This window comes from Pyrus communis, chromosome 4, assembly GCF_041283825.1.
Source record: "Pyrus communis isolate YQ-2024b chromosome 4, ASM4128382v1, whole genome shotgun sequence".
Lineage (NCBI taxonomy): Eukaryota > Viridiplantae > Streptophyta > Magnoliopsida > Rosales > Rosaceae > Pyrus > Pyrus communis.
In genome coordinates this window covers 3,899,191-3,967,574 of record NC_142568.1, presented here as the reverse complement: position 1 = coordinate 3,967,574, position 68,384 = coordinate 3,899,191, and the positions used below count along the sequence as shown (strand labels likewise).

At 36.8% G+C, this 68,384-nt stretch overlaps 6 protein-coding genes across 10 annotated transcripts; 3 read left to right on the top strand and 3 right to left on the bottom strand.

Annotated features, from left to right (window-relative positions):
• Positions 1–70: 70 nt before the first annotated feature.
• On the top strand, positions 71–4,799 carry LOC137722717 (uncharacterized). Its single transcript, XM_068461786.2, has 4 exons — positions 71–327; positions 2,455–2,513; positions 4,039–4,220; positions 4,493–4,799. The coding sequence occupies exons 1-4, from the start codon at positions 165–167 to the stop codon at positions 4,563–4,565; spliced, it is 477 nt and encodes a 158-aa protein (XP_068317887.1). The 5' UTR covers positions 71–164; the 3' UTR covers positions 4,566–4,799.
• Positions 4,800–6,381: 1,582 nt separating this feature from the next.
• On the bottom strand, positions 6,382–11,103 carry LOC137723151 (basic helix-loop-helix (bHLH) DNA-binding superfamily protein). 2 transcript variants are annotated; one of them, XM_088692365.1, is made up of 7 exons: positions 10,629–10,937; positions 8,640–8,702; positions 8,431–8,556; positions 7,618–7,683; positions 7,328–7,393; positions 7,065–7,112; positions 6,382–6,887 (listed from the first exon to the last, which is right to left on the bottom strand). In XM_088692365.1, exons 1-7 carry the CDS (start codon positions 10,668–10,670, stop codon positions 6,735–6,737), a joined length of 564 nt encoding a protein of 187 aa, XP_088548491.1. In that variant the 5' UTR covers positions 10,671–10,937; the 3' UTR covers positions 6,382–6,734. The 2 variants fall into 2 exon arrangements, with proteins under 2 accessions (XP_088548491.1, XP_068318425.2); XM_068462324.2 differs by lacking the exon at positions 8,640–8,702 and having other exon boundaries at positions 10,629–11,103.
• Positions 11,104–33,022: 21,919 nt separating this feature from the next.
• Positions 33,023–42,976, bottom strand: LOC137723257 (protein THALLO). Its single transcript, XM_088693204.1, is given in 16 exon segments — positions 33,023–33,295; positions 33,390–33,458; positions 33,563–33,629; positions 33,850–34,149; positions 37,413–37,502; positions 37,590–37,729; positions 37,861–37,937; positions 38,121–38,205; positions 38,923–39,102; positions 40,167–40,254; positions 40,705–40,844; positions 41,002–41,148; positions 41,362–41,520; positions 42,133–42,224; positions 42,510–42,648; positions 42,850–42,976. Coding segments are annotated over 15 exon segments (1,887 nt in total). The 5' UTR covers positions 42,631–42,648; positions 42,850–42,976; the 3' UTR covers positions 33,023–33,163.
• A 5,396-nt stretch (positions 42,977–48,372) lies between these two features.
• Positions 48,373–60,904, top strand: LOC137722860 (5'-3' exonuclease family protein). 4 transcript variants are annotated; one of them, XM_088692364.1, is made up of 15 exons: positions 48,373–49,466; positions 49,639–49,882; positions 50,253–50,332; positions 51,817–51,855; positions 52,532–52,550; positions 52,785–52,838; positions 53,521–53,648; positions 53,739–53,807; positions 54,932–55,017; positions 55,566–55,675; positions 56,380–56,430; positions 56,875–56,933; positions 58,780–58,824; positions 60,041–60,115; positions 60,273–60,410. In XM_088692364.1, the coding sequence occupies exons 1-15, from the start codon at positions 49,305–49,307 to the stop codon at positions 60,303–60,305; spliced, it is 1,254 nt and encodes a 417-aa protein (XP_088548490.1). In that variant the 5' UTR covers positions 48,373–49,304; the 3' UTR covers positions 60,306–60,410. The 4 variants fall into 4 exon arrangements, with proteins under 4 accessions (XP_088548490.1, XP_068318064.2, XP_068318063.2 ...); XM_068461962.2 differs by lacking the exon at positions 60,273–60,410 and adding an exon at positions 60,600–60,904 and having other exon boundaries at positions 48,376–49,466; positions 53,521–53,639; XM_068461961.2 differs by lacking the exon at positions 60,273–60,410 and adding an exon at positions 60,600–60,904 and having other exon boundaries at positions 48,377–49,466.
• Positions 60,905–62,483: 1,579 nt separating this feature from the next.
• Positions 62,484–65,855, top strand: LOC137723036 (bacterial trigger factor). The gene is made up of 8 exons (XM_068462189.2): positions 62,484–62,726; positions 63,289–63,395; positions 63,879–63,922; positions 64,033–64,124; positions 64,387–64,495; positions 64,803–64,816; positions 65,157–65,258; positions 65,654–65,855. The coding sequence occupies exons 1-8, from the start codon at positions 62,676–62,678 to the stop codon at positions 65,768–65,770; spliced, it is 636 nt and encodes a 211-aa protein (XP_068318290.2). The 5' UTR covers positions 62,484–62,675; the 3' UTR covers positions 65,771–65,855.
• A 53-nt stretch (positions 65,856–65,908) lies between these two features.
• Positions 65,909–67,681, bottom strand: LOC137723254 (UPF0481 protein At3g47200-like). Its single transcript, XM_068462408.2, has one exon. The coding sequence runs from the start codon at positions 67,672–67,674 to the stop codon at positions 66,007–66,009; it is 1,668 nt and encodes a 555-aa protein (XP_068318509.2). The 5' UTR covers positions 67,675–67,681; the 3' UTR covers positions 65,909–66,006.
• Positions 67,682–68,384: the final 703 nt, after the last annotated feature.

The following is a 68,384-nucleotide window of genomic DNA, read 5'->3' as shown; positions in this document are numbered from 1 at the left end:
TTAAGAATTAAAAGAAATACAAAACAAAAAAATTTAAATTTCCTTAGTGGTGCCTAAAGCCCGAAACAAATAGAAGGCCCAGACCAAGAGCAAGACCAGCGTTTTGTTTTTGTTTCGAGTCTTGGGAGGAGAGACCGAAACTCGTGAGCTCGGAAGGAAGAGAGATGGGAGCGTTGGTGGCCGCTATGTTGGTGGTGCTCGCGGTGGCAGTAGCTTCCGGTTCATCGAAGGAGCAGCTAAGCACAAGGGAATGCGAGAATCTTGGCTTCACAGGTCTCGCTTTGTGCTCTGATTGTAACAGTTTGGCTGAGTATGTTAAAGATCAAGGTTACCCATCCAATCCAATCTCCTTCCATTTTTTTTTATTTTTTTTTTATTATTTATTATTTATTTTTTTGCAGTATTAATTTCTATAGCTTGGATCTAACGAAAGACGTCACAGAATCAAGCACGTTTTAGGATTCATATAACCGACTCCACTTAGTGGAAAAAGCTTTGTTGTTGGTGTTGTTGTTATTAATTTCTATAGCTATCTTTCAAATTCCCCCAACTTCCTTTTGGCGTGTTTTTTGTTGTGCGAATTGCTGTTGTTGTTGATGGGGTTTGAAGTGTTTTAATTCAAGAGTGAGTGTTTAGGATGTGTTTAGGTTGGTTAACATTGATTGGTGCAATCATAGAACAAAGTGTGAGAGTTTTAGCATTGGCAGTTACTGACTTTATGGGAAGGAATTTGAGATCCGAAGAGGAGGAATCTCCATTTCTTTACGTTGGCGGCTTTGGCATTGGCAGTTATCGTTTGTAGCAATTAAGGACATAGAAATTAGGAGCAACAACAAATGTTTGAGTCTTCAATTCCATCGATATTCCATACCGAATAATGTAAATACAACTGCATAGCTTTTAATCATGGAAATAAGTGGGTAGATGATGTAATCAGTGGCCGTTCCCAATGCTGTTTGCATTATAAGACATCACTATCACTTGCATTTTTTGGAGATAGGATAGAATCGAAGTAGTGTTTTCTTCATCACATGGCCGAAAAGATGGAAGACCTGTAGGCTAAATATAAGGTGAATGTAAGGGATGTTTTAATCGTCAGGGATTGGAATTGGAGAACCCTAAAATGTGGGAACGGTTTCTGATTGCTCGACATTTTGACTGTAACTGTAAGATGTGATTTGTCTTACTTCCAGCATTGTTATTTGACTGTAACTGTAAGATGTGGTTTGTCTTACTTCCAGCATAGTTAAGTATACTGAAGCAAATATGGAGCTTGTTCTCCTTAAATTAGGATTCTGTGGCATTCTGTGATCAAAAGCAAGTATGGAATTCTGTCTAATGGATGGGATTCCAACGTGTCATGAATGGAACTTGTCGGAGCCCTTGGAAGGAGAGATCTCGTGTGACTCTTTCATTACAAAATGCCATTTTGTTGTGCAAAAACGTTGATAGAAACAAGTTTTGGTAATATGAGTGGTTGGGAAATTCTTCTTTGAAATCTCAGTTTCCAAGCTCTACAGTATATCACTTATCGTAATATGGCCATTTCTAGTGTTGTGTATTCTTCCAGTGGATGGATGAACTGGAATTTTGCTTGAGGAGAAATCGAAAGGGAAGTGGAAGAATCTTCTTCCCTTTTGAGATTGCTGGAAAATATCATTTTCCACCCTTTTATGATGGATTCAAGGAAATTAGACCCAATGGAAGGTATTCTTACAAATCTTACTATAGTTTCATTGCTAATCATGACAATGAAACTCTCTCTTTCCTGCTGGACGACATGGGAACCCAGAGCTCCATCTAAAGTAAAAATGTTGGATAATTGCCCATGTCAAAGTTAACACTTGTGACATGTTTCATAGAACTCACCCCCCCTTACTGCTTGTCACCTTATTGGTGTATGTTGTTTAAGTTAGATTTGAAATCCGTTGTTCAATCTCTCTTTATTGTCCGATGACATTGGGTTTGTGGTCGAAGCTGGTTAGGGAGATGGGTATTACTGTAATTCCAAGGGAGGACTACCTCTCACTGCTTAGTGAAGCTCTCCTTCGGTTTGGAAGGGTGATAAAGTGAAGGTAATGTTGGGTTGGATGATTTTCGCTGAGTTTTGGGTGGTTTGGATGGAGATAAATAGAAGGGTTTTTGAAGATTATGCAGGAGCTGGTTTTGCGGAGGTTTTTGTGAGCCCTCCAGGTTTCTATTTCTTATGAGTTCAGGGGAATTACCCTCTCCTTAATTTGGGTAGATTGGAAGGCAGCTTCCTTTTAGTTTGTGATTTTGAGTTTGGGTGCTCTTCAGCTCTGTGAAGTTGTCTCTTTCTCTTTCCAGTTTCTGTTTGGGGTGGTTTGCTTGACCACTCTTTCTGTTGTTTTTGCTTCTTCCCTTTTTTAATATAATCGTTTCTTTATCAAAAAAGACGCAAAATGCTTACTGAAGTCCTAGTTTTGACTGCAGAATTGGTATCTGACTGTATGAAATGTTGCACCGAGGATTCCGATGATTCCACAACAAAGGTAAGTAAAGTTATACACATGATGATTGCTGGAAGTTGAAATTATATTTTAATCTGCCGATATCCTGTTCGGTCTGAAATTTATTCTTCTTTGTTTTCCCAAAATAACTCTAACCACTGGTGTAGGGAAAAATTAGTAATTTATGTATTACACTATTACATTAAGGCTTTTATTGGCACTCCAAAAAAGCCATCCTGCACTCCTGACTAGTGACAATAAATAAACAAATAGATAAGAGATGAGTGGATGACTATTTTGGAGTCCCAATAACAAGTCCTTAAAAGTTTTTTGGCAACAAATTTCCACTGAGTTGATTGAATGACTTGAGCAACCTAAAATCAAGATGAAAAAAAATAAAGATGAATGGGGCACCGGTGTGGTGTCAGCCAAGGAGTATTTGATGCTTAAGTTAGCGTTTAGAAATTTTTATGTGCATTCACTTACTTTTAGATGGGAGCTTCATGAGATTTGTACTGTTTTCAGTTCTTTGGGTTGTGGCTGGGCTATGGATAACCATAGTGTTCCAGTGAAACGTTCTTGGATGATGAGGAGTTTGGTCTTCCACCCTCACTTTATTTTTCCCTCCCATTTTGTTGGGCAGATGGCGGTTACCTAAGTAACGTTCGCCTAAGGGGGGTCTCAATGGAATTACTCCAATCACCGTTGGAGCCTAGATTTCCAAGGGGAAATCTTGTAGGATAGTTTAGAAATTGAAAACTCTGACATAAAATTAATCTAGAGTAACTAGTCCCTAGATAGAGCATTATATAGCCAAACCCTATAACCTTTGCATAGAACATTAATAACCACTAGACAGATTCCCAAACGTCATTAGTAACAATTAAACAGCTTGTAAGAACCTATCTATTGCACAATCTAATTACTTGCAAAGACTTAATGATGCTTAGGGCATATTTACGTACTTTATCAGGTATACGAATGATAACTAGTTCAGGTATGAGTATCCCATCTCTGATCTGCACCGTTCCTGTATAATTTGTTTGATAAATTCCAACACTCAAACCTTTTTTTCCTTTTTTTTTTAAATTTGACTATTATTAAGGGGAGGAGGGGAGAGTGTTCGAAACTATTACATTAATTTAGGGGAGGGGGAGTTTCGAACCCGAGACACATGGGTAGAAACCCAACACCCTATCCACATGCAAATTCCAACAGTCAAACTTCTTGTGCTAGTACAACAACTAAATAAATTTGAGTTTTCCTTTCAAAGGAAAAAACAAGTGTAGGATGGAAGGCTTGGAAGCTCCCCTACTATTTTTAGGGATTGTTGATTTTCACCCGTTTTGGTTGCATGAGACTTGCTAGTTTAATGTCAAGACATGTTAGGGCAACTTTAGATGTCTTGAGATTTTTTATTCTAAGGGTATGCTATAAAAATGTTATCCATCGGTACACGTTACCCAATTCTGCAAATTGCAAGTTTCCTTCGGAGGCTTCTTCTCTTAAGTCTTAACATTTATTTAATAGATAAGGAAATGCTTAATATGACAGTTTGTAACTACAGATCACGTATTCTGGTGCCATACTGGAAGTCTGCATGAGGAAACTGGTTTTTTATCCAGAAATTGTTGGCTTTATTGAAGAAGAGAAGGATCGGTTCTCTTCGGTCAAAGTTCAATACATTTTCAATTCTCCACCAAAGTTGATCCTGCTTGATGATGCAGGCGAACATAAGGAAACAATAAGGTGAGCATCCTTTTGTCATTCACGTAGAAACAGTGGACACATCCCCCTAATTTTCTTTCACAATGTTTCTCAAAGTATGGACGGCCCATTTGATATACATGCTGTTGTTTTTTTCGTCATGATATCACATTTATCCTAAATAATGAATGTTGCCTAAACGTGTCCATGCACATTTATAATCTCTTGCTTAGAAATTTTTTCTTCATTTGTATTCCTCAAGGGAAAAACCGCGTTTCTACGAACTTATGACAATTTTTTTTTCTCTATCACAGAATCGACAATTGGAAGCGTGAACATATCTTGCAGTTTCTGCAAGGGAAGGTAAAGCCTGCTTCTGCAATCTGAATACTTGTTATTATCTTCTGTCACTGCCTCAATCTGTATCTTAACAAACATGTATTTTTTGTATCCTCTTTTTAGAATATTGAACTGTGATACTGAAAAATTGAATATTCTGTCGTTTTTTCTTTTCGGTGTGCGTGTGGGTCCCACAGGGGACTTGAATAACCTGACATGAACTCTGTTGAAACTTAGTGTTAAATTCTTGAATCTCTTAGACATAGTTTGATTTAGAGGCAATAGGGGTAACCATTTTGACGACAAATACGAATGTTTGGAAATTTTCATCTTGCGTATTTATTCCAGGATTGAACGTTAGGTTTTAGGAGCCTTGTATTGTATGTAAGCCAGTTGCTTAAGTTCCAACTGACAAATGAAAGAAGCTAAAATTACGAATGAAGTCCGTCACAGTTTGGAGTGATGGTTCCAACATAAGGGGTTTTACGGAACGATCACCGAGGAAAATAAGAGACAAAAGTTATAACGGAATTACCCAATAGGACCAGTGTTCCACATTTTCATAAGTTCAGGGACCACTAATCCACGAGTTTTGAGTTCAAGAATGAAGCACAAAATGAAAATACAGTAAACTTTAGTCTTAGAAGAAGAAGGAAGTGTTGTATTAACCTATTTTCGAAAATAGAGTGTCCATCAGCCTACCAACGAGACACTCGAACCACACTGTACACTCTCCTGTTGGTGTTGGCTGGTTGTTGATCATCGGTCTTACAAGAGTTGCATGTTATTTAGGGCGTCTACAGAATTCTAAAGTGGGTGTCCAAAGAAACGTGAATTGGGTGCAACCAAACATATCTTATAGTTTGGCACGTTTTCTGACGTTTTGCATGACAATTTTTTGTTTTGCAAATACAAAAATGGGTAAAAAATGTGTTTGATAGACTGTTTTTTGAAAATAATCTCAGAAAGCGAAACACGCAAAAAACAACATTTAGCCTAATTTTTGTAGAACATTAATAGAAAATAAAAATATGTATGCCACCAGATCGTCACCATCACCACCACCACTACTACAATATTCTCCATCGTCTCACCGTCATCACCACTACTGCCTCCATGTTTGACACCACCACCTTCCATCACCATCACCGCCACCACCTTATCCTTCATTGCCATCACCCTTGCCACAATAGACACCACCGCCATTGTCTCACCATGACCACCGCCACCACCCCTTGCCTCCATGGCCACCACTTCTACCGTCTCACAATCAACAGTCTCACCATAACCACCATGATCATACCATCCACCGACATCACCCCTCCTACCATGCCCATCATCACCCCTCCTACCATGCCCATCATCACCTTCACCGTCTCAACAGTGGCCACCACCCCTCACCACCATCACCACATTCTCTACCCCATTACCCTCACCATGGCCACCACCACCTCCACCATTTCCACCACATTACCTGCGCTACTACCACCACGACAACCACCATTGGTACCAACCTCTCGTCTACCACCACCGTCACCATTACTTTCAAACACAAATTTATGCATATATACATTGACATTTTAAATATTAGTATCAGACGCGTTTCCAATGTTTTCGTTCAAAAAAATCATTGTCGGATTCAATTTCATGACACATTCTTAAAACATAAAAATGCAAAATTCTATTTATTGTTTTCATTTTACAAAATAGTTATTCAGAAATAGTTTTGCAAAACGTTATCGGACAGGCCCTTAGTAACTTAATACTAACACTAACATAACAAACTGAATCAATCGAGAGGAAATATTTCCCTCAGATCAGATCTTAGAGATCATTAAAAAGCAATTTTGAAGAACCACATCAATTTCTAAGACCATAATATTCCCCACCATATATTTCATTAATTCCCAGTCAGAAACATTATACATCACAAGTCTATAAATATACATTTTGGTAGTATACAATACAAGTAGCGTACTAGGAGTTCAAGCAGGACTACATTATATAACCCACCACCAGTTAAAGAAAACCAGAATGGTTGGGAGGGCTGACTGCACTAGATGGAGTTCAGGCAAGGACTACATTCAATAACATAAATACATTGAACGCCGTCATGCTAAGAATTCAGTTACAAATCCGAATCTGCCTCAACGGACTTTGTTGTGCTCTGCAATCTAGTTACTTCAAGACTCCTGGTAGCCGGAGCATTGATTCGTATCAATGGAAATGTGCGATGTCGTTCTCAAACTTGGGGGAAGTCGTCTTAATGGGCGCCCAGATATCTGCGCCATTACTTTGAGCAATGCCAATGGTAGAGGAGACAGGAACAAGAGAAAGACCTCTGCTTCTCAAGCTGTATGGCTTTAGTTCCTGATATATTAAACAATACATCAATATGTATATTAACCATAAACATTATGTCGCACTGCATTGCGTTTTTCTGCAATACCGTGATTTGCGGTATCTTCATTAATGTAATTCATGGGTTCTCCAAACAAACTTTGACATATCATTCCTACTATATTTCTAAATCCAGCTCAAGCTCACCTGAGTGTTAGCTGTCGGTGTGCTTTGGAGGTATGGAGCGCTCAACACCTAAATCCACCAACCAACATAAAAGTCAAATATCGACAAAGACTCGATACTTCTTATTTTCAATCTCAGGCAATCTATTAAAATCTAAAAGGAAGTATCTCATCTGTAAAATGGCAATCTCTGATGATGTGCAAGAAAGACTTTCTTGATAACAAAAAAGGGAATTATTGATTACCACTACGGTAGGCATTCACTTATAAGTCGGAAAGGCTAACCTTAACTTGTTCATGAAGAAAGCGTATGTACTCCATTGCCTCCAGAAGGACAGAAGCTGTATCTGTCTGCAGTAAAATACTTGGACATTAGACACACAGGACATACAAAGTATTGGAAACAAAATAAGCATAACATAAGCTGAAGTGTACGATGGATGGACCCAAGAACTCGGAATGGCACAAATTCCATGAGATGAGTTGATAGGGAACAACTAATGTTGCAATGCCAACGTTCTAAATCATATGCTTCAAAAGTTTCGAATTCAATTAAACAAACTTGTCGTGTGCACCTTTCCAAATGGTGAAACAAGCTGTTGCAGAGCTACAATCCGTTCACCAAGCTTCTCTTTCCTCTCCTAAAAGTAGAACAAGAGAAATTGAAGTGATAAAATATAAGTAGCACACAAAAGATATCTCTAGCAAGAAGGAAAAATTTAAGAGATCGGATTGAAAGCCCTAGTAGCATTAGCAATAAAACCGCTGCCATGTGAAACTAATAACACCAGAGTGCATTTTAGACGAGCATTTGAAATATGCCTTCACCTAGTCACTTCAAAATTTCTCACTACAGTTGCTGAAGGTTTGACTTGATCTCTTTTCTGCATTCTTGCACTTACAAAACGCATTATTTTTAAGCATCGTACGGTTTTACATCAAGGTAGTTAATAGATACAGTATATACTTGGAATTTGTAACGATGGTCGCTTGAAAGCATAATTATAGATATTAGAAAACAATTCGGACACATCTAAGGTGAAAGCTTCAAATTTTAAGGCTTAAGAACATGATTGTGTGAGTCCGATTTTGCTCCCAAATACTCAATTAACAAAAGCGCACAGAAACGGAAACTAGATCAAGTCACACTAATGTAGAACAATGTTTTACACATCATAAATTTCCCGACACCAAGTAGAAAAGGGTCGATACACCAAGAAGAGAAAATTGGAGGGGAAGAAAGCATTGCACAGATGGATAAATCAGTATACTGTAATTTCGAATTAAGAGAAGCATACCATCAAACACACACACCAGCGTGCGAGCACACAAATATATGAGGTCCCCAAGAATGTAAAAATTCAAAGGAGAGAACGAAAGAAAAGTACCTTTGTGGAGAAGGATAAATCAGTCTTATGTCGTTTAGATGGAAGAGAAGTAATACTGCTTTGGTCAACGGCGCAGGGGCTTCGTTTCTGTTCTGTCATCTTTCTTACATCTATCCCTTCTTCTCCCTAGTTTATCATTCGAAAGAAAAATCACTACGTGCAGAAGTAGAAGAATGACGAAATGAAACACACGATAATCAAACGCTAACCTCGACTTTTACATAACAGGATTTCATAATACTCACTACAGACGGCCTACTACTTCCATGGCACTAGGAAACAAAACGAATAAATTAGGTGCGAAATGAGCTAACAGCTACTGACCCCCTAACCACAGAAAACCTTTCTATTTTCTTTTGTTGTCTCGAAACAAATACATGAACCTTCGTCGTTTCTAGGATGGTGGTTCCATGCAAATCTTGAAGAAGAACACAGGAAAAGAAATTTTGCAAATGCGGGAATGCATCCGTACGTGTGGCAAATGTTAAAGACGATTACAGTTGACTGTCCGACCAGTTAGAGTTTGAAAAATGAACCATTGAGGCAACAAAAGGCTAATTTGGTCTATGAGACAAGCTCAGTTCCATTCTCTGCTCATGTACCTTAAAATACTCAAGTTTTATATAAACTATACACCGACAGCATGCGCAGATATCATAAACAAGACATTAGTCAAGCGTTTATGAGTTATCCTCAATTCGACGAGAAATTTTTCAGTGTGCCAGTAATACGGCTGGACCCCTGGTACACCAAGTTTATTTATATAATTGATTGGAAACTTGAAATAAAAAAATTTCAACCAATTTTGTTATGACAATTGATGTACCGAGCTGTGTTCCAAATACACTGAAAAATTTCTCCAATCCGACACACAAAAATTAATACAATATTTTATACACCATATATAATTGAGTTTATAAAGAAATGAAATCAAAGGAACAAAGAGACAAGAGCTCCATCTTACAACGAATATACAAGCACAATCACCTACTCACACTAAACTAATCAACAACGTAATAATATTTTAAAAATCAAAACTCAAAGTCCTGTGGAATCCGTGATTTCATTACCTACATAAATAACTAAATAATAAATCAAATTCAGATCAGAGGGTTAAAGTTGAACGCAATTTTATTTTTAGCACACGATGCATTTAAAAAAGCACAAGATGAGAATAATAGGATAAGCTTCTGCTTCCTTCTGAATGTCAGCGGAAAATGTTGAAATTAATATTTAAATTGACGTTTGGTGGGCCCAAACAGAAGAAAAAAATATAAATATCAACGAATGAAATGAACCATGTTCGTGAACCTAAACCTAAATGCAAGATTGGCGTACACAATCTTCCCACTTCATTTAACATCATTGGACTTGTTTGAAACTGTTTTAAAATTGACTGAAATCGTTTTTAGTAAAAGTATATTTAGATTTCAAAAGCATTTGAAGTGCTTCATGCAAGAAGCACTTGCACTTCAAGTATTTTTTTCAAAATTTACTTATATTTTTAATAAAAATTAGTTCCGAAAATATTTTCAACTAAAATGGCTTTCAGCCCTTTTAAATGTTATATCAAACGAGGCCATATACACATACATATATAAATAAAGCGATCTTCGACTCAACTAAGTACCACTCAAAAGTTATTTGACTACAATACTCATATGTATTTAAGACAATCATCATTCATCATTCATATTCAATTTTCTAATTATATATATTCACATGAACACATTCAGTGATTATTGTACTAGTATTAAATACATATAAGTATTGTAACCGAACCTTCAAATATGATATCATATCTCCAATGTATACATGGTAAAATTTAACTTTAGACTAAAATACAAAATAAAAACACTAAGAGATGCTCAATCTCTCTCTAATTACCCAAAAAAAAAAATAAGAAAAACTACCTAAAAATAATAAAAAATAGTTTTAATGAAAAAAGATAAATAAAAGTGTAATAAATAGTATCAGAGAAATGTTAAAATATAATTTTTTGTTAAAAGTGACAGTGTTTCGTTAAAACTTCTCAAAAATTATGGTGAAACATTTGACTCCAAATTTTCCGGTGGATTAGAGAACACAATACTTGAATTCATACTTTTCAATAGAGAACACAAATTATACATGCAAAAGTTGAAAAAATGAAAAAAGAAAAAAAAAATGCAAGTGAAGTGAAGTTTTGATGAACTGACCGAGAACGTGGCGCCTGCATTGCAGAAGGAGCTAACGATCATACTGTGAAGCTCAAGACAGTGTCTCCAAATTCACCAAAACAACAACTCCTAAAATCTACAGAAAAACTCGGTAACCCAGTTACTGCGAAACCACAAAAGTTATCAGAAAGCTAAAATTTCAGTGAATTATCTCAATTCGCAAACATGGGACTTGTCTGAAATTACTGAAATTCAGACCCAAAAAGATCAATTTGTCTCAAGTGTCAGTACGCAGAGAGAGAGAGAGGGGGGGAGAGAGAGAGAGGGAGGAAGGAGAGAGGAGAGAGGAGAGAGAGGAAGAAGAGAGGAGTGCAGAGAAGGTGAGTGAAAACTGGGGTGGGGCGTGGGGGGGGGAGAGAAGAGACAAGGCCTTCGAAAGTGATTTTATAAAGTAATCATTTTTTAATATAAAGTTGTTTTTGGAAATTAAAACAAAACGTACTTTTGTTATTTCAAAATTTTGAGGTTTATTTGACAGCTAATATACAACCGGACAGACAGGGAGAAAAAAGTGGTTGATTTAACCCCAACTTGACGTCATTCCTCTAACCATGGTTGAATGACTATTTTTTTTTTTAATTTTTTTTTTCTTGTACAAGATTGAATGATTGAGGCTATATATATATATATATATATATGTATATGTATATATTTTTACACTTAATTGTAGTAATGAATTCTGAATTTTACTCTTAGTTTAATTTAGTTACTGAGCTCTTATACTAGTGTTTTTACTCTTCAAACTTAATAATGTGTTGCAATATTGTTCATTTTTACTAATGTTGTTTTTTGTTTCCAGTTAAATCTATGGGTATATTATGAACTTTAACTTAAAATTAAAAAAAAACAATAGAAAAGGGTAAAAAAAAACAAATAAAAATTTATAAATAAATATCTAAAACTTAAAACAAAATTAAGTTTGTAATATAAGTAAAAAAAAAAAAAATTGAGGGACTTTAGCAACTTGTAAATATTAGGCAATGCGATTTCAAAATCAGTAGAAGATAGAACTATCGTTGGACTTAAAAAACTAATTAATCACATATTGAACTATGAAAATTTTCCTATGGATCCAATTTTCTTACACAAAAAAATACATGGTTTTTTTTCTTCTCATTTTTAAATTTATTTTTTAATGATCTGGGATGAAGTTCCAAATATACCCCTAAATTAACAAAAAAATAGATAGTGTTAGTGAAAAGGGCTAGTGAACAACACATTGTTAAGTTCGAGAACTAAACAAACTAATATAAGTGTTTAGGGACCAAAATTAAACTAGGGGTAGCATTCGGGGACCCTTGCTACAATTGAGCGTATATTTTATTTTGCCTATTAATTTAGTTTCTTCTTTTGCCCTAGGTTTTGCTAAATGATTGAGATTTGGTGTTAATCCAGGGTCATTTTCATCCTACAAAATAGTGCAAGCCGGGAAAGAGACCACAAAAACCCGATTAAGGTCAAAGCCCATAGAAGAATGAGAAGCCCTATGCCCTAGATAGTTAAAAGAGGATATGCTTGAGTGCTAGAGCCAACTGCTCACTAGCTAGTCCGATTGAGCAACATAAAGTACTTTCTGACCACGAAGAACACGTGGTAAGACTGACAACTTTGTGGCACAAGGCTTGCCAATCACCAATCAAAAGCAGAAGTTTAGGACGGGACATAAAGATGGTCGGACCACTACTCAAAATGGCATCGTTGACTAATCAAGGCCGAGAAAGTCGCTTCACACATATTGATCTAGACAGACGTGCAATCCCAACTGAGCAAACGTCACTTCACTGCACAATGTCAACTGATACTTAAAAAAGTTGTTAGTATATTAGACAATGCAAGTAGTGCATCAAATGCTAGAAAGGTGAGAGAGATGCCTTCTGGGTTTATGGATAGCCTATATAAAGGGGTGGGAACCTCTTGTAAGATGGTCGAACGACTGAAGAGAGAAAAATATAGCCTTTAGCCGGGCACTTTTTGTAAGCTTTGAAATCAATATAATTCGAGACAACATCCGCCAACATCTTTTGCGTGTGGGACGTAAATCAATCACTAGCCAGTGGGAAAAATGCTCCTAATTGTAGGAAAAAGAGTACATAAAGATCAAGTGAGTATGCTTCAGGATGCTCCCCCTGAGTTAGACATAACTTCCAAATAAGAGAACTACAAGCAATTCAACTCAGATAATTTATGCATATTGATTCCTTGGACGAGCTTTTGAAAAGTATTGGGCAATGACTTGGTAAAGAGATCGGCTAGGTTGTCCTGGGAACGGATTTTCTTGCCTTCAATGTTTTGATGTTGTTGTTGCTGGTGAGAATAAAAGAACTTTTCTCCCTTCTTTAACTGCTCGATACATGCTGCATTGTTTTTAAAGATCGTTGTAGAAAGGTTAACAACAGTAGTAAGACCACTAGTGCTTCTAATATGTTCCATGACTGCTCTCAACCAAAGGAACTCATGCAATGCTTCATGCTGGGCGAAGATTGCAACATGGTTCGAAGAAGTCGTAACTAGTGTTTGCTTGGTGGACCTCCAAGATATAGCGGTGTCTCCAATGGTAAATATATAACCCATTTGAGAATATGCCCTATGTGGGTTAGACAGATAACTAGCATTTGCATAACCAACAAGGCGGGATCAACCCGAGGATTGAGGGTACGGCGACTCCTCTCAAGGATTCGTGGGTGTAGAACAAAACCAAATCTGTCGTACCTTTGAGGTAGCGGAAAATATCTTTAACACCATTCCAGTGTTTGCGTGTAGGTGCATTGCTATATCTAGCCAAAAGATTAACAGCGAAGGAGATGTCAGGTCTAGTGCATTGAGTCAAGTACAATAAAGCGCCAATTGCACTTAGGTATGGAACTTTAGGCTCCAAAATCTTTTCCTCATCCTCATTGGGACGGATGGGATCTTGTTTAGCAACGACCATAAGAGTACTCGAAGGCTTTGCTTTATCCTCATTAAAATGTCACAACATCTTTTGGGTGTAGTCCGATTGATGTACTAGGACTTCATTCGAACAATGCTCGATCTCCAGGCCGAGAAAATATCGAGTTTTCTTAAGATCTTTTATCTCAAATTCTAATTTTAAGTGAACGAAAATTTCCTCAAGCTTTGCGGGAGTTCCGATAAGGTTCATGTCGTCGACATAAACTGCAACGATCGCAAACCTGGAATGTGACTTCTTTATAAACACGCATGGGCATAAGTTGTTGTTCACATAACCTTGACTTGTCGAATATTCATTTAGATGGTTATACCACATCCGCCCGGCTTATTTCAATCCGTAAAATGATCTCCTTAATCTAACAGAGAGAGTGTTTCGTGGTCTAGAACTGTTTGAACCAGTCAATGGAAGTCCTTCTGAAACTTTCATGTAGATTTTCGTATCTAGATTCCCGTAAAGATACGAGGTTACCACGTCTATAAGCTGCATATTCAGTTTTTCGGAAACTACCAAACTGATAAGGTAACGAAGTGTTATGACGTTCATTATGGGGGAATATGTCTCCTCGTAATCAATCTCAGGGCATTGAGAGAAGCCTTGCGCTACGAGGCGTGCTTTCTATCGCACTATTTCATTCTTCTCATTACGCTTCCTCACGAAAATTCACTTGTAGCCCACGGGCTTTACATATGATTGAGTACGAGCTATAGGTCCAAACACCTTACGTTTCACAAGCGAATCAAGTTCGACCTGGATTGCTTGTTTTTAATTTGACCAATCAATTCTACGTCGGCATTTATCAATGGAACGTGGTTCAATGTCATCGCTAAACATGATGTTAGTAGCTACTATGTACGCAAATGCATCGTCGACGATCATCTTATTTTGATTCCAAACCTTATCCAATGCTGCGTAGTGAACCGAAATCTTGTGATTCTCGGAAGGTCATGTTGCCTCATCTAAGACATCACCGTAATCTAGAATAATCTCATGTGTTAGAATATATGAGTGAACGATGGTCAGATTCAGACAAGGGTCACTAGTTTGTGTCGTTTTCCTCTTCCAGGGTTGTGAATCCTTTGAACCAGGGGGTTTGCCATGTTTCAGGGTAGGAGCAGATGATTGGCTAGCCGCCAATGTACATGGCTGCGTGGAAGGCTTACCCCACCCTCGGGGACGGTTCAGCCTTCTGATCCAGTATTACGGCGTACTTTAGGTACGTTTACCCTTACATGTGCGCTTGCAGCAGGTATATGTGATCTCATCACCTTTTCTAGATCAGTAAAAGTATCCGGCATGCTTTGAGCAATGTTCTGAAGATCTATAATACGTCGCACTTCAGTTTCAGATTAGGTAGTGAGAGGATCTAAATGACATATAGTGGGAGCATACCACGATAATTCGCGACGTTCTACAGAAATGTTAAGAATACTTATTTTCCCTTAACGACTGGAAGATTGTCTCATCAAAGTGACAATGCACAAAACATGCGGTAAAAAGATCTCATGTCAAGGGCTCTAAGTAGTGAATAATTTATGGTGAATCATAACCGACATATATTCTCATTCTTCTTTAAGGACCCATTTTGGTACGTAGTGGTCGCGCTATTAGCATATAGACTACACACCTAAACACACGTAAGTGTGAGACGTCAGGCTCGTATCTAGTAACCAACTGTAACGGTGAATGAGGATGGGTAGCGGTAGGCCTCAGGCGAACCAACATAGCTGCTTGCAATATTGTATAGCCGCAGGCAAATACTGAAAGTTTGGTTCGCATAACCAAAGTCCGAGCTATCAATTGAAGGCGCTTTATGAAAGCTTCTGCCAGGCCGTTTTGGGTATAAACATAAGGTACATGATGTTTGACTTCAATCTCAACTGACATGCAATAGTCGTCAAAAGTCTATGACATAAACTCTTCAACGTTATCCAATCGAATCGACTTGATCGGATATTCAGGGTGGTGAGCCTTAAGCTTAATAATTTATGCTAGGAGTTTCACAAATGTAGTATTGCATGTGGATAATAAGCAGACATGTGACTAACGTGTCGATGCATCAACCAACACCATAAAGTATCGAAATGGTCCACATGTTGGTTGGATAGATCCACAAATATCCCCTTGAATCCTTTGAAAAAAACTTAGAAAGGTTGTGAATCATTTTTGTAATTGAGGGTTGAGTATTCAACTTTTCCAAAGAACAAGCATTGCATGGCGGGAATTCAATGTAGGGAGGTAAATGATGCCCATGTGATGATTTGAGGATATGGCGCATCATGTCACGTCCGGGATGTCCCATACGGTCATGCCAAAGCAACAAAGTGCTGTGGAACTCGGGCTCAGGGTCGGCCACATGGTGGGTCTCTATGCCACGAATGGTTGTGATGTACAACCCACTCGGGAGACGTTCCAGCTTCTTATAAATACCGTTCTGGCCATATTCGTAGGCAGTGATACAAAGAAATTCAGAACCATTCTCTTCAGTGGTTTCAACGTGATATTGATTATCTCGAATGTCTCTAAAATTTAGCTACGTTCTTCCGGAACGTGGAGAATAAAAGGTCTCTTTAATGGTTAAGACAGTACCATTAAACAACATTATACGGGTCTTTCCGTATCCTTCAATTAAGTTGGATGAGCATGAGAGGGTTGTCAGAGGTGCTTTGTTATGTACGAAGTTAGTAAAATAGTGTTGCTTACGCAATATGGTATGCGTAGTAAACTATCAGCCAGACATCTAACTTCCCCACTAGACATACCTAGAAATAATTTGAATGAATTGGTCAGATGCATAAATATAATTCCATTCATTCAATTAATCAATTCAAGAAATAATATCCATAAAATAATTATCCAAAATTCAAAACTTACCAAAACCAAACAAATTATTCCAAATACTTGGAAAAATTGTCTAAAAATTAAACCATAAACCTAAAAAAATTAAGGGTGTTCGGCCACTCCTAGTGGGTTTGGCCACTAGGGGTAAAAACATCCTAAAAAACATTTTTAGAAGAATAAAACTTATTCTTACATATGAGTTGATGCCTCCTGAAAATCTGATATCTCTATGGATATAGTAGTATCTTCGGGATGTTCCACATTGGCAAGTTAGACTCACGACGGGAATGATACTTGGTAATAGCCTCAAAGGTAGCTCTGCATACGTGTGACCAAATCCTTTGATCCACAGTGGTAGCACATGTCCATTTCAGTGGAAGCCGATTGAATGGTAGTTTTTCCCTTATTCTTGAAGTTTAGGTGCAAGGGGTTGACGTTTCTGGGTCAAATTTCCTTCCTTAGGTGGGCCTTGGCTCTATTGACCTTGGGCCCATGGGTGGGCTTACCACCCATTACCACGGTCACGATGATGTTTTCGTCGTTTGTGACTGCTAGAATTGGTCACATGCATTTCAGGCGCAACATTCGAGCCAGTGGGTTGAGCTTGCTGATTTTTCATCAAAAACTAGTTCTGCTTTTCAGCAAGAAGTAAAACAGAGATCAAATTCGAAAATTTGGTGAACTTATGTGCCCTATATTATTGCTGCAGGATAATATTGGTGGCATGAAAGGTCGAATATGTCTTATCTTGGAGATCTGCATCTGTTAAGTCCACTTTACAGAACTTAAGCAGTGATTGGATTCAACAAACTTCAAAGTTGTATTCATTCATAGACTTAAAGTCTTGAAAGCGTAGGTGCTGTTAGTCGTGTCTTGCTTTAAGCAAGTATATGTCTTTCTGGTGATCGAAATGATTGGCCAGCACAAACCAGGGGGTGCGTGGGTTTTCCTTAGTGAGTTACTTAATCTGCAGTGCATCATGTCTTGAACCCACTTCAGGTAATTTCTTCCATATACTTCCGGAGCGGTGAAATTGAGCTTGTTCAAGTTCGACATGTCCCTAAAACAGAGGGTACAACAAAACATAGTTAGTCATATGTTAATCTATAAACATACAGAACATTCGGGTTTTATAGACATGTGTTGATTTAATTTAAACATGAAAGCTACAGGTTTCATGTGGTAAGTTTTGAATGAAAACTTCGGGTTTCAATGGCACTAATATGAAACTACAGGTTCAATTTAGTTTCATGAACGATTAGTTCATAAAGGAGAGGTTCCTCCAAGAACACAGAATACAATATGTTGAGTTAAGTGTAGCGGATTTGAGTTGCTTCGGGAACTCAAGTGTGAGAGCTTCAGGACTAGAAAATAATGTCAACGGTTCAAAGTAGAAAAATAAATTATTGAATCGTTAATGTCCAAAAGTGATATTTAGGTCAATAATTTTAGATTAATGGAATGCAGGTCACTTTTAATTAATTCAATAGATCGGGACAAAACGGGGTCTACTGTGGAAGCAAAATAATGACAGACGGGTCATACTAGCATCGATTGGTGATAAACCAAGTGATAATTAAATTAGAGTTAATTAACGTAAATCAAAGTACCCTAAAAAAATATTTGGGCATGATTTATAACGCGAAGATGCCAAAAATTGGCATTGGGTAGAAAAAATAATGCGGCCCAGCCAAAAGTGGGCTAGTTGTGATGTGGGGATGGGCCCTGTAGCACGGTTACAGGCCATTGGGCCATAGAAATAACTGCAGGCCTTTGGGCAGTGTGATCTGGGTAAGGCCAACAACATGTGCTACTAGTTTGGGCGTAAAACTGAGGCACGAGGCAAGCCCAACCTAAGGCTGGCTTGTGGGTTGGTGCAAGGAAACCCAGCCAAGGTTGGGTTTCGGGTTTAGGTCGGGGTAAGTCAAGCCCAGCAGCAAAAGCTACGAGCAAGTGGGCCAATGGGTGACGAAGCCCAGCTAGCAACACAGGCTTACTGCAGGCTGGCTAAGGACGCAAAACTGGGCCCAGTAACACACGTGTTGCTGGTGATGGGCCATGGGTGTGAGGGCAGAGCCCAGCAAATGGCTACAGTTTGTGTTGGTAGGTGGGCTGGGGTTGCAGGCCCAATCCAACCAATCGCAGGCCAAGGGGGCCGAGTTATCTTTGCTCACAGCAAACCCAAATGGCTGCTACCATGGATCAAATTTCAAAACAACATCATCCTGGGGGTGTGCTCGACTCGGCTGGGCTGTAAGCCAGCACGGTGGTGCCAGCGGCGGCGAGCAGCTGCCGTCTCGCATTAAATTCCCGTAATTTTTTTCTTTTTTGACTTTTCTAGGGTTTGAAAAAACCCTAAATGGCTTCTAATTTATTTATATGCTTTGATTCACAAGTTCTACATAGCAAAATAATTGTGTAATGGATGAAGTGTGTGTGTGTGTGTGTGTATCGGAAGGAAAATATAAATATAGGGTGTTCATGCATTATGGGGAATGTTTTCATGCTTCGTGGATGTTTCAAATATCTTACTTTATTTTTAGCGTACTTGATTGGTAAAAAACAAATAAAAGCCTTTGAATTCTGTAGAAAAAAAACCTCCTCCTACGATCCTTTAGTTCCTTAGCTTTTGGTAAGAACGTGCTGATAACGTGTTGTAGGCCTATTTGATTTAACTGTATTTAGGACTAGAGAGTGAGAGGGGCCGGCGGTAAAAGAGAGAAGAGAAAGATTGTGTTGTATCACCTCATTGTGCCTTTATTTATAGTAGTATGATATGTTAAATCATTACCCTAATAAGATTATAACTCTAATAGAATATTAACTACTAAAGGGAATATTCCAAGATATCTCTAGATACACTAGGATTTACACAATCATATTTCTATTCTAAATATGACCGCAACAATATGTTATTATTTAGTTTTTTAATGATGTAAAATAAAAAAACTTGCGCATGCACCCCCAGAATAACCACACTTTATATAAAGGAACAGACACATTCTAAATTCTCTCAGTTTCCCTCTTATTCTCTCTATTCATGCTTTTTATTTCCACCATATTACTGAGGTGATTTCCAACATATTATTAGCACAAGCTAAGGTTACAGTTTTGTGTTTGTGTGTGTGTTTCTTTTTCAAGCTTAGTGTCACCTCTAGAGATAGGCAAAATTAATGTGGGTATGAGTAATCGTGGTTATCTGCATATTTAAAATTCATGATTACGGTTACCCGCACATTTAAAATTGACGATTACGGTTTTGGCTAACCGTTTAAACAAATACACCGTTACCGTTTACCCATGAAATATAAATGGACGATTATGAATATTACCCGCAGTTACAAACAAATATCCATTTAACCGTTTGTGTAAAATTTTAAAATTAAAAGCTCTAAAAACTATTCGATGAGACCACTCCTATCGTGGCTCCTCTCTCTCATCTCTGCCAAAACAATTTCGTCGGTTTGATACCCATGCCATCGATGATGTTGGTTCTTACCAAAATCATTGACTTTTGTTAGCTCAATAGAAATACCCCCTTCAAGCGGGCTCCTGCCGAATGTTGGATTTGACATTAAATCAAAATGCTTAAACTAAAACAAGAATCCAACACGGATTAGGATATCTTGGACTCAAGATATTTGGATTTGTGTTTCCTAATTGGTTTGAGATTTGGTTTTAGTATAGGATTTGGTTTCCTATATTCTAGGGACTTTGTGTAAACCTATGACGTCTATTAGTATAAATAGATGGATGTGAGAAAGAGTTTTTTGTGTGAGTTTTTGAAAGGCATAAGTTTGTATACTTGAGAACTGTCACATCCTGGCCCGGGGCAGATCACTTCCAGGGCCCGCTCCACCACCGTAGTACGATATTGTCAGCTTTGGGCTTACCATTCCCTCACGGTTTTGTTTTTGGGAACTCACGAACAACTTCCCAGTGGGTCACCCATCATGGGATTGCTCTAGTCCCCTTCTCGCTTAACTTCGAAATTCCCATGGAACCCGAACCCAATGAGCTCCAAAAAAGCCTCGTGCTAGGTAAGGATGGGAATATACATATAAGGATCACTCCCCTGGACGATGTGGGATGTCACAATCCACCCCACTTAGGGGCCCGACACCCTCGTCGGCACACACATGGCCAGGGTTAGGCTCTGATACCAAATTGTCACATTCCGGCCTGGGGCGAACCACTTCCCGGGCCCGCTCCACCACCGTAGCACGATATTGTCCGCTTTGGGCTTACCATTCCCTCACGGTTTTGTTTTTGGGAACTCACGAGCAACTTCTCAGTGAGTCACCTATCATGGAATTGTTCTAACCCCCTTCTCGCTTAACTTCGGAGTTCCGATGAACTCCGAAGCCAGTGAGCTCCCAAAAGGCCTCGTGCTAGGTAGGGATGGGAATATACATATAAGGATCACTCCCCTGGGCGATGTGGGATGTCACAAGAACACTTTGTGTTTGTGAGTTTTCTTGTATTTGTTGGTAATCAATAAAGTTCCTGTTGTTAGAGAGGTACTCTTATATTAAAGGAACTCTGAAATCGTTGTGTTTTGTTTATTGCTTGATTGGTTTTTGATTTAGTTTATAACAGTGAATGCCTTCTTGTTGAAAAAGAATAGCTATTTAGCATTTCGCTTCAAAGGATGTAAAATAGAAACATTGCTCAATTATTCAGGCCTAATTTAAGTGAATTTTCGTAGAAATTATAATAGACGGATGCTTCGCAGGCACATGAAGGACGTTATTAGCGTAACGGCCAATAATATTTGGCCCTTAACTTCTGCTATAGGTTGAAGTACAAAGCTATTTATAGGAATATATTTTAATTTTTATTATGGAATCGGATTCATACTCTACTTTTCGTGTTGAAGTTTTTCATTTGGTGATGATAGTCCTGTGAAGTTTTTTGTTAGTAACCTAATCCATTCTTAGAAAATATATTAGTATTATCTTCATTGACAATAACTAAAAACATCATCTGCAAATTTTTATATCAATTTCAAGAATAGTACAAGCACTTAAAGGATTGGAATAGAGGAATGCATGTTAAATTTACTTATAACGGCGTTCAATTGGCTTTTAATTTTCAACTTGTTAAAAATGGGTAAATGGGAAAAAATGGTTAAACGGGTACACGGTTACGGTTAAAGTTGGAATTCAGTTATGTATATAGTTAACTGTTTATAAACGGTTATGGGTGTGGGTATATACCCGTTTATACAATTACCCAACGAGTAAACGGTTATGGATAAATAACTGCGGTTACCTGCCCGCCATAACCGTTACCCATCCCTAATCATCTCATACTGTTTGGGCATGAACAATTTTCATAGACAAGTGAACAATTTTTATAGACAAAATTCTAAAAGGTGCTAGTCAGGCTGTGGATAGGGACTTAGCATATAAGAGACTAGGCGAGGTCTAGCTGGGGCCTAGATTTTTTTTTTAAATTAAATTATTGTGTGACATATAAACATGTGTCAGCTTATACATAAAAATATACATATATAATTATATTGAAAAACATAAATTGCAAAAAGATGATATATAAAATTATAAAATACTAAAACATATTGAAAATATGAACAAGCACATAACAATCTTCTTACAAATTATTGGAAATATAAAACGAAAGTTATTTATTTCCTGTCTAAGTAAGAGTTGTGACCCTAAGCTGTTTTCTTAAATAAAAAAAGTAAGAAAAGTCATAAAACACCAAGTTTGCCTAGATACAGAGCTTATCTCCCTTAGGCCATCTCCAATCGACCCAGCCAAACGATCATAGGACTAAAAATAACTCGAAATGACATGCAAAGCAGTTTCCAACAGAGGGCTTGTGGGCTCCACTGAGCCAAAACACCAAATCAGGCTAGCGGCTTGACCATTTCCAGCTTGCTAGCCACCCTGATGAGCCCAGCCCTTTTTTTTTTTTTTATGAAATTTTTTTTCCTACACCATTTCATACTATCTTACCTCTTTTCTTTTTTTTCTTTTTTTTTTTTTTTTTTTTTTTTTTCAATTCTTCACATTATATTCTCTTCCAATAATCTTTCCTTTAATTTTTTCAATAATTTTTAAATGACCACCTCTTTCAATAATCTTCCAATATGTCCGAAAATCTTATCTTAACATGGTAGTTTAATTTAATTAACTATATTAATTCAATTAAAATAATAAATTATGTTTGACCTATGGTCCTTTGGCCCTCTCGGTTGGAAATGGTATAAAATATGGTCTGACACTGTTCATTAAAATATAATTTCTTGCAGGGCTATATCACTAAACAGAGTCATTTGACCCTCCTTCGATTGAAGATAACCTTACATTCACCTAGGCGGACAAGGTGAGGGTCTAGGCAAGTTTCAGCACCATTTTTTTTTTTTTGTTGAATAAACGATATTATCTACACTAAGGGAGATGGTAAACTTAGTCTTATAACAAACTAAGAATAATATGGTTCAAATTCATATTTAACAGGAATCAAATATAAGACTTTTCATTTACAAATAATAAAAAATACATTATTTTTTAAATTCTAAAAATATATCGTGGTGATAGCAAGCTGCTTAATGCTTAAGCGATACCTTGACAACTCTAGATGGAGACTAAAACATTGCCCAAGATATATGGCCCAAAACTTTTGACTCCAAAATGGCACCGGGAATTGGGGCATAAAACATGGACATACCCGTGCGATGAAAAAGACACAAAATCCAGAAAAGTCCGAGATTCATTAATCGCCATAATTGTCGGCCCCGCGCCGTCCTCTTTCCGAGCAAAATCCGGAAATCAGATTTAATATTATGTTGCATTTTTCATTAAAATGGCAAATTGGTAAATATACTTCTCTTCCCAAGAGCATCTTTGGTCCCTCTATGTTTACAATTTTCAGTATCTGCACGCATGTACATGCACTCATGCGTTTAATTTTAGAGAAATACGAAGGAGACTGTTTAAGAGCTAGTTTGGAATTAATGTGATTACTAAAAAAGAACGCTATTTTTAGAAGTAAGGGTAAAGCTGCTTCTACTTTCTGCATTTTGAATCCATGATTTTGACAAAAATCACTTCTTTTTTTTATTTATTTACCAAACATAATTTTAGCCTCAGCATTAAAAAAAAAAATTACTTTTAAAATAATTTTAGCAATACCAAACCAGCCCTAAAGTGGGACTCTCTGCCATTTCACAATTTGACGTTAATTCATGTGTTAACGTTATTAAACATTGCGCAAAAAAACATGAGGTGTCAGAAAGTCCATGGAATGTTCCACTTTTAAGAGAGTCGCCTTAACAATTCTCTTAATTTTACATATAAACTTGGTTAGTCAACGAATTTTATACATAAACTTTGTTAGACAAGGTTTTAAAGAGGCAAGGCTAATTACTCACTTTTTAGTTAATTCGCATATGTTTGTGTTGAGTTCGATACATAATTGGTAGCTGATTAGTTGTGTTGAGTGCCAATTTTAGAGTGCATTCTTATTAAATCTAACAGAATCAGTTCATGAAACTTTGAAGACTATTCCTCCGAAGAAACCACAAAATTTTGGTCAAAATACAAGTGGAGCATCAAATTTTGTCTAAACAACTAGCAAATTTAGGAACTGGCTCAATACTTACATGCATTTGATGTCAACCATTGATTTCTCCTTTCCAGTCCAACTTTTTTAAGGAAATGTTTCACTTTCCATGTTTCATTTTTTGGGTAATTCTCACTTTGCTATTTTAAAGTATCGCAATTTTTAAATTTTCATATATCAAGTTTTTTTTTCATCCTAGTATCATACGTAAAGTGAGAAATGTCCATTAAATTTTCGGTGAGAGACTTCATTAATCCGTGACAAAATGTCTCTATGGACAATAACTGAACGTTGCATGGTACCCTTTCAAATTAAAAAAATATATATTAAAAACTACGTTTTGCATCTGATTAGTGCCAAAGCCTTCACGAGCCAATTCCCAATTTTTTTTTATTGGAAATAATTAATTTAAAAAAAAAAAAAAAAAAAATAACAGAGAAGGAACAAGAATTCCCACAATTTAATGGGGTTGGTTTATAATGTCAAAAGGTTGATAGGGTCAACATCTCTTTTCTGTTGGTGAGTTGAAAATGCTTGCTGAAGGTGCAAAATCATTGTCAAAGGGAGGTACGAGCTTTTCCCCAACCCAGCAACCTAACCTGCCCATTCATTCTTTTGTTTTTTTTTTTAACAAGTGATTAATAATCTAAGTTAAATTTATCTAACCTATGAAAAGAAGAGAATGTTTGAATCCGAAATAAAGTAAGTTAAAGAAAAAACATTTATATACTAAGACAGTTCACCACTAGCCGTTGTTTTTCATTTTCTTACTCAAACAGAAAAACATACCTATCAATCAATATTAAAAAGGAGATTGGGATCTTTGATTAAGATCTTATAAGAAATTTTATGCACCTATCTTTTCTCCCATGACAAGATTGCAAGCAAGATTATTAGCGATGCTTTAATTTGTCGGAAAGTCTTAAAAAATAGTATTCATTAAAAATAAAAAAAATATATATTTTACAAAACCATAGTCTTATGAGTTTTGTTTGACATCCAGATATTTTACTTTGACCACATTCATCTGCACTCTACGCTTAGCTCAAATTTCTCCTCGTAGAATAAATGTATTGTTGTATCGGTTATTCAAATGTAGAAACTAAGCAAGGTAATTAGTCCAACCGGAAAAAAATAAAAAGAAAAAAAGAAAAAAAGGATAAATTACACAGAACTACCTCAACTATTGGGTCATTAACAATTTCATACTTCGTCTTCAAAAAGTTTCAATGTCATACCTCATCTACTAATTTGTTACAATTTCATACATTCCGTCAGTTGTCTGTCAATTCCTCTGTTAAAATGCTGACGTGGTGATGCGAGAATTATACACGCACAAATTAAACCCTCTTTTTATCAATTGTAGTAAGTATGTAAGTAGGGATCGTTCTGGACTGGGGATTAGGAGGGATTGCAAATCACTTGGAAAATGACTCAAAAACGTAAAAACACAATATAAAACACTAAACTAGACTCAAAGAATGCAAAACTAAACTTTAAAACACTAAAACAAACCAAAAGACTCAAACATCACCCAAAACACTCAAAACTGCCTTAAAAACACTTTCTGGGCAGTTTTGAGCACTTTGGTGAATTTGGACGAATTTGTGTAATAAATTGAATCAAAACACTTATAAACACAAACTAAGACACTTTCTAACTAAATTGGACAATAAAGTAAAGGGGGATTAAGGTTTTGACGAAATTAAATTAAATGGACAGATTGTAATTTAAAACAGAATGTAAATATGAATTTGATGAAAATGAATGGATGGGAAGCTCGCTAAGGGGTTCATCTCCATACATGTTATACTTGCATATAAAACGATTTCCAATTGCTTTTCAATAAACCATGAATTCTCAACGCCCCAAATTAACCGTGAATTGCACTAATTAACCCTCAGATTTTCCTAACGTTATTGAATTGGATGATTGCATACGACAACCCAAAGCATTCCCCACAAGTTCCCTATATGAACTGCATAATAGAGATACAAGCAAGGATCATTAAGTTCTTTGAAAACCATAAGCATTGACGAAGCACTCGTTACTATAAACTGCATGAAACTTATGCCAAGAATTTACTTAACGCAATTGAGATCATCAACTTTTACTACTTGTGAATATAAGTTTGTAACGATTAGGTGAAACTCACTTATATTCTAGCGTCATATTCATGCATGAAAATTAAGCGTGCACTCTCAATAAACATACATAAATAAGTTATCAATCAAACAGTTAAACAAATTGAATTCACAACTTATGAAACGTAATTAGAAGTAATCAAATTATATAGCAAGCATAAACATATATTTCGAATCCCCCCCCTAGCCAAGGGGGGTTTTAGTTCCTCATACGTACAAAACAAAGAGAATTGAAATTAAACATTGAAATCAAAGGAAAAGAAACACCTAAACATTCCAACAACTCAAACTTGAATTGTATGAACGTTTAGGCCCTCTTCTCTTCCTCTTTGTTGCTGCACAAGGTCTAAGGTGAGTTTTGGGGATTATGGATGATGTAGAATGATAGGTTTTGTGTATGAATGGATGGGGAATGGATGAATTTCTGAATGGATTTATTGGGAAGGCACGGCACAAGGGGGTTTGTGTGAATGGTGTGTGTATGAATGGATGAATTTATGAATGAATGAATCCCCCCCCCTTTGTGGCTGCAATGATGTTTATTTATAGGTGAAAAAGGGGGAATATGACAGCTAGGTTGTTGGTGGAAAGCTGGAAATGCAAAGGGGAATGCATGTGGCTGATTTATGAAGGGAATGCATGTGCAAAACAGCTAGGAAAAGTTGTGGAAAGGCTGGAATGAAGGTGGGTTATGCACGGCAAGGTGTGGAGTGAATGATTGAATGTGCATGTGGGTGAATGTGTAGCTGCCATCATGAAGGAAAGCTGGAATTGTAAAGGGGGAAGCACGGCTTTGAGGATTTGTGTTAGGTGATGGGTGCATGTGTTGAATTGGTGGTGCAATGATGAAAGAATAAGTGCATGTGGCTGAATTGAATGAATGCATGTGCAATGATGAAGTGGGATGGCTGGATTGAAGGTGTTTTGCACGGCAAAGGGGAGTGGTTTTGGTGAATGGCTGAAATGTGTATGAATGCATGGCAAGGCTGATTTATTTGAAGATGCATGTGCAATGACAGCTAGGTTAAATGATTAAAGGGTTGTTGCTAGGTTGGAAATGCATGTGGAGTGGCTGGAACAAAGGGGGAAGCACGTGGAAATGCTGGAAAGTGGAGGGGGAGCCACTGCAATGGTTGTGTTTGTGTGAATGATGGCAGATTGTGTGGGTTATATGTGAATGTGGTTGAATGATTAAGTGGCTGAATTAAAGAATGGGAGTAATGCACGGCAATGGGTGAATGGGTGATGGGATGCACGGTTTTGGGATGTTTGAATGATTGAGTGGATGGGGAATGTGTTTTAATGCTTTAGAATAGGAAACAAGGCCCTTCCTTGCACGGTAAGGAAGGGAAACATAAGGGGACACATGGCATGGCTTAAGATTGCAAGTTTTGCGACCTAGAATAGGTAGGATCCTTTGATATTAGGTCTTCAATTTCGTCCAACACTTTGGCTCCAAGCATAAGCTATCCATCCTTAGCCCAAAAGTGCTCCAAAAGGCTCCAAAATGCATCTTTTTGCTTCCTTAGCCATATGAACCTAAAAACACATGAAAATGGCTTAAACTACTAAAATTACTAAGTACTAGCAACATAAATGCAAGAAAACAAGCAAACTAAGGCGCATAAATATGCTCCTACCACGTGGCAAGTGACGAGATCCATTTTCTATTAAAAAATTAACTAAATATTAAAAATAAAAAAATAAAAAAAACCTCAGCCTTCTTCTTCCCCCAACCCACACCCAGCTCACCCAAAACCAGAGCCTTCACTACCCCCCACCCCACTAGATCCCCAAAACCAAAAACAAATCCCAAATTTCCCCAATTTTCAAATTCAAAACCCCACAAAATTCCCCCAATTTTCAAATTCAAATCCCTCTTCTCCCGGAAGAAGAAATCCAGTCTCTCTTTTGTCGGCGCAGCTGCACCCCACCCAACCTTCACCCCCACGGGCTCGCGAACCCCTTCCTTCCACTCGCACACCCAGATCGTCGAGCTCGACCAAGCCACCATGAGCAGCATGAGGCAGCAACAAGTTCCGGTTCCTCTGGCCCACGTCGCTGGGGTTCGACGTTCACCGGGTGCTCTCCCTTTTTCCCTTTGTCGCATGATTTGGGATTTGTTTTTGGGAAGGAAAATGTGTGAGAATATGTGTGAGGGGAGAGGGAGAGGGAGAGGGAGAGGGAGGGAGGGAGGGAGGGGGAGGGAGGGAGGGAGGGGGAGGGAGGGAGAGAGAGACGGGTTGCAGGGGAGGGGAGACGAGGGGGGATGGGATCTGGGTTTGGAAGGGGGGATGGATGGGGAAGATGGGAAGGGGGGATGGGATTTGGGTTTGGGTTTCTTGTTTTTTTTTTTTTTTTTAATATTAATTTTTTAATTGAAAATGGGTCCCATCACTTGCCACGTCAGCATTTTAACGGAAGAATTGACAGATAACTAACAAAAGGTATGAAATTGTAACAAATTCGTCGATGAGGTATGACATTAAAACTTTTTAAAGACAAGGTATGAAACTATTAATGACCAATAGTTGAGGTAGTTCTGTGTAATTTACCTATAAAAAAAAAGCAAGGTAATAAGCGGGGTAATTTGGGAAAGGCAAGATAAAAAACTAATTTAGGCCCAGTTAATCAACCTACTCTCATACATGTCAAAATTTTAAAGAGACGGACCAAAATTCAACTATAAGCTTACATGCTCTATCAACTTACACCTCATCAACAACTAGGGTTTTATCACAAAAAAAGTCTCAGCATAAGTATAGTGAAACTACTCAATATAAGTCATTTCATTTAGTCAAAATTGTGATGTGAGATTTTTAGGGCTTGTTTGGTATCATATTAAAAAATTTCATAATTTCTCAAAACATTTCTTAAGAACATGTTTTAAGAACAATTTTGTTTAAGATCCAAAAACTTGTTTGATATGAGATTCAAAATTATTTTTAAATTTCAATAATTAAAAAGAAAAAAAATATCCTACAACAATTCAATTGGAAGGTTAGAGGAGAGGCAGGTTAAAGAGAATGAGAGAGATGAGAGAAAGGAGGATAGGAGAGAGATTTGGGGGGAGGACGGGAGGACGGGAGGAGAGAAGTAGGAGAGAGATTCTAGGGGAGGATGGAAAAAGAAAGGACAGAGGGGAGATAGATTCGGAGGAGGATGAGGGGACAAGAGAGAAAGAGAGAGATGAGAGTGAAATATCAAGAGAGGAGAGAGAAATAGCTGAGAGATTTGGAGGGGAGGAAAGAGTACGATAGGATAGAGAGAAAAATCGGAAGTGAGAGGAGATGAGAGGAGAGAGAAAAAGTAGTGGGTTTGGAGTTTAAAAACTCGCTTTTTGTGTTTTTAGAAGTAGTCTAATTTTCAAGTTAGTTTTGAATTCAGATTTTGAAGAAATCATATCAAATACGTATTTAGGGTTAATCTTAGTTTACTACCTTGAAGTTTCTTGGTTTTCAACATTTGATACATGAAGTTTTTTTCGTCTCAAAGTGGTACCTAAAATTATAATTTTGGGACACTTTCATAGATCCGTTAAGCTTTCCGTTAAGCTTTCCGTTAGAATCTCTGTTAACTGATAACATGGTGCCTATATAGACAATGATTGAGCGCCATGTGGATATTAAAAAACTTTAAAAAATTAAAATTAAAACAAAAAACAAAAAAAAAACCTGGGCCTATCCTACCCACCCACCTAGCTCTCCCTCCCATCCTTCTCTCTTCTCTCCTCTCCTTTGCGCCCACCCCAAACTCAGCTATGGCTTCTCCCTCCCCTCACAACTACAAGATCTGTAACTCCCTCTTAAAACCACCAGCCCTCATCGGAGGCAACCGCACATTTGCCCAATTCTACTCCCGCTAAACCAAAACCCCAATATGATTTCTTCAATTTATACAAATTCAATTTATTTTTTCAATTTTGATTCCCAAAATTAGGAAAAACAAAAAGATGGAAAAAGATTTGTTTTTCCCCAATTTTTTGCCCAATTCTTTTCGTATTTTCGCTTTTTGTGTTTTTAGAAGTATTCTAAATTTCAAGTTAGTTTTGAATTCAGTTTTTGAAGAAATCATATCAAATAAGTATTTAGGGTTAATCTCAGTTTACTACCTTGAAGTTTCTTGGTTTTCAACATTTGATACATAAAGTTTTTTTCGTCCCAGAGTGGTACCTAAAATTATAATTTTGGGACACTTTCATATATTTGTTAAGTTTTCCGTTAGAATCTCTGTTAACTGATAACATGGTGCCTACATAGACAATGATTGAGCGCCATGTGGATATTAAAAAACTTTAAAAATTAAAATAAAATAAAAAATAAAATAAAAAACCTGGGCCTATCCTACCCACCCACCTAGCCCTCCCTCCCATCTTTCTCTCTTCTCTCCTCTCCTCTGCGCCTACCCCAAACTCAGCCATGGCTTCTCCCTCCCCTCACAACTCCAAGATCTGTAACTCCCTCTTAAAACCACCAGCCCTCATCGGAGGCAACCGCACATTTGCCCAATTCTGCTCCCGCTAAACCGAAACCCAATATGATTTCTTCAATTTATACAAATTCAGTTTATTTTTTCAATTTCGATTCCCAAAATTAGGAAAAACAAACAGATGGAAAAATATTTGTTTTTCCCCAATTTTTTGTAGAGAAAAGGGTTTATATTTTGCAGAGATGAAACCCAGGGTTTTTGGTGGGTCACGGGTACCTTGCGCATGGAAGCCGGAGTGGAACAAACTCCCAATGATGGAGCAGGCGAGGCTAAAAGCAAGGCAGGGAGTGATGACGATGGCGGAGGCAAATTCATCGGGGAGATATTTTGGAGAAGCGGGTGAGTGATGGGTAGGTGGGCAATGGCCACGGAAAGAGAAATGAGGAAGGGTTAGCTAGCTTCCCTACGACAGAGATGGCGTCTGCATGCTCTGCAAGGTGACTCCGCCTAACGCTGTGAAGCTTACATGCAAGACCTGCGTGACCCCCTAGCACGCTGCCTGTCTCTTGGCCAAGCCCGAGTCCCTGGCCGCCACTCTCCAGTGGGAATGCCCCGACTGCACATCGATCTCCGACGATGCTCCTGCGCATGTCCCCTCCGTGAACGTCGGCATGGATGGCGGTCTGGTGTCGACAGTCCGGGAGATCGAGAACGATGCAACCCTGACGGAGCAGGAGAAGGCGAGGAGGAGGCTGGCTGGGTGGGAGCGGGGGATGGTTAGGAATAGGCCTAGATTTTTTTTAATTTTTATTAGTTTTTTAATTAATTTTTTTAATTTTTTAATTTCTATTTTTTTTAAATATCCACGTGGTACCCAGTCATTGTTTATGTAGGCGCCACGCCATCAGTTAACAAATATTCTAACGGAAAACTTAATGGATGTACGAAAGTGTCTCAAAATTATAACTTTAGGTACCACTCTGGGATGAAAAAAACTTCATGTATCAAATGTTGAAAACCAAAAAACTTCAAGGTAATAAACTGAGATTAACCCAAGTATTTAAGTTGTAAAACTTAAAGAGTGTTTTTTAGTCTAAAAAGTCGGATTCAAGTTAAATATCAAACAAGCCATTGTATTCGTAAGCAATATTAATAAAAAAGAGTAAGCAAAACCGGTACACAGAGAAACTTAGAAGCAAATCAATTGGGATGTGGCGTAAGGTGAATTGCACACAAAGGTTTGGTCGTCGAACTAGTATCATGCCCTTAACCCAAGTATTTAAGTTGTAAAACTTAAAGAGTGTTTTTGAGTCTAAAAAGTTGAATTCAAGTTAAATACCAAACAAGCCATTGTATTCGTAAACAATATTAATAAAAAAGAGTAAGCAAAACCGGTACACAAAGAAACTTAGAAGCAAATCAATTGGGATGTGGCGTAAGGTGAATTGCACGCAAAGGTTTGGTCGTCGAACTAGTATCCTGCCCGCGAGAGCCTAGAACAACACTTAAGACAACCCTTCCCGCAACGCATACAATGCCTTAAGTTCTAGTGTTAGAATAAGACCCAATATCACTAGTTAAATGAATAAAGTGATGAAACAGCAGCATAAGACACACACCCTTGAAAGACTAACTAAGATTCAGCACACATCAACCAAGTCAACACATTAGATACATCTTATAAATGACGTATGTGAAAATCAATGTACGTCTTTGGCAGTGTCGCACTGTCAAATGCATAGCAGGGCGTTTGCGTCACAGCGCCTAGCATTGGACACGTCCTAAGGCCGTACTCATATATTATTTTCAACTGAAAGGACTAAACAATCATCTCAATAAGTTATTAGTTTTACGTTTATACTTTAAATTTATTGGTTAATTTAGTTAAATTATCATTAAATGTTTTCAAATCTAATAATTGAATTTGAATCAATGATTGTAACTGAGAAGTTGAGTCTCAAAAAAGGGGTTACGAGGAGGGTTACATTTGGCCAGCCTAATGCCCTATTGGCCAAATAATAGCCTGGTAGGCTCCATAAAATTATAGCCCAACTATCGGTTGAAGATAAGTGTTTGGACAAATCAGACCATTTTTCACGACATTTAGCCCTCTTCATTGGAGATGACCTTCAGGATACAAAAATGGCATACAGACAAGTCATTTGCGTCGCAACGCCTGGCATTGGACACGCCTTGAGTCTACTCGGAAAGGGACTTGGGAACTAATAATTTGGCGGGGGTTCCCAGCCTCTCAACAAACTCTCCTCTTCAAATTTTTGAGAATTTCACATTTAGGGTTTGGGGACTTTTGGTTTCTACTCCTCAATCTCAAATCTCAAATGGATTAAATAAAATTGAGGCATGCACCTTAGTGCAGGTTCGCTCCTCACCTTTTCCCTACTTGCACCTTCATGCAATGCAAAACGAACTTCTTATATAATGCAGGCATTGTATACAAGTACATTTCGGGACGTCATTTAAGTTAATCACAAAATTATCTCGCTTAAACATAAAAAATTCTCACTATCAAAATTGGGACACAACGACGAAATCAAGAGCAACATTTAGTTCTTGAACCTGGTGCTCCGACTGATTCCCGCATTGATTCCAGTGGCCTCTCCACCATACCGACCTAAGGGCTTCCTCACCTCCCGCACCTGTCCTTTTCTACTCTTCACTGCCTTCTGGTGCTTCAACTGCGCACACACAGAGAAGGAGATGAGTTTAACAACAGAGCAGTCATTTAATAGGCTGCAACATTACGCATGTTCGATTATTTGATCAAAATACCTTATACTTCTTTCTCGGATTCTTGATCAGCTTCTTGCGAGCACAAGTAAGTCCCCTGTTCTTCTCCATCTGGTGTAGATGTGGAGGAAGAAAACAATATGGTGAGCCAACAAACTATGGTAAATATTATACAGCCAATTAGATGAGCATACTCAAAATTGGCTCGTAATTACCTGATACGTAATATGGCGTTTCCCATCAACAGTTTCAATATCAACCAAAGACAGAACTGTCGAGGACCTGCAGAAGCAAAGCACCAACACAAATTACCAACAATAACTAAAAATCACCAACCCCCTTCCTCAACCAACAATAACTCAGAGAGTAACATTGATGAAACCAAACTCGTACCAAAAAGAATGAAACCAAACATGAAAATATGGTTATCAGATCATTTTGATTAACATTTATTGTACAGCAACTAAAACAATGTAGCAACTAACCACAATGAAAAATGTACCTCGAATAAATCTCAGCTTTGGCAGCAAGTTTTGCAGCTCATTTTTCTTTCACTTGTTCGTAGAAGTCATCTTCGGAATCTCCAGTTTCACTATCCTCCATCTTCACATCCCCAGCATCCAAAATAGTGGCATTTTCATCTCTAGCGTCAGCCTGAGACTTGATTCCAGCTCCTGCAAGCACTCGAAGCTCATGTTTTCTCCGCCTTTCCCCAATATCATCTCGCCGAGGTAAATCATCATCGCCTGAGATAACCTTCTCAAAAAAATAAAAAAATAATAAAAAAGAGGGGGAATGACTTCAAAAATTATTTTGATAATCCAATGATATAGTTGATCCGAGAATTATACGCGCACAAATTAAACCCTCTTTTTGTCAAATTGTAGTAAGTATGTAAGTAGGGATCGTTCTGGACCGGGGATTAGGAGGGATTGTTAATCACTTGGATTTGACTCAAAAACGTAAAAACACAATATAAAACACTATACTAGACTCAAAGAATGCAAAACTAAACTTTAAAACACTAAAACAAACCAAAAAACTCAAACATCACCCAAAACACTCAAAACTGCCTTAAAAACACTTTCTGGGCAGTTTTGAGCACTTTGGTGAATTTGGACGAATTTGTGTAACAAATTGGATCAAAACACTTATAAACACAAACTAAATTGATTTCTAATTAAATTGGACATTAAAGTAAAGGGGGATTTAGGTTTTGACGAAATTAAACTAAATGAACAGATTGTAATTAAAATAGAATGTAAATATGAATATGATGAAAGTATGAATGGATGCTAGCCAAGGGGTTCATCTCCACACATGTTACACTTGCATAATAAAAAGATTTCCAATTGCATTTCAATAAACCATGAATTCTCAATGCTCCAAGTTAATTAGATCCACTTAAATTAACTTTCAGATTTCCCTAGATTCATTGGATTGAATGGAATACGCATTACAACCAAATTATTCCTAATCAAAGTCTCTAACTATGGAATACGCATGATAGAGACATTCAACAAAGATCATTAAGTTCAACGGAAATCATAAACATCGACTAGACATTCATAACTATGGAATACGCATGAAACTTATGCCAAGAATTCGTTTAACGCGATTGTTTATAAGCAACCTCCACTACTTGTGAATATAAGTTCATAACTATTAGGTGAAACTCACTTATATTCTAGCGTCATATTCATGCATGAAAATTAAGCGTGCACTCTCAATAAACATACATAAATAAGTTATCAATCAAACGGTTAAACAAATTGAATCCACAACTTATGAAACGTAATTAGAAGTAATCAAATCAAAATGCAAGCATAAACATATATTTCGAATCCCCCCCTAGCCAAGGGGGGTTTAGTTCCTCATACGTACAAAACAAAGAAAATTGAAATTAAACATTGAATTCAAAGGAAAAGAAACATCTAAACATTCCAACAACTCAAACTTGAATTGTATGAACGTTTAGGCCCGCTTCTCTTCCTCTTTGTTGTAGCACAAGGTCTAAGGTGAGTTTTGGGGATTATGGATGATGTAGAATGGAGTGGGGTGGTAGGATAGTGTTTTTGGAGGGATGGGAAGCCACGGCCAACGGATGATTTCTGGATATGAATGTGCACGGCACTTTGGATTCTAAGGGGATGTTGTTGGTGTGTATGGATGATTTTCTGAATATATGGAAGAATGAATGAGAATTTCTGAATATGGGAATGAGTTTTGTGGCTGCAATGAATGCTTATTTATAGGTGGAGAAAGGGGTGAATGTGCATGTGGCTGATTTGTGGTGCAATGATGAAAGGAAAAGTGCATGTGGATGATTTGTGATGCAATGATGAAAGGCAAAATGCATGTGGCTGATTTGTGGTGAGTGGGAATGCAATCTGAAATGGGAAAGCATGTGGATTAAAGGGGGAATGCATGTCGCTGCAATGGATGTTTATTTATAGGTGAAAAAGAGGGAATATGACAGCTAGGAGGTTGGTGGAAAGCTGGAAATGCATGTGGAGTGGCTGCAAGGTGTGAATGATTATGAATGCATGTGCAATGTTTTGGGAGAAAATGGGAGTGCATGTCAATGATGGTGTTTGGTGCTGAAAATGAATGTGTTTGCATGTGAATTAAAGCTAGGGTGAATGATGATGAATGCATGTGGATTAAAGAGTGAATGGTGGCTGCAAAGCGAATGAATAATGAAATGGGAAAGCATGTGCAAGGTTTTGGTGTGAATGATTGAATGTGCATGTGGCTGCAATGGATTAGGAATCATTCAATTTCGTCCATCCTCTTGGCTCCAAGCATATGATATCCATTCCAATCTCTAATTTGCTCCAAAAGGCATCCTTTTGCATACTTTGCCCTTAGAACCTGAAAACACACAAAAGAAGCATAAAGGACTAAAATAACTAAAGAAACATAACGTAAATGCACGAGAATAAGCCATTTAAGTCGCATGAATATGCTCCTATCAATAGTTCAGCATAATGACAAACCACATCAGGGTCTCTCTTTTTCTTTTGAAAGAAAAAAGGCTGTTTGCGAATTTACGCCCAGAATTTTATGGTCACTAACAGTTTACCCCTAATGGTCAAATTTATACTCATCAAATTTTCATCAAAGTGTCATATGATGGGCAAGTGCAGAGTGAAATTGGTATTTTCAACACGAATTGGGGTGAGAGGAATCAAATCCAAAAGTCTCCAAACTTCAAAAAGTTGGGGTCAGGATGTGATGTTTCCATGAATTAAAGTTTTGCTGATATTACCAAAATATCAGTCGAAATTTTGGCGAAGTATCAGATATTTAGACAGAAGATTTGTTTTACGATGGAAAATCTTCAGTATTTCACCGATTTTGAGCAAAATATCAATGAAATTTCAGTATGAACCCAGCAGAAAATTGGCCACGTTCGGTGCAAATACGTATTCCCTAACTTCCCCTCTATCGTGTGACCACATTGGTCCTAGCTGGGTCACACAATACAGAGGGGTAGTTAGTGAACACGTAATCTCACCGAACTTGGTCAAACGGAGGGGAAGTTAGTGCAACACTTTATAAAGCAGTTGCTCACCATTTTTATATTTTGATCAGTATATCCATGAATTTAGACTACCGATATATCCACCTACCGATATCTAAATCCTTGGATGTTTCTGACCCAAATTGGCGTGGACAAGACTAATGTGCCCTCTAAAGTGAGACATGCCCAATGGTGACGCTATTAGACAAACAAATTGAATGGAATGTGAAAAATAAAAATTGACAAGGGGGAAAATTTTGCTGATTAAGCACCAAATTTTCCAAAAAAAAAAAAAAAAAAAAAAGTTTAGGGGACAAATTGACGGATTCCTAGAAACAACATGGTAAGGATGGCCAATGGATACCCATTAGGTGTTACATTGTATGTGTTAATGGAAAGAAATGCAGAGGTTTATTTCCTGTTTGAATCTCTTGAGGAAAAATGAAGACATAAATATTATAAAGTTCAATATGTTTCATACCTAGGAAAGAAGTCAAAAACAAGAATTGATTGGAAGGCAGCAGTGACGAGGTCAATACCTTCGACTTGCACGACCGTTGTTCAATCCATGGACGGCACCCTCAATATTTACAGTGTCATCATTAAAATCATCATATGATTCAAGCTTCCTGTTTACTCGCAAATTGGTTGAGTTAACTTAGTACTCACAATATAGGAATAAATACATACTATAAAGTATGGAAGCAAAGTGGTACCCATTCAATGGCTTCAGAAGTTTCCTGGGTTTATCAATTTTCGGAGTGATGGAACTGAAGACACCTTTCTGCTTCAACTTTTCCTCAAGGGCAGCTCTTACTTTCAACATTTTCATGCTCTGTACATCAACTTCATCATTCTGCCACATACTAAGAGGTCAGCATAAAACAAAATGATAATCTTCTTGCAGCCACAAAGAGAAAAGGAGTTACAAAATTTAGGAAAGAGAACAGAATCAGATACTCGTAAACAAATATGCCATGTATTAACCTGAAATTTGCATTTTCCCACCTGGTTTTCATTATCCTTCAGAGACTCCGGTATTTCTACCTTAGCAATGTCATGCACTGCAGTGAATTAAAGTATGAATCTCTTAAGATATCATTGCTCAAAACAATACAATGTATACTGCTCAAAGACAGAGATTAAAGCAGTATCTACCACAGCTGCTGCTTCTCCCTCAACCAAGACAGGTTGGGGTCCATATTCTTTAGAAAAAGAATCAGATGCGTCAATAGAAGTCTCCTTACCCGACTTTGCCACTGCTGCCACCCAATTATATTTGTTTAAAATTTCCTCAAAATGAGATGGTAGATTGCCATCAAGTTGCTTCATCTGTAAAGGGAAACCCACATTAGCCAATATCTTTGGAACAATGAAACAGCATATCGTCATACAAACCATTACTATAATAAGAGCAAAAGGAAACCAAACTCTATACTTCCATATGTAATTGTTAATCTGCACTACGTAATTGTTAATCTGCACTCTGCAGGGACCATTATAAAACAAAATTTTGACTCAAGTGGGTTGTAATTTTCCTTTTGCCCCACACCAGTTCCAGTTATAAACAATACCAACACTAAGTTGCAATAGTCATCCTGATCTCAAACGAGACCTTTAAATTGCAAATTAAATACGACATAGTTCCATTGAAACCAATAAAACATAAATTTGAAGATAACAATTAAAAATCCTTAATTAATTGGGACAAAAGTTTAGGAGAGCAATTCAAGGAGAGGCAGACAATCTAACTAAATTTATAGTATCAAAAGGAGAGTTGCTTACTATCGAGAGAAGGGACACATTCTCATTATTCAATGATCACCGATATTCCATTTTTTCAAAAGAAAACATGTAAATAAAATAGAACTCGAGAGATGGGAGCAAAAGCACTGCATCAAATGTATATGCAATTTGTACACACATATCTGAATATTATTTACTTTTTCAAATTAAAATCTTTATGGAGACCGTACCCAACTTATAGATCTGTGTAAGGCCGGCAAGTTCAAGATGCTTTAGTGAGTGAGTTAAAGGAAAAAAGACGACCTTATTCAACAAAATCTTGATCTCTATTAGGCAAGCAAGCACTGGATGGTCACGAACTGGTTGTCCTTCAGACTTGAGAAGAAGGTAGAATGTTATTGCTTGGCAGTAGGAAAGCAGAAGAAGCTCCTTAACCTCTAAATAGCGCATCCCTCCTTCCAACATGACCTCCCCTTTTTTAACCTTCAGAAAACATGAAAATTTCAATATAACAACTTAACACACGACCGAGCAAATGTATTAAAAACATTTGCATGTAACCAGGGGAAAAAAATCATACAAAATTAGACAATAAGAAGAAACCTAAAGAAACTTGACCCTTAGATGTACAGAAATTGAAGTCTAAAATCATAAGAGCATATTTACAGCCAGAAGGAACCAAATACATGGATGATTATGAATTTATCCCAACACATTAACTCCTTAAAGGGACTGATCATCATACCACTACATCTGCAGGCATTCATATAAACATGAGTCCTGTATCTTAAAATCAGCGTATGCTTTTTAGGAGAATCTGTGAGACATTCCCTATCTAGTTTTGTTATTCCAAATTTGCCGCCTTAAGTTTCATCTAGGCATAGGTTAGAAATTATTTTGAATTTGCAGCAAATATATGCAAAAGGAAATAGAAATGTTACCGTCACTTCTTTTAGAACAGTAACATTATTTTGGGGCCAAAAATAAATCCGTGGGACAGAATCAAGGAGTAATACTAAAAATGATTTAGGTGTAATATATAAAATAGATTCCGGATGCAGACATGAACATCCCATCTCCAGGCACGATTTATTTTATTATAACTATAAGCAATGAAACCCATGAATGCACGTATAAAACTGACAAATAAGAGAACAGGGAAAAATATCGACATTGCAAAGCCTAAGAGAAAAAGGGAGACCTTGTCAAGGAAACAAAAAAAAGTAGAAAGGAGACCTTGTCCAGAAAACAAAAAAGAGGAACAAAGGAAACATCAGAGTGGGGTAAATCCATAAGAATGACACTAAAAGGCTTTGCTTCAACATCATGAAAAACAAGACACAACATTATCCTGAAAAAATTGCCTCTTTGCTCTTCCTACTAAACCCTCCATTTTTTGTAATAAAAATAAACCTTCGTACCAAGATGCCAAGAAAAGTGTTTTGCAGTGACACTTAAGAGTACATTCAAAAGAAAATTAGGATAGCACTTCAAATTTGACGACGTATAGGTAAATTTTGAAAATACCAAAACAAAAAGAACAATACCTTGCCCAGAAGTGGATTCACTTTTCTTTCAAGCTCTTCATGTGCATCATTCAGCTCTAACAACAATCCAACTAATTCAGGTGCGGAACTGGAGGGAAAAAGCATTAACTAAGCAGGGTACAACAGAAGAGGCAAAGTGCCAAAGTAGAACTAAAATAAATACAAAACACAAAGATGTGCAAATTTGAATAAGAGACAAGGCAAAGGAAAATCTGAACTTCTCATAATCCAACTGGAAAAAAATAAAAAAATGTGTCAAATCAAACAAAACGCTGCACAATCACTTGGTACAAAACCCCAAACCAGTCCAGTTGAAAATACTAAAGTGAACATCCCCTGTAGTAGGTACATGTAGGTCGCTCCATAGAAATAACATGAAATGGTAAAAACTGCATAGCACATTTGAAATATCAAACTTCATAGCACTCAATCTTTAATTTAAAAAGAAAATATAGAGATGAAAAAATTTACTTATATACTTAGAAGGTCGCACTTATACTTTAATTTTTTTTAAATATATATAAATGAAAAACCTTACTAATATAAAACATCCATTTGCTCCTCTTTTGACAAGGCACTCAAATCTTTCTTCACCTCCTCATAAGCTGTACCCGTGCCATCTGCAAGATCGATTCCCACTGGAAACCTTTTTGTACTGTTTCCCTTCATTGAAATTTCCTGTACAAATAAAGAAATTTGATGGACATTTGAAAGAAAAATTACATCATAATCCCTCTTTTAAGTTTTGTTCAGACTATATTTAACATTTTAAGTTCGTCCATTTTTCCCGATCCAAAGAAGAGATTCAAAAGAAACCCTTGTCTTCAAACCTCACCTCAAAAGTTAATTCCTCATCATTCTCATTTTCCCAAATATCGTCAAGCCCATAGTCATCCAGCGTTGAAAATTTTGCCCTTTCTTTCTGCAGCCTCACCACTTCTGATTCTTCCTCTTCAACAGATTCATCGTCACTTGATTTTTGCTACATTAATAACAAATAACTAATTTAAAAAATCAACACAAAAGAATATTAATGAGTACACAGGACTCCTGCTACGCACATTGTGATTAAATTTGAAAGGGGGAAGAAAAAGCATAAAAGAAAAATTGTCAACAGTAAACTGCAGTAAGTAGAAATAGGTAGGTGTGTGTGTGTGTGTGTATATATTATAGCACTTAATGTACATGCCCTCACCTCAAAATCACCATTATCAACACCATAATAGTTTTGCTTCTTTCCACCCCATACAGGTTTTTCTTCTTCCTCGTTTTCTTCATCATCATGCATTTCATCCTCAGCACCAAACTTCTCCCTTAGGAACTTCTGCTGCCTAACAACTGTAAGCATACATAACTATGAGCAATTATGTAACTTCAAAAAGGGTGTGGTCATAAAACTTAAAACTTGTAATAGCCACGAGAATGTCAAGAAAGATACTTTTCACGAGAAATTACATAAATATAGTGATTTTTCAACCCAAAAGGAACAAAGAGTTTCAAGGTAGAATAATGGAGTTTGAAACAAGGTAGTTTGTTCGCTTGTTGAAAATAGAATCATTCATACAATGAATACAAAGTGACCAATAACATATGTACATTTCATTTATGCACCCTGTCAATGTGTGGACTAGCAAAGCATAAAATGTCAAAAGATGATTACTTTCTTCATCTAATGGAGACCCATTCCCATCTACTTCATTAAATATTTATTCTTGACAAAAACTCAATTTTCCAAAGATTTCAACAGTGAACTACGAAATCAAGCATAATAGGAAGTCTTTTCGTAATTTGAAAATTACACAGGCCTAAGGATTTCATCAATAAAAAAATAAATGAAAAGAACAATGCAGCAACTAAAAACCGATTCTGCATCTCTCTAACTAAAAGAAATCAAATTACTAAATGGTTGTAAAAGGTCCATAGCAACTTTAGAACTTGATGAAAGGGAATATAATGAAAAGAAAACCTCCAAACCAAAGACGGGTTGCTCGTTGTCTTCATCGGAATCTCCATCCTCTTCATTAACATCAAGAGGGATTATATCTCTTTGTTTGTGAACTGCAACCAAAGAATTCAGTATAACCCATCATTTTCTTGCCCAAACAAGAACCATACACATCCATCAACTTCAAAATATAAAAAAATTAAGCAAAAAGGAGACTAAACGTCTATTAAACCCGTTGCTTTCTCAATGCGAATTCAATTCTCTTGCGATAGTGATCATACCAAATGTGAAATGTCCAAAACTAAGTTTCATAAAACCAATTTCAACGAGGTATTAAACAAGCAAACACCAACTCAATTAACAAAACAATAAAAATGATTTTAGTTAAAGTAACATACAGGCATCAATTTCGTCGTCCATGTCGTCGTCTTGAATGGGACTGTATTCATCCCGGAGCTTTCTCTTACTCTGAACTGGATTTCCATCGCTTTTCTTCAGACTCTTTCCTCTCTTGCCCATTTCGTCGTCACCTTACCTCTACAAAATCAAAGCATATGTAGCAGTTGAGTATTTGGTTCTACAAACTATCATGGTGCAACGAATTCAAATTACCAAACAATGCAAATACTAACTTTACTGTACTTTTCAGGTTCACAAATAATACCATTAATTTTGTAAAAAAAATAAATAAATAAAAAAGAGAAAAAAACAAACGGAAGAAAAAGAAGTTAAACTCACTGTGAGAGAGAGAGAGAGAGAGAGAGAGAGAGAGAGAGAGCTGGGTTTGAAGGTGGCGGGGTGCGGCGCCTTTTGGTATTTATTTCCCTGATAACGCCGGAAATCAGATGACAACGTGCGGTTAAACCAAAGAAAATATCAGAGCCGGACGAATGGAGAAGAAAGAGAGTAAGCAGGTAGCCGTGTATTGAAAAAAAAAACTGCTTTTGTGGAATAACTAGCCGTGAAACAAAGCCTAGAGGTTTTAGTAAATATTTTTGTAAAAATGCTTTTGGAAAAAAAAATAATAATAATATTGTAGCGTTTGATAAAGTTTGATGTAAAATAGCTGTGATTATATGAAATGATCAAAAATAGTATAATACTAAATGTGTCATTAATTTAATTTTCTTAACAAATAAAGATGAATTACTAAATATACTTTATTTTTAAAAGAAAAATATTTATAAACTTTATCTTAAACATATAATTCAACGTTTAACAAGAAATTATAACACAACGTTTAATAAGAAATCATAATCTAACATTCAATATATAATTCAACATTTATAATATCTATTCACTATACAACAATTACTCTTTATCTTTTCTTTTAGGGGTGTGCTATCCACACATCATTTTTACTTCTCACACACCCCTTATTAATTTATATCTATTGATCTTCTTCAATTCATCCGATCTGACGGCCGAAAACTAAAAAGGTGTGGGATAAATAAAAAAGGGTGTGTAAATATCGCAATCACAGCCTTCTTTTATTATGGAATCATCATTTTTTATTTTATTTTCTTCTCCAAGGTTCGATTCTTCTCTTTTGCAAAACCTGTATTTTCTTTACTCTTCCGCCACCCACTCCCTCTCTCATCCTTCTCTCTCTGTCTCTCTCTGCCATATCCTAAGGAAGGCTGGGTCGCCGACAAATTGTGACAACCTGTTCCTAATTTTACGATTTTATTAATTTTAAATGAGTGCATTAACGAAAATGCTGCTAGAGGCGAAATCGTTGATTTTCGTTGACCAACGTATAGTGAGACGTACAAAATATTCTTTTAGCGTATTCTCGGTACGAACGCGTAGGCGCAAGCAGAATTAAAATTAGAGCTACGGTTAAAGTTTTACAGAGGTACAAATCCGAAAGTATTTTTGAAGAAATCACTATTTTAATTATATTATATTATTTTATATCACTAAATTGTTATGCCACATGTGTGTGGCTAAGTGGGGAAAAGAAAGGAATCGGGGAGGAGGAGAAACAGAGGATAAGGGATTGGGCAGAGCTACCCAATTGGAGGAGAGAGGATGAAAGTGGTTTGCCCAATCAGGAGAGGAAGGAGAATGAACTACCCAATTAGGAGAGGGGAAATGAGAGAAATGAGAGGAGAAGGAGAATGAGAGGAACCAACTCAAACTCCTTTGCAACCCTTGCCAACCCAGTTCTAACCCGAAGAGTTTTCCGGCAATTCTCTGCCATTTTTCTTAGGAATTTCACCAAATCACCACCTAAAAACTCCCCACCAACCTTCCATCTCCATTTTACACTCAAGATTGCAGGGGTTTTGGCCCTGTATCATGAAGAACGAACCATACGGGTTCGTGGGTGCACTGCAACGATTTCCTTCGACCACCACGTCTAGTTGACTCCCCTTGAGCTCAAGAGCAAGGCCCATACACTTGCAAGGCCATCGGAACATCAATAGAGTCAAATCAAATTCCACTTTTTCTAGGGTTTCCTGTTGTTCTAGGATGATTTAGGGTTTTTCCCAGCCAAATTGGTCTTGGCCACAGGTATAAAACTTACTCTACTTATTGAGATCTTCATTCTTGTAAAATTTGGTAATTTTTAAAAATAGTTGAATTTTCCGGTGAGCCAGGGCGTACGACGGCGCGTGGGGCGAGGCCTCACCTGCCCTTCCTAGACTAATTTGGTTACTCTGACTTTATATGTGGTGTTCAATCGACGAAATATCGTCGTAAGACTATAGTTTTGATAGAGACCGCCACTTGGATATTGAATGATTTGACGATCCAACTGTTGGATCATCACCAAACTTTAGTACGTAATATTTGAGGATATTAGAAACTTATGGATCGGGAATCCGACATACGGATCTTCCCAAATTGAATTTGTAAGCTCAAAAAATAAAACGTTGACCTCCACTTGAATTTGCAATTAACGGAGATCCAACTGTTGGATCATAATGAAACTTTATTATGATGTTCTAGAAGCATAATGTGGATCTTTGGAAGTTATGGATTGGAAATCCAGGGTGCAGATCTTCCGGTTCGAGTTACGTAGAGTTGTGGACCTTACTGTCGATCTTTAACCGACAATTGATTTTTGGTCAATGGGTTTCAAATCATTCTAGAACATCCTTGGGTATGTGTTTTATGTAAGTTACATGTTTTATCAATAAGAATTTTGAAACATGATTTGCTAATTGTTCTAGGTGATGATCGTTTGTGACGCCTTAATATTCGTGCTAGGGAGTTGTAGTTCGGACTCTAGGTGAGTCCTTTTTATAGTGTGTGTGTGTGTGTGTATATAAATTTTATAGTTTCCACAAATGTTTTTGAATTGATTTATGCATTTCATGCCATGATTAAGAAATGTTGCATTGTTGTGAAATTGTGAAATGCCAAAATGATCCTACGGGATGCACATGTAAGTTCAGGTAAGTTTATTATGTTAGTTGAATTATGGCATCATTATGGCATGCTTATATTCATGTAGTGCTCATCATTGCTACACCCCCGATGTTAGTGCTCCCGCCCCGTGCCAAGGCCAGTCATTTACGTGTATGTTCACCTCCCGCACCGCACGCTTTCCTTGAATCCAAGTATATGTCAATCTTGTCGTCCATGTTGCATTAGGCAACTCCGACTCGTACGTGACCGCGATTATCGCCATTCTTCATGTGATAGTAGCACTAGAGCATATATTATTACACCCAGTCCTATCGTACAGGTCACACTAGGCGACTCCGAGTCGTGTGCTAACATAGATTGATGAGCAATAGGTTTAGTCGTACAGGTCGCATTAGGCGACTCCGACTGATGTGCTAGCATAGGTTGTTGAGCACCTGATTTTACTTATATTACTGTGGAGATTTTGTGATTTTGGGATATAATGCCTTTTTTACGTTTTGCAGGTTACAGTAAGTATTTTCATACTATACGTAGTATGTATACTTTGGAAACTATACATGTTTTTACGGCAATGAGTTACAACGTTTTCAAAAGGTTTTTAATTAAAACTTTATTTTCAGGCCCATTCACCCTTGTTTTTCGCCCTTTCAGGTTTAGTAGCTGTGCTCTCGTGTCGACGAGGATTCTTGGCAAATCTTGGGGTAGACGGTTACCTTTGATGGTATAAATTCTCACCCTATTTTACTGTACAATATTTATGCTTTGTTATCACGTGTGAATTGGGTTCATTCCCGCTCACCGCGCACTCTTATATTTAGGCACTTTTACATTTAAATTTATTCACATTTTTCCACTACACTACACTTTATGGCTTCATCACTTTCCAGGTGTTGGCCAGCACAGCTCGATTCGGAGTCCAAGTGGGCATTCCGGGTCGGGGTGTGTCACAAATTCCACTCATTTATCGAAGACCATCACCACAACAACACTAATCGCAATCCCTTGAACACAATCCCTACTCTCTCGACGGAGATTTAGGAAAAGTCATGGGAAAAGTCAAGGGAGAGTTCCCCTCCATGTTAGAGGCTTTATGTTGTACTGTATTGATTAGCCAGCTTGCTTTCACCCATGACGCCTTCGCGGGACGCCTCGAGTGCGTTAACGTCCATGGCCATGGTGGAGCCGTGGTCTTCCATGTCGTTGAAGAAGTCCATCGTCGCCTGCTACATCACTCTGAAACCTAGATTACCCATAATCGTAGATTACCCAGACTATCCAGAAATCCAAATCTTCCAATTCTAGCTTCCAATTATTCAATTCAATATTTCAATTACCCAGAAATAGAGGTTGAAAAAAGGAAATTTACCTTTTTATTGATGAAGAGTGCCCAAACCAAATGAGAGGGAGAGATCGAGCTCGAACAGAGAGATAGCTGGAGAAAGGGAGTGGACGAGAGAGAACAACGAAGAGATGGGTGAGGGTAGGTTTGGAAATTTGGAAGTTTCATTTAATGAACACTATTCATCCGTGTTTTGGCGAAAAGAAGCCGGTCGTTCAAAGCTTATTTTTGCTGCTTCACATTTGCAGCTTTTTTTTAATCCAAAACTGTGAAAATAAGCTGTTTTTAAGTGTTTACCAAACACCTTTTTTAGCTCAGTTTTTTTTATACCCACTTTTTATAAAAACACATCAGTAACAAACCAGTACTAAAAGATATGCAGACGACCCAAATATAGGAAACAGAAGAAAAGAGATTAGGAGATAATTAATGGAAAACAATTAATTATTACAGTTTTGTTAATCTAAACTACTTATTAAATTTTCTTTGTCAACTAAAAAAGAGTGAAAAGACCATTTAGTTTTTTATTAAAAAAAAAAAGCAATAATATAATTTCATAGATCCAAATTTTTATTGTTTTTTATTGAACTCTTGCCTACAATTGATGTTAAGATATCTAATATTAAAAAAACAAAAACCTCCCTTCCACTCCCACTTTTTTCCCTCTCTTCTTCTCATTTTAAAAATAAAAATAAAAGTCTTCATACACACAAAGTTTGCATGCAAATGCTAATATTATGGCAATTAGTTGTTTTATTGTCTTAATTTAGTTCTTTTTATTAAAATATAATATGAAAAATAATGAACCACTTATATTTTTTTAATTCTAATAAAAAAGAATAATTTAAGTATTATGAAAGCTTGACCCTTTTAGGTTTTTTCCATTATATATAGATATAGACAGGGAATAAATAAAAGAAATTAATTGGATTAATTAATACATTTCAATCATTAAAAGTATACAATCTAATGATTTATGTGTAATTTTTTGTTTGAGTAAATAGTAGCAATGATTCCTTAACTTTAATCTAACTAGAGTAATGGTCTCTCAATTTTAACCCAACTAGAACAATAGTCTCTCAACGAAAAATCCATGACCACTAATCCCTTAACTCCTCAAAACGTGCAGCCATGATTTTTTTCGTTAAATTCGTCAGAATTTCTGTCGAAATGAGTCAATTGGAAAAATCATTGCTACAATTGAGTAAAAGTTAAGGGACCATTGGTCTAATTAGATTAAAGTTGAGGACCAATTTCTCCAATTGGGTTAAAGTCGAGGGATCATTTTTACAAATTTTTCATTTAGTTTCCCATATATTGCTCTTTGATTCTGACCTCACGTGCGTGATGTCATTTTGACGGAAATTCTAATAGAGTTGACCAATATGACCATAATTACGCGTTTTGATGAGTTAAGTGACAAAAAATTTTCAGCTCTTTTTGTTTTAAGGGTAATTTTTTGTTTTAAAAGTTTTTTATGGGTGGGAAACTAAAACAATGTCAACGGGTGAGCATAACAGGGATTTCAAGGCAAAACGGAGGTAAAATTGCCTTATGTCTTACACTTCCAAACAATCAAACAAAACGGAACTTTTCTCTTCATGTGAGAGTTCCTTCTCTTTTCTTGAGAGTCTTTTCCACCATATGTGTGTGAGTGATTTTCCCACCATCTAACATCGTTGCCGACGGCCTTCGTTGTGGCGGGGGTCGGCGGAAAGCTTTCCATTTCGCTGTCTGTTTCTAAGTTTTTCAGTTTTTCTCCCCAGTTCTTCCTGATTCAACCCATATGTCTCTACCTAAAGCCTGTCTTCCCCAACTACTTTCAATTCGATCTGTAGTCAGATTTCAACGCAAATTTTTGCAATCTTTTGAGAGGGTGCGTAGAGCTCCGATGGACTCATGGGCTCAGGTGTTCACAACACCACCTCCCTCTCTTTGTCTGCCTTCGATGGCACTGTCGTTTGGGATGTTCCCTCGGACTTCTTCCGCTTTCTAGCTGAGAATGGGGCGATCGGGACAGCTTTCGTGGTTGGGTTTTGCGGAGTTGCTCGATTGGATTTGGCGTTGGCTGGTGGATTGGTTCTGGGTTGATCGGGAAAACTTTGAATGCGTTGGATGCTGGGGTCAAGAAACGTCTTTTGTTTTGTCTCTAGTGTTGGGCTCTTTTGTTGAGCTTTGTTGGGCTTGTTGGGAGGTCCATTTGTGTGTCCGGTACTTTTTGTATATAGGCCTCTCTTTGTATTCTAGTGTTCGAAATAAAATTGTCTCCTTTCTACGGAAAGGTTTTCCCAAAAAAATGAAAAACAAAAAAAAAAACTGCCTTATTTCACCGAGGGTATAACTGGAAGTCCGTCTGAAAAGACGATGTATAGGGTGGGAGGCGGGAGGATGTGATGCTGTTTTATGTGCGGAGCCAAAGCTTGCGGCTTTTGTCATTTGGAGCGAGTCGTGACTGAGCAGCAGAGCGCCGGCGATGGCCTGTTGTCATTCGCACTCTTGGCTGCTTCACAATACTCAATCCCTTTCCCTCTGGAAATGGAGAAGCTTCACTCTCAGATTCGTAGGAACAACGAGAGGAAGAAGCAGCATTCAATCTCCAAATTCACTCCGATTTTCTCCCCTAATTTCCCATAAGGTATAAATTACCTTTAACAAGTCACTCTTGCAATTGCTGCTGTTTGATATTCACATACATATATATATATATATATATATGTATTATATGCTAGCTAATTTGTTCTTGGGCAAGCTTCTGAATTTCCAATTTCTCGTTTTTTTTAACCGGAATTTATTTTCATAAATTTTAGGGCTACTGCAATACATTCAATCGTAGTTTTAATTCGGCTTCACCGGGAGTTGTTAGCGAGAGTGGTGATGCCGCCGCCGCAGCCTCTTACTCTAAAAGTGAGGGAGTAGTAAGCCGAGACATGCTGCTGGCTTCAACTTTGTTCAAGCGTGAAGAGAAAACAGTGAACAGTAATCCTTCAGATGGTAGAGTAATGCTCATCGACGGCACATCCATCATTTATAGAGCATACTATAAGCTTTTAGGTATGCTCTACAATTCCTTCCTTTGCTTGGTATAATATATATAACACTAGCGGTTTTCTCATCACTTTCGATTTACAATATTTTTACTGGCACAAGATCACATATATGCAATGTTGGTGCAGTATGTTAGTTCTATACTCGGGCGGTTTCTGCATATTTTGAACCTTGCACAAGAAATATTTTGGAACTTGCACAAGAAATATTTTGAACATTCTTAAGATTCTCCATTGTATAATAGTTTGGTTTTATGGGATACCTGTTACTTTTAGTCATAGTCATACTAAACATAGCTGATTTGAATGTCGTTAATGTTGTTTTCTTTTTTCATTCAATAGTATCCACTAATCTTTGTTTCTGTTGATGAGAGTAGCAAAGCTGCATCATGGCCATTTGTCACATGCCGATGGAAACGGAGATTGGGTGTTGACCATCTTCTCAGCACTTTCTCTTGTAAGTGATGTTTATATAAAAGGTTGAGTTGAGCATTTTGCTGTTTTTCCTTTTCATGTACTTGTAATAAGAACAAAACCAAAACGTATGTTATTCTCCTCTTCAGTTGCAAGGTTTTATGCTCAAGAAGTTGTGATGTCTCATAGAGTGTTGAGTTAACAGCAAAGATACATTAATTGTTGTGTAAATATATTATTGTGTAATAAAAATTAAACTTTATTGCTCTTTTCTATTTAATCGAGGCATCCTGATCCCAATAATAATTAAAAACATATATATTTTTGTAATTTTTGAAATAATGTCATTCCGGGGCTTTTTGAGGATGTAACTTGGTTGAGTTGGAAGTGTTTTGGTTGTGCATCTTTTGATTAAGTTAGACCATATGCACAACCATGGGGTATCGGGTTCCTAACTTCCTGTTAGGATAATTTTCCTGTTACAATTTCTTTTTCACTGATATCTGATTCCTGCTCTAAATACTGATAAATATAGCATATTAATGTCTACGTGGACCTTTCTAAGACCAACTCCAATGGTGGGCTAAAAGCCAAATTACCCCCCAAAATTTCCCCCCAAACCCACTCCAACCCAAGGGGAAATTTTGAGCTAAATGCTAAATGCTAAATGCTAAACCAATGCCAAATTCCCTCCGAAATTTAGCCCAGAAATCGGGGTGGACTCTACCCAATATTTATCGGAATTTAAATTTTTTTAGATTAAAATGTTCATAAAATTAATTTACGATAGTCTACATATTTATTTTTTTAAAAAAAATTTAATTTAACAAAAAAAAAAATAGCCTAAGTTCATTCTTTAATAATCCCGGGCTAAAATTTTAGGGTACAACGGTTGGAGTAGAAAAACTGTTTTTGGGCTAAAAGCTAAATTTTTCGGGCTAAAAAATTTGACTTTTAGCCCAACCATTGGAGATGGTCTAAGACCAACTCCAATGGTGGGCTAAAAGCCAAATTACCCCCCAAAATTTCCCCCCAAACCCACTCCAGCCCAAGGGGAAATTTTGAGCTAAATGCTAAATGCTAAACCAATGCCAAATTCCCCCCGAAATTTAGCCCAGAAATCGGGGTGGACTCTACCCAATATTTATCGGAATTTAAATTTTTTTAGATTAAAATGTTCATAAAATTAATTTACGATAGTCTACATATTTATTTTTTTTAAAAAAATTTAATTTAACAAAAAAAATAGCCTAAGTTCATTCTTTAATAATTCCGGGCTAAAATTTTAGGGTAGAACAGTTGGAGTAGAAAAGCTGTTTTTGGGCTAAAAGCTAAATTTTTCGGGCTAAAAAATTTGACTTTTAGCTCAACCATTGGAGATGGTCTAAAGGGCTATAATTGGGTATATAAATTTTATATAACAAATCTTTATGGACGTGTTGAACCCAAACCTAAAATAGACATTGTCTTTTATCATTTGGAATTTTTCTGGTCTAAGGCCTTTTCTGTTAATTGATTTTCTTGCAGATAATTGATGTCCTGATGTTTATCCCTTCCCATGTAGCGGTATGATTTTATTCCATTACATATTTTGTGTATTTTCATTGTATTTCCCTTGTAGGTTCTAGACTTCTAGCATGCATGTTCTCTTCGATTTTTACAGTGTTGGCTGGCCATATGTTTCATATTGATTGGCTCATTCTACGTTGGTTAACAAACTTAAAAGGATTAGTACTGCAGAACTTGTAGGGAAAACAAAAGAGAGAAATGAATGAGGGTGAGAGAGGAGAAGGAGAGGGGAAGACTCTGAAAGAGAACAATGGGGAGGCTTCAATATTTCATAATTCAAACATGTCTTGAAGAGCTAGATGATCAACTACATCAAATTAAGTAGCTCCATAATCCAATCGGAAAGCCATAGTTAACTGAATTCCTTAATTGAATCGTATTCCTCCCAAATTATTTCTTTACTTCATTGTCCATCAACTAGTTATTGCTGTTCAGTTTTTGTGGTTTCAACTGTCAAATGTTTTTGAATGCATATAGAATGCAGATATTGGTTCTAAGAAATAATTTTATTTATAAGTAGGACATGGAACCATTAAACCTTGTTTCGTTTTGTTCTCCTTGAGTATTATTCAATTTCTGAATATCACATTTGCCCACTTTTGTCTTGTAAGTTGTAGCACAACTAATAACTTGTTTCTTCTTCTTCTTTTTTTTTTTTCATCTTTTCATGTAGGTGGTGTTTGACCATGATGGTGCGATACGAACTTTGCTGGCCTCTTCATTTTGTTATTGATTTTCTCATATTTTGTATTTACTTGTACTGTACCAAATTCTCTGCTCTACATCACCATCTATCTCTTTAAGTGCTATATACATCTAAAGTCTTGGGTTTAGCTAGTGAAGTCATACACAGTGTACTCAATGTGTAAGTAGGGGAGCATGTTTTTCCAAGCCCAATTTTGATAAGACGGGCATTCTCTTTTCAGGAGTTTCATTTGGTCAAACTTGTAATTCATCCAACGAAAGTTTTAAAGGAAAAGGTATGCTTCTTTTGTTTTATTTTTTCCCTTGGCTTGCATGTTGGAGTTGAGATTGTAGGCCGTTCTGAGAAAGCAAGTCGCGGTTGTTTGTTGGTTTGCCTGCATCATTTATTTTCCTATTAATCTTCGTTTGTTAATATATAAACAAATATAATATATAAACATAAGTTAATGTAATTATAGAATATATGTAACGCTATACAGTAATTGAACCTTTCTAGATTATAGTTTTAATGAATTACAGCCCAAAGTATCAACCAATTATGTAACCCCCTAATGATGTATGTAGTATGTGCACTAGAACCTACCCTGTACCATAGAACAAAGTACCTACCATAGAACCTAGTAAACCCAGGACCTGTTTCCCTTCCACATATTGACTTAGACCCACATGGGAGGTAAATTGGGAAATGTTTATCCATCGTTCATCGTTAGTTAGAGTCACATTTCGCTTTATATAATGTATTTCATCTTTTCATCTGTACACCTTTACCTTGGAAGTAATTTAAAGCTTACCATGTGAAGTAAGTTTTGACCTTAGCATGTACTGATATCTTTGTTCTCCTTTTTTTTTGGCTTCAATGCCCTGGCATTATTTTTCTGTCTTAATATTTGTTACCTACTGTTTTAAAACAATAAGAGATTATGTTGTGTCATAATATTATCTTTATTTTATTTGAAGGCCTGAATTTTCGTCACACTCTGTACCCCGCATACAAGAGCAATCGCCCCCCTACACCTGATACCATTGTCCAGGGACTCCAATACTTGAAAGCATCCATCAAGGCTATGTCCATTAAGGTGATTGAGGTAATAGCTATATATCACAGCTTTATATGACCAGTTGACCCCATAGGTATCTTGGGAATCATGATTGATCGTGAGTCTACTCAAAGGCAGGTGCCCGGTGTGGAAGCTGATGATGTGATTGGAACATTGGCCGTTAGAAGTGTTGATAGTGGGTACAAGGTAACACTCTGAAGTTATTTTATGAAAGAAAACTATGTCTTTATTTATTTTTTAAATATACTTAATGTTATCCCAGTATGATTATATTTTTGGTTGTAGCTAAACAATGATTAAACAAAATTTCGTTTCTTTTTTTGGTACAAACAAAAATTTCATTTCTATCCATATGAAAATAGGTCACTTTGATTGTCAAGTGGGACTTCAATCTGTGCTCAGCTCCAGAGAGAGTGTTGGAGATTAATTGTAATTAGAAAGAGAAGAATATATTGTTTCCTACTTTTTTTGTGTGATCTAGTTAAAGTGATTTGGTTTTTGTTTAGTGTCTTCTGTAACCAGGGTTGTGCTTGGTTGTGACTAATGAATCTTGTGTTCTCTCTGTTTTTGTTACACACAAAGAACAAATCTGAATTCTTGTTTCATTAGTCACAACCCAAAAAGGGTTCAAATGTTTAGAAGTGGGTTGGTAAAAAGTTTGGTCTCAAAACTGTTTGTGATTTAACAGTTTCATAGTTTGTGCTAGTAATCTAGAAGTGGGTGAATAACAGTAATCTAGAAGTGGGTGAATAACAAGTTTGTTGTCTCAAAACTGTTTATGGTTTAGCAGTTTGACATTTTGGGCTCGTTTGGGAAGTTAGCGAAAATGTTTTTAAACCAATTCTTAGTAAAAATTCAAGTTAATCCTGGAAAAGCACTTGAAGTGCTTCCTGCAAGAAGCACCTAACTTGTGCTTCTTGCAGAGAGCACTTCAAGTGCTTTTGAACCCAAAAATATTTTCTCTAAAAGCACTTTCAGGCATTTAGAAGCACTTCCCATATGAACCAAAAGTGCTTTTGACTGTATTTAGTAGAAAAACTTAAAATTATTTTGGATTCATAGAAGAACTTTCTGGAAAGGCACTCGACATGTGCTCCTTCAGCAAGCACTCCCAAGTGTTTTTCTAGGAATCACTTGGATTTTAATAAAAAGTTCAATGTATTTTTAATACTTGCACTTCTAGCAAAAGCACTTATGAGGAGACGTGCTTTCTAATACAGATAACATAGTGTGATAGTTGTATGAAAATCGAAAAGAATTGTATGAGTTCTTTTGCTCGGTCATTTTCTTATTGACCTAAATTTTGATAGGTACGGGTTGTCTCCCCAGACAAAGACTTTTTTCAGATTCTATCTCCTTCATTGCGCCTTCTACGAATTGCTCCACGTGGCTTTGAGTAAGTAACCTTGTTGAATATCTACCTTAGTAATTTATGTTCTAATCTGTATAAGAATCTTAAAATCTGTACATGTTTGCTTGTATTTAACTTCGTATATTCATGTAATATTGTTTAGCATATAATACCTCTGCCGCTCAGTTTATTCCTTGCTTTTTTAATTCTAGATAACATTAAGTGGCGATTGACTGTCTCAAAATTCTTAAGTTTCTTCAGAAAAAATATAAAAATGAAAGAAAAATTTGCGCTCAAAATAAAAACAAAAAATGAAGAGAAAAAGTGGTCTGATCGGTTTAGGATACTTAAAGTTTCTCATACTGTGGCAGAATTCATCAGTATTATTTTCTTGTACATTAAAATAATAGCACAATTTCTTGATAATTTGTTAAGAAAATGGTGATGTGTACCATTTTTTCCTTTCTCTTTTGACAGTTTTGTGAAGGATGAAAGTTATTTAAATTCCCAAACTTTGTAGGCATATATCTTTCTATTTATTATTATTTGGATTAGTAGAGTTGAGCTCTGATGTATGTTTACTGATTTCTCAGTATGGTTTCATTTGGAATGGAGGATTTTGCTGAAAAATATGGAAGCCTTCAACCTTCTCAGTTTGTTGATGTGATCTCGCTTGTCGGTGACAAATCTGATAATATTCCAGGTTACTTTCATTTTGTTTTTTTTGTGAAAATTCAAATGAGAAGGGAGGAAAGTGATTAATTTTTATTTTTATTTTTACAGGATAAGCGTCCAGTTATTAACATTTAGTTATAGCATGATATTCGATGCATTATTTTATGAATACCATCTCATCAGCATGAATAGCATCTCAAGCTACAGAAAGCATTTAGTTATAGCATGATATTTGATGAATGGCAACAAGAGTATTTCTCGTGACGAGATGAAATTCAGTGATTTTTCTCTGTAGCTTGAGATTCCATTCATCAGCCTCAGGACAAAACTTTTATACGAGAACAGTGTCCATCCTGGGAAAAGTGCCAATCCTGCATTCCTTACATTTTAAAAATGAAATGCAAGATAGCATTTATTTAAAATGTTGTAATTGAGTTGATTTGAATAAAGAAAAATCGTAGATATCTTCACAAGTTCTCTTGGCATCATACTGATGACTTGAGTTGAGACAGAAATCTACTTTCACTTGGGCAGGGAATGAGTGGTTAGTGGATCCTTGTCCTTTAGTTGGGAGGAAATGGAGTTCTAATGAATAACAATTGCTTATAAGAATCTCTAATTTTGGAAAAGGATTCTGGAAATTTCAAAATATTTTTTTTTTAATCTTTTGTATTTCCTAGAGAAAAATGATCATTGGATTTTATGTTTCGAACCTGGTTGTTATAATTGCAGGAGTCCATGGAATTGGAAATGTTCATGCTGTGCAACTCATCTCTAAATTTGGTGCGTAAAACATGTCATCTTTTTACTTTCTTTGGAATTGAACTTGCATGGTTCTAGTAGTAATAGCCTTTCCTGAATGCCCAACTGCTTAATGTGGTGCTGATCTGCGTGTACCTAGAATACAAATAATAAATGCACCATTCTAATAATGTGTAGCCTTTCTTTCCAACTGAAGTAATGCTAAATTTTTACGATGTTTAAGTTCTATATGATTGCCAAGAAAGCTTGGACTTTCAAACCTGTTCCGTTAGTACTGTCAGTAAGTTTAAATTTCAATACAGATGGCTTTTTAAATACCGAATTTGCGCCTTTGTATTACATAATTTTTTCTAAGTCACCTGGTATTACATGTCCGTATATATGCTTGATAATTTTTCTAATTAGTTACTGGATACAGGGACTATATTGCTTGGTAGTAATAAATAATCTCACTTCTGTGGACAGGCACATTGGAGAATTTATTGCAGTGTGTTGATCAAGTTGAAGAGGAACGAATAAGAAAGGTAATGCTATTGTTAATGACTAATTAACAATCTCATAAACAATCAAGTGCTTTTAAAATAAATTTTCATTCGTTTATCAACCTTCTATCAAAAGAATAAAAAGCTAGTATGGTTTTATGGAGATAAGCTGGGGTGAACTAGGTACCCAGATTATTTCTGATTGATTCAACCTGTCTGGACCGTTAATCACAGTTTGAGATCTTCTACTGGGGTTTTAATCACTATGGGTGAAGCATGGATCAGCACGACCTGACTACAAATAATTGGGAATGAGATTGCATTGTTTTTTTAAGAAACATTAAAAATACAAGAGCGGACAAGAAGTCCGCAAAAGCACAAACAAAACAGGATAAATAGCAACATCACCCTGACAGTTAGAAACTTCCAAAGCATCACAAAACTAACTAATAGCAGCATTTCAATTATGCAAAGTTCTGGAAAAACAAAAATCTCAAAATTGTGTAGTAGCTGATGCCCACAGAGATGACCATAGCCCAACTTTATCCCAAAGATCCTCCCTCCTACTGACTTCACAGTCCTAAAAATGAGCATGTTTCTTTCCATCCAAATGACCCAAAAGATAGCTGAAACTACATTACCCCATAAGACCTCGGCTTTCTTCCCCCTTCCTAGTAATTTATGTTTCTCTACCATAAATGAATAACATTCCCTGGGTAAAACCCAACTGACACCAAACTCCCGAAACAACTTCAACCATAGATTTAAAGCCACCGGACAGTGAAGAACAAATGATCAACAGACTGAACTTTTGTTGCGTAAAATACAGGAATCAGGTCTCCGTTTTTGGAGCATGTCACAAATGTTAACTTTCCATGAGCCACCAACTGAGTAAAAACCTTCACTTTAGTAGGAACTTTAGATTTCCAAACCAAGCCATAAGCCTGAAAACCTCTATCTGCACAGTTTTTGAGTAGGAAACTGCAGTAAGATTTAACAGAGAAGCTTCCTGAAGAATCGAGAATCCTATTTCTTGCATCAACCCTTGAAGGGTGTATGCGAGTCTGATCCAATCTTGTCAAGAAAGATGACAACTCATCTAGTTCCACATCACAGATTCCTTTGAAAGCCAAAGTCCCAATTCAGGGAATGTTCAACAAAACTCACTACACTAGAAGTACTCTTGTTATGAAACATGGGAATGTTGAACTGCCCGGGAAATGAGAATTGTAAAGAGCTTTCGCCCGGCCAAATGTCTTCCCTAAATCTAATTCGATCTCCTTTACCAAGAACAAAACAGCAACACTCCAGAAAATAACTATAACCGTGGGAAATATCCTTCCAAGGACTTCTACTTGATCCATACCACACTATCTTGGAATCCCAGCCGTTGTCACTGAGACCATACTTGGTTCTAATCACTTTATGCCAGATAGAATCACTTTCGAGTTCAAAAGGGATTTTAATTCAAAAGGGAACAAATACACTATAATTCTCATTGAATTCAGTTCACAAATCTAAACCTAATTCTCACTGAATTCCATTGCCCCTCACACATTCAAGTTTTGATGAATTTTGTCTGGATCAGTAATAAGGAAGCCGATCTTGTCCCGGTTGGGTTTTTTCCGTAAATTGGCCGACAGGTAGAGATGAGAGATTTGCATGGATCCTCCTGCAGTTGGATCCACATTTTATTAAACTCCGAGTAATGCTTCAATTTGTTCTCCATGTGCTCAGAAAAGTTTCCTTGGATTACTGAGGTTATCAGATTAGGTGTATGCCTTTAAATGGCTTGGAAAGTCAGTATTACCAGGCTGTAAGCTAATTTATAACTGTTCAGAACTTATCATGCCTAACTCACAATGCTGCATCTGTTTTCTCCTTGCAGGCCTTGATAGAAAATGCTGACCAGGCTCTCTTGAGCAAGAACTTGGTAATCGTATTTTCTTTATCCAGTTTCTCTTCTAGCTTTCCTTTTCTATTTTCAAAGGGATTGGGGGTTTGCCCAAAACAGTTTTGTTTTTTCATAAAAGATAAACACGCATTTATCTTAATAATTAGTTATTAGTGTTAAAAATGAATTCTTGTTCACGATAAAATTGGGCTTAGTCCTCGTTTACCAAATTAGGAAAAAAAAAAAAAAAAAAAAAATCAAATTCTGATAATCAGAAGAAAAGATGAAAGCATTGTAAATCTGTAATTTTTTGTCAGTGATCAACTTAGACTACATGTTAATGTACTACTTTTTTGTGGGGAGGACTGATGTTCCCTTATAATTTTCTGCTCTCGGACAGCTCAAGGTTCACTTGAGAACAAGCCTGTTAATATTTGTGTGTTGAAGAATCAATTCAAGCTGAAGCTTCCTTCCGAAGCTTAAACCCATTAGTGAACCAAGTCAAAGCCATACAAACATGCTTAGCAAACAAAAAGATAATGCTTATGGACAAGCTTGTGAAGAAACCTTGACAAGAGTTTCAGCCCGTTTAGCATATTCTTATAATATGAATCGTCTTCTCATATTACAAAAATCTTCCCTTTATTCACTTACAATGATTTTCATCTTATAAAAAAATGAAAAGCTACCTCATCAGTTTGCATTTGAGCTTTTTCTTGAATTGAGTAGTCAATCAAAGCCAAACTAATAGAAGGTCGAGCAATCTGAACAAAGCCCAGACATTTGCTGTAACCACGAAAAGATTTTAACCTATGCATATGTGCTTGAACCAAGTTCAAGTCTGTCTTCAGTACACTTCTCTTCTTGTTACTCTGTTATGTATTACTATTACGTGTAGGAAAAAAAAACGTATAAAATAAGTAAGACTGCAATCTCTAAATTAGAATTTAACTAATATAGGATTTTGTATAATTTATTTGGGAGCTGTTATTGGCATTCCCAAAAAGTCATTCTGCACTCTTTCGTGTTACTTCTCTCCTAAGTTTCTTTAAAGGAGCGCAGTTTGACTATTTTGAAGTGCCAATAACAGCACCCTTTATTTTTGCAGATTTTGAATTTTTTATGGCTAGAGCAATTATCTTCTGGTTGTCATTTTCATTCATATAGCTAATACTCTTTAACAACAGATGTTAATATTGTTTTGATATGCCCTCTGTATAATCATTTGATATGTAGTTCCTTTGTATAATGACAGGCACTACTACGCTCTGATCTTCCACTGTACATGGTGCCTTTTGCCACAAAAGATCTGACATTTCAGAAGCCTGAGGTTTGTGCAATTAGACTTAAACGATGTTATCTTCTTTTCGTAACTATAATTTTGGAGTATTTAGTTAATACAATCCCATAAAGCAAGTCATCTGAGTACAACTTCTTGTTTGATTTGTGATACCATATTAATAGACCACGCATAACTTTTGATTTAGCATATTGTATTATCTGCATGGAGGAAGAAGTAACGGATGTAGAGGCCACTTCGTTCGGTCACTTAACTACGTTGTAATACATATTTCCCTTTGTGAAATTCATTGATATCTTCAAATTTTAAGCTATCTTAGATTAGATGTTGTTTGAATATTGAAAATGAATCCAGAAACCCCAAAGCTTATCAGTGTTCAAGATGTTTGTAAAAGTACAAAGCATTGAGTTTTATCTATATCTTGCTTAACTAATTTAAACATGCTCGAGCGCATACATTTAGCATAAGTGTGACTGTATTTGAGGAGCTGATTCAAAATTTCGGATGGTTACAGGACAATGGGGAGAAATTCACGAGCCTCCTAACCGCTATAAGTGCATATGCGGAAGGATTTTCAGCTGATCCAATCATCAGGAGAGCATTTTACTTATGGAACAAACTTGAAAACCAAAATCAAGTTACGTAGTTTGCATTTGGTCGGAGTATGAAGCGCCTATGCTTGTTGCAAAAGACAAGCAATAGAAGGTGCATCATTTTGGTTACCTACATGTAAATCAACTTGGTATGATTCTAACGTCTTGGGTATATAGGATTCAAACAATGGCCGTCATTTTTCTCAGCAATTAAACTTTTTTTTTCTTCCCGAATGTTACGTATGCATATAGTTCTTAGTTGCCTCTATTTGATTTGGAACCCACCCACCATTTTGTTTAAAGATCTCACAATTCATAGGTATACCCAGGCAGCTTCCAAGTTACCCTCGTCTTCTAACGCACCAAAACAGACTTTATTTGAGTGAAAACTTGGTGTGGTGGCACTTCCTCCAAGTGGTCTTTTCTTCTTTGTGTGTGTTTCTATAAATGTACGACTTTTATCCGAAAATAGGTCAACAGTATTGTAGTTATATTATTATTTTGCTAATTGGACGATCATACTTGTTGTGAAGGAAACTTTTCACAAAATTTAGAATTTTATTTTTTAATAATTCATGCGTTAAAATTAACTAAATTGCGTGTATTTAAAAACGAAATCATTTCTCATTTTCTTCAAGAATTATAGAATGATGAACCAAAACTTTGTTCAAAACAAAAGAAGGGAGGAGTTTGTCTACGAACCCCATACTTTGATTCGTACAAACTTTATATCTTGGAGGAAAAACCCTCAATTTCTTCTTTAAATTTGTTGTCGAAAAGATGAGATAACCATGAAGTGAGAGTTGTGCTAGCACTCTCTAACGTTATAATCTCATCTCCGTCAAATTGAAGGTTCCATATGTCTCATGCTACTCGGGACAGAGTGCAAGCTAGTGATGTTTTTGGCTACTGGACTCCCGCCATCTAAGGTGTGGCACTCCACCACTCTTGGTAAGATGAAGTTATAATGTAGCTTACATAAGAGTAGAAATTCTCCCCCCAAAACATTTTTTTCATTTTATGAGTGAAAGAGTGAGAGTTAACTGCATGAGATTTAGTTAAAGTAATCTCATGTAATTAATTACATTTATTAATTAATTGCAATTAACATCCTTAAGTTTTGTTCATCTTCATTGTTGTCTAAAGAAAAGCACAACATTGACAATATAATAAGAGCATGAAGCGGCTGGCAGCAAAACATGAAAATTACCTAACATCTCCAACATTATTAGCTATTTTAACAAACTGAATATTTTTTTGGGCTAAATACATTTGACACTCCTCTCCTCTCTACCATTGTGGTAGAGGGTCACTTGCCTACATAGTTCGAACCCACGTCGTGGTGCAAGGGCAACACTCATCTTCACCATTGTGGTAGAGGGTCATTTGCCATATCAACTTATGACTTTCTATCTTTTTGACTATATGAACCTTGGTTAAACTGATGACGTGTGTTTACAAGCCATGCTTACATTGTTGAGACTAAACACGTGATTTATTGTCCTTTCAAAATATAAAACATTGATTAAGGAGAATGTGAAGCTCTATGATGCCTGTTTCAGTTGTGACTTCTAACGCTAATTTATAAATGAATGAGACTCTTGTTGTGCCATCAATTCAACGAAAGGACAAAACATTAGGCATAAATTTCAACCATTCAGCTCCTCGTAGTACAAAATGAGAAAATTAACACTACGTAACACATTTCAAAAATCACTTTTAACCTAGACGACTAAATATTGGGCCTTGCGAGCGTACGGGTCTGATCCATTCATCCCACATTTTTGGCGCACAGATTTTATCGGGTCGGGCGTGGCGGATACCTCTCTGTCCTGCAACCGTGCCTATCTTCAACGCAGTGCACTGCTTTGGCCCCCAAAGCACCCCACCAAGTTACCAACACAAGTACATTTGGTGGCTTCTGGGTTTGATGCTCTTCGGCTGCTGGGCGTGGCAGTGAAACTGATATTACAGGGAAGGCAGAATTGCAGGAGATCATGGAAATAGCCGTTAATTTCAGCCTCCCCTTCTCGAGTTTAAATTCTAAGGTTAACAAACAAGCTCCTCCTTTTTCTTTTTCTTTTGTTTGTTTCTCTCCTTTTTCTTCAACATATCAATTTTGTATGACATTCTTATCCATTTTTTTATTTTACAGTCACTACCCAAATAGTAGGTTGGATTTGTTATTTCTATTTAGTCAGTGAGAACTGTCAAGTTTGAAACTTTGTGTTTGTTTCTATGTTCTTTTTTCATTTTTGTATCGAATTCGAACCCGGCAGACAAGTATTTGTGTACAATTTGTAATATTGTTTCTGTTAATGTTGTCAAAATCAAATTAAAATCGAAAACATTTTTGCTTGGATACAATAAGCTTTACCAAAACCCTTGTTCATGGGTTTTTATTCATGTGTTGCTCCCTTTCTCTACTGCTTTCTGTTGGTGGTTTCGCGTGATTAACTCCGATATAGCCGGATTGGTTGCACGGGAATTAACTTTGTATATCCATTTTCCGGTTAACAGCAAGTGAATTGCTTAAAGTATGTACATTTTTCATGAAAGTTGTTTTCCGCAAGACAAACGAACTCTTCAAATTACCTAACTTTTGTACAGGTAATTAGGCACGATCAGAAAATTGGTGGCTCTTTTCCAAGCCTTACTTGCACAAGGGCAAAATCCTCCAATCACATCACATATGCTGCTCAAGCATTTTCCAGAAGGTAATAATTACTTGTACTACTTACCTTTCTAATATTTATCCTATAACACAGATTTTGTGTTGAGATAAGTTAAACGAATGCCCGAGAGTAACTTCTTAAGCTATTCTTGAGCTTTGCAGAATTCGAAGGTGTTAATTAAATGCATGCTTGAGTTACAATTTTGTATGAGGATAATACAGCCAATTTGATCTGTATATGGTTCTTTAGCAAGTTATTACTAGTTAGTGAGTTTTCCGAAAGCTTGTCATAGTTTGTATGCAGTCACTAATGTTGCTTTTTCAATTTTGTATGAGTTTTTCTTATATATATTCAACAGAATATGAAAAAGGTTATCAGACTGGTTTAGTTCTTTTTATATATATTTATTTTTCTGTTTGCTTAATTAAATTATTGGGGCAGACTAAGGGTAATGTGTTTATAAATGAGTGGTTTATTGTTTTTGAATCAATATTTGAGTTCTAAATTTCTGAATTTCCTTTACAGGAAAAGTCACAAGTTTTTTCCTCCAATTTGTGCTGCATTATCAGGTGCGGTTGTCAAGTATTTTCTGCCTAAGTGCCTAGTCCTATTAAACCAGTGCTGTTACTTCTCTATGCAATTGCCAAGTATTTTTAACCCTTGGTTTCACTTAACATAGGCACAGAAGACATTGGAGTATCTTCATCTCAGATTGACGACTTGCCTGTTACTGTTACTACTTCAGGTGCCAATGATGCTGGTGAACTGAAGGTATGACAACAACAAAATTTCAGTTGGGAAGCTTTTTCTATTTTGTTTTATTTTTTATGTTTTTAAAGGTTAGTAAGAACACGACATTCCTAAGTGGATGATGGAAGGGAAAGTTATTATAATGTGAGGATATTTAGGCCTTAACAATGATCAAGATGACCTTTGCTCTCTGTTCTTGTTTCATGATAAACGCATTTCTATTGAGATATTTGTATTTTTTAAATGGTTGTAAATTTTGACCGTATAAAAATCTTTTCATCAGATAAACGTAGAGGCATCTGGTGCTAAAACTCAAGCAATTTTCGACGAAGTTTTTAATAAAATGGTTACCGCAGCCCAACCCATACCTGGATTCCGAAGAGTGAAAGGAGGTAAGATTTTAGAATTCTATTATATTCATATAGTGTGAACTACTTATGATGATCTTCACTCATTCTTCAAACGTTGTAAGTGTCAATTAAGTGGCAAATTAAGTGGCTTACATCATTATTTAAATTTGTGAAGAGAGACGATTTTGGAGTTATTAACAAGGACCTTTTCACCTCTTTTTTTATACAATTTGGGAGAATATTTATTCTTGTATGACTTGTTTCCTTCTTCCAGACAATTCTAACTTTTTTTTTTCCTTGATTTCTTCCCCTGGTTATTTTCGCTGATAAATGAAACCGGGACTACCAGGCAAAACACCCAATGTAAGTTCTTAATTCCCAAGTATGCCGCTGCAGTTAACAAGTTGACTTGGATATGATTAGTTTCATATGAATCAACAACTTAATTTTGTTATATCGATCACACCTATACAGAAAACTACTGGCTTCCTTCTGAATCCTTCTGTTCAGCAACTTAATTTTTTTTTAAACTTTTTGTGATTCTCCGGTCTGTCACACGCATCCACAGATTTCGTGGTATATATATATACTTGTTAATTTACACATACAATTGTATGCATTTATACTCTAGCACTCAGTAAATTATGTATAATTGCATTTGTACAGTTGCATCCTTTTACTCATTCTTTTTATTGTCTAGCAGATACCTAAAGACATTTTACTAGAAGTCCTTGGACCTTCGAAAGTTTATAAGCAAGTAATCAAGAAAGTGATCAATTCGACGGTAGCTGAATATGTACAGAAGGTAGTCGTTTGGTATTCTGAAATTTTATTATTTTTTCTTGTACATGCTTCATCTGGGAAATTCTAGTATGTTGTTGTTAGATTTACTATGACCAAGTATACTGGTTCAAAATGCATTGAACCGCTTCATTAAATTGAATGAACTCAGTTTTACGAAATTTGTCCTTTTGTTTGTATCACATTTCTGTTGCTATCAGTCTAACAGATCAGACGCTTGATGTTTTCTTATCCATCAAACCATGAATGTTTATAACTTCTTCATAAAGTTGTAAAAATGCTGCTCCCTGGGAGTTCATTGCCTTGACATTGCATAAGTGAGCCAAGGGATTATTTCTTTTTCTTCAACGAAACTCGAGTTTATGTACATCTATTTATTTGATTTTTTAATTGGTGCAGGAAGGTTTAGAGGTTAGAAAGGACTTGAGAGTGGAGCAAAGCTTTGAAGATCTTGAAGATGCTTTCGAAGCAGGTGAAAACTTCCGCTTTGACGCCATCATTTATCTTCGCAAGTGAACGGAAACAATATGTATATTTTTCTTTTCCCTTCTTTTAGTTTTGTACATCATTCATTTGAATTTCAAACAAAGTTACATTACCATATGCTCAAACTGATAATCGTCTCAGACCCAAAAAGATTAAAAAGAAGAGAAAAACACCCGAAACTGATAATCTGTCAATTATTTGTGTCGTAATTCAGAACAAAAACTAAAAACGAAAATCAACCATTGAACTCAAACTGATCTGGTAACTTAAAACATTGATTCCATAAATTGTTCCAAATCATGTGGCCAGTCCATGGCATTAAGGGCCTCGTCACTGTGCTCGTCAGTGAGAAAGGCTCCGGAACGGAACTCGTGCTCCAAATCCTTACCGAAGACCAGAAGCTTTTCCAGATATGTTATGAACAACGAATCCTTGAGAAAGGCTCGGAAACTGAACATGTGCTCCAAATCCTTTTTGGCAGCGGCAACTCCACAGCCGGTCTGAATCAAGGTGAGGTAAAGAGCTAAGATTCCACCGAGCGTTGAGATGCCCACAACCCAGCTACTTAAATAATGGTGCACCAATGCTGCTCTTACTTTTGCAAGTTTAGAATCATAGTAGACGTTGGCATCGCCAATCACCCTGTATAAGTATGTCTGGGATGCATCCGGACCAACTTCCTTGCAGAGGTTGTTGACAAGTTTCGCCACGCTTCTGTTGCTGCCCAGAGAATGTTGGAGGACTCCATGATAGTGGAGAAGCCCTACATCCTTGGATGAATTGATCAGACCGTCGAGGAAAAACAGATAGCTTGTAACATCTGGATGGCAATTCCGGTGACATTTTTCAAATGCCAGCAGGTTACGAAACAAAGTACCTCTATGATCATCGATGTGTATTTGAGGGATAGTCAGAACCTTTCCCCTTAGCGTGCTTCTGAAACTTATATCTAACGGCTGACGATTCATATCAGTCTTGAGCTTGACACCAGCCTCCTTTAGCTCCTGTATGGACCGGATCAGCTGGGTTTGCTTCCCTCGTGGCTCTTGCCATGGAAGGGTAGAGAAGCCCTTTTCGTGGTCTGGACGGATACTATGGTGGAAAAGATGAAGAAAGTGCTTGTGCTTGCCTTCATCTGCTTGTAACTGTTTTGGTGTAAAATGTTCCAAGGGTTTGTTCGGATCTAGATGTCCTTGCAGTAGCGGGTTAATGAAGCGAAGGGCAAGGGCTTCTAGTTCCAAAGATGCTGGTCGCTCGTGCTCAGAAGAAAAACAGGAGCTTCTCGCTGTCAGCTGAAACAATTCACGTAAAACAAACAGAGGGAGCTGATTTTCAAGCTTGATTAAATCCTGACGGAGAGTTGGCAGCATCCACCGTTTAATGGTGGAGGGTGTATGTACGAAATCTTGATGCATCGAGTCTCTGAGCAACTCTACGATGAAGCAACCATCAATGAGCATCATCTTTACAAATTCGTCGCTGCATAGCTTGGATTCTTCGGAGTAGCAGCTCCGAGCCGCCTCCTCTAGTTTCTGCATTGCCTCGGTCGCCTGATCCAGTTCTTCTGGCTTTGGTTTAAAGACGCGATGAAAGTATACTCGCTTCAGTTTTTCCATTTCCTGTAAGCTCGGCAGTCCATGATGGTAAGGGCCAATGGAGACAATACTTGGTTGGTAAGCCTTGCTTTTTACTTGGCGAAATGTATTAGGAACTTTGTAAATGCAGACAGACCTACTCTCTCCAGGAATCTCTCTCTGCAATTCTTGTTTTAGCAAAGCTTTCGTGTTTGACGAGCCGCTGAAACTTCTCGCTTTGATTACATGAAGCGCAGCAGCACTTGTTCCCCTTCCGGCCGCCAAACCATGAAATTTCGTCATGGTTATCTTGTGCAAGAGAAACCAGCTGCTGCTGAAGTTGCCCTTCGCCTTTGCCATTGGTGTATCTCACTTCTTGTTGTATAGTAACCGTTTATAGAGTGAAGTCAATGTTTAAGTCTTTGTTTGTCTTTTGTGATATTAATTTTAATAGTCTATTAAGTCAATGTTTGATCGGTATTATTATCTGTCATTTTTTTTTTTACATTTAATTGACAACGACATTTGAAATTAACTTATATAGAACGAGTTCATTGTCACGTGAAATTCCGATCTTATAATACCTTGTCATGTGAAGAAAAAATGACACTTGAGAATGTATTATTAGATACGGAATATGACTGTAAATCCATTCTATGTAAGTCATTCTCTAAGAATCTGACTGGCTAATGACTATCACAATCACAAATCATTAAGTCTTGCAGGTTAAGCCCACCCCATACATAATTAACGCTAATTATATGTTGTGTTACCTCATAAAGATTGTGCTGCCCATCCGATTTCATATAGCTGCGAAGTTGGATGGTCAACTATAAAAATTAGTATAGCACCAGCTTGTGCTGCTTGTTTCCATTGGAATAAATTTAAAATAAGGAAATTGTTACAGAAAGACAAAAAAAGAGTCGGTGGAGATTGAAGTACGAGAGTTGTTAGAGATTGAAGTGAAACGAGAGTCATGTATTATTCTATTTATTTTCTTCATTAATCTCAGATATGAGAAATGAACGTAGAGAGAGACAAATGAGGAAATTATGATTATTACTTTCTGC

Excerpts from the sequence above, each read along its gene's own strand:
- LOC137722717 (XM_068461786.2), top strand. The coding sequence starts at position 165 with ATGGGAGCGTTGGTGGCCGCTATGTTGGTGGTGCTCGCGGTGGCAGTA. Across the intron at positions 328-2,454 it reads TGAGTATGTTAAAGATCAAG|AATTGGTATCTGACTGTATG; the intron begins GTTACCCATCCA and ends TTTTGACTGCAG. Across the intron at positions 4,221-4,492 it reads GAACATAAGGAAACAATAAG|AATCGACAATTGGAAGCGTG; the intron begins GTGAGCATCCTT and ends TCTCTATCACAG.
- LOC137723036 (XM_068462189.2), top strand. The coding sequence starts at position 62,676 with ATGGAAATAGCCGTTAATTTCAGCCTCCCCTTCTCGAGTTTAAATTCT. Across the intron at positions 63,396-63,878 it reads GCTCAAGCATTTTCCAGAAG|GAAAAGTCACAAGTTTTTTC; the intron begins GTAATAATTACT and ends TTTCCTTTACAG. Across the intron at positions 63,923-64,032 it reads AATTTGTGCTGCATTATCAG|GCACAGAAGACATTGGAGTA; the intron begins GTGCGGTTGTCA and ends CACTTAACATAG.
- LOC137723254 (XM_068462408.2), bottom strand. The coding sequence starts at position 67,674 with ATGGCAAAGGCGAAGGGCAACTTCAGCAGCAGCTGGTTTCTCTTGCAC.
- LOC137723151 (XM_088692365.1), bottom strand. The coding sequence starts at position 10,670 with ATGATCGTTAGCTCCTTCTGCAATGCAGGCGCCACGTTCTCG. Across the intron at positions 8,703-10,628 it reads ATGCAGGCGCCACGTTCTCG|TGCCATGGAAGTAGTAGGCC; the intron begins GTCAGTTCATCA and ends TTTGTTTCCTAG. Across the intron at positions 6,888-7,064 it reads CACCGACAGCTAACACTCAG|GAACTAAAGCCATACAGCTT; the intron begins GTGAGCTTGAGC and ends TTAATATATCAG.
- LOC137722860 (XM_068461961.2), top strand. The coding sequence starts at position 49,305 with ATGGCCTGTTGTCATTCGCACTCTTGGCTGCTTCACAATACTCAATCC. Across the intron at positions 52,839-53,520 it reads CGAAAGTTTTAAAGGAAAAG|GCCTGAATTTTCGTCACACT; the intron begins GTATGCTTCTTT and ends TTTTATTTGAAG. Across the intron at positions 56,431-56,874 it reads GCAACTCATCTCTAAATTTG|GCACATTGGAGAATTTATTG; the intron begins GTGCGTAAAACA and ends TTCTGTGGACAG.